At 38.3% G+C, this 71875-nt stretch overlaps 3 protein-coding genes across 6 annotated transcripts; 2 read left to right on the top strand and 1 right to left on the bottom strand.

Annotated features, from left to right (window-relative positions):
• The first annotated feature begins 20080 nt into the window (after positions 1 to 20080).
• LOC119787035 (retinol dehydrogenase 14-like) lies at positions 20081 to 23796 on the top strand. The gene is made up of 2 exons (XM_038290655.1): positions 20081 to 20373; positions 22696 to 23796. Exons 1-2 carry the CDS (start codon positions 20134 to 20136, stop codon positions 23311 to 23313), a joined length of 858 nt encoding a protein of 285 aa, XP_038146583.1. The 5' UTR covers positions 20081 to 20133; the 3' UTR covers positions 23314 to 23796.
• A 10421-nt stretch (positions 23797 to 34217) lies between these two features.
• zgc:123321 (uncharacterized protein LOC559912 homolog) lies at positions 34218 to 36183 on the bottom strand. Of its 2 annotated transcripts, none has more exons than XM_038290672.1 (6): positions 36031 to 36183; positions 35735 to 35852; positions 35393 to 35538; positions 34976 to 35121; positions 34707 to 34888; positions 34218 to 34602 (listed from the first exon to the last, which is right to left on the bottom strand). In XM_038290672.1, exons 2-6 carry the CDS (start codon positions 35824 to 35826, stop codon positions 34440 to 34442), a joined length of 729 nt encoding a protein of 242 aa, XP_038146600.1. In that variant the 5' UTR covers positions 35827 to 35852; positions 36031 to 36183; the 3' UTR covers positions 34218 to 34439. The 2 variants fall into 2 exon arrangements, with proteins under 2 accessions (XP_038146600.1, XP_038146601.1); XM_038290673.1 differs by having other exon boundaries at positions 35735 to 35827; positions 36031 to 36137.
• Positions 36184 to 36863: 680 nt separating this feature from the next.
• setd3 (SET domain containing 3, actin histidine methyltransferase) lies at positions 36864 to 69488 on the top strand. Of its 3 annotated transcripts, none has more exons than XM_038290676.1 (13): positions 36864 to 37001; positions 43888 to 44006; positions 44089 to 44181; positions 44260 to 44408; positions 44518 to 44590; positions 56646 to 56902; positions 62253 to 62311; positions 62430 to 62544; positions 63706 to 63780; positions 64017 to 64183; positions 66218 to 66303; positions 67127 to 67287; positions 68261 to 68674. In XM_038290676.1, the coding sequence occupies exons 2-13, from the start codon at positions 43904 to 43906 to the stop codon at positions 68672 to 68674; spliced, it is 1752 nt and encodes a 583-aa protein (XP_038146604.1). In that variant the 5' UTR covers positions 36864 to 37001; positions 43888 to 43903. The 3 variants fall into 3 exon arrangements, with proteins under 3 accessions (XP_038146604.1, XP_038146603.1, XP_038146602.1); XM_038290675.1 differs by having other exon boundaries at positions 36902 to 37001; positions 43870 to 44006; XM_038290674.1 differs by lacking the exon at positions 36864 to 37001 and having other exon boundaries at positions 43870 to 44006; positions 68261 to 69488.
• The last annotated feature ends 2387 nt before the right edge of the window (positions 69489 to 71875 follow it).

The following is a 71875-nucleotide window of genomic DNA, read 5'->3' as shown; positions in this document are numbered from 1 at the left end:
CAGGTTTTAGAGGTTTCCTTGCTCCAGCACAGCTGATTTTAATTGAAAGCTGATTAACTGGCTTCTGGTCTACTGCAATTATAATCAGCTGTGCTAAAGCAGGGAAACCTCTAAAACCTGCAGGACAGCTGGCCTTGAGAACCAAGGTTGGGGATACCTGCAGTAGAGGACACCAAGAGAGGGTTGCAGTTTTAATGGAGACATCATTTTAATGAATGGTTGAAATTTTGCCAATTTGCCAACAAAAGTAAAATTCTTTCCTTTTAATAAACACAACATTATGACCTGGAGGTGATTTGCTGAAGATGACCTCCTCTTGACGAGTTATATGCCCATCTTGGTAAAGGTATTGCAAAAGTTGCAGTCATAAAGAATATAAAGAGAATATTGCTTTTGTGTTATGAGTATTTAGTTTGTTTTCAATCCCTGCAGTGACATGAAATCCATGAAAACATTCTCACCACCTCTATGAGCATTACGTTTGTATGCTGGAAACTTATCTCTGGTGTAAGAAAGCATTTAAATTAAAGGTAGACTTGGTGAAACCAAATCCGACCCAGCATGTAGTTCCTTTCAGATATTAACCCCCCTCTCCCATCCCATTGCTGTTGATTTAAAGCTACTGATCTCTCATGTTTGGATGGTCACCAACAGATCACATTAAAGCTGGAAAAGGAAATCAGTCACCCGGCTGGCCTGCATGAGCTTCATTTCATTTTACCCCTTCTCATCTGAATGTTTTCAATAATCCATGGTGGATGTAAGAGGGGCCTTTAACAAGCCAAAACTCTGAACATCTAATAACATCCACCCCATGAAGCGGCAGCAGCCTCTCGGCTAAGTGTTACACATCAGATTTTCTGAACGCTCACACAGCAGATTGCAAATTACATTCAGCTGCTGTGTTTTTTCTCCTTTTTCTCCTGATTCTTGGATCACTCTCTTGAAAGAAAGAAAAAAAAACTCCACAGATCAGATGATTGTGCTCTGCTGATGATGATGTCAGCTCGTGTCATGACATCCTTCCAACTGCCTGCAGAGTGCCAATTTGGGATGCTCTAAAAGCATGAGAGCAAAGACATTAAAATCAGGCTGAAGTGCTTGCCTGTCAGTTCGTTTCAATGATATCTCGCTTAACGCATTTTTTAACAGATGAAAAACAGCCTGTCGTGTGTCACTGGAAGTCGAAGAGGTCCATTTGGCAAAGGTAATCAAAGATTTTAAGAGTAATATGACTAAATACAGGAATTTTGTGTTAAATGACAATGTTTCTTTATTTTGTCAAACAGTGCATGCCTTTCTTGTCATCACAAAAGTTTCCCATGATATATTTTGTAGAAATACTCAAATGTGCAGCAAACATACCCAACAACATGTAGCCTTCATACCCAACTCAAATTTTATAGAACATAAGAACCAAACAAATAATGATTATTATTATCAAACCACGTAAAAGCAGAAATATATTCTGGATCTTTCTGCTGTGTTTCTTGGTCTAAATGTGCTGATAATATTCTCTAACAAACCATGAGACCTTCAGATATATATTGAATTTTCTGCTCCAAGTTTTGCAACACTTTGTGTTAATCCATCACCAGGGTGTCCAAACATTTTGTCATGGAGACAGAAAAGAAAAAAGTGTTGAAAAAGTACGTTGAGGACTATAAAAATAAAGTGTTTATTGATCCTTTTTACCTGCGTAACAATAACAGAAACAAAACTATCTATCTATAGTAAGGTCATCTGGTAAAATAAAAATTCATACCACTTTTGAATTGTTGTTAAGGGCCGAACAAAATGATCCTGAGAGCTAATCTATCACATAAAATCCAAGTCAAATACATTAACTTCTGCTGTTGTAACTATTCTTGTAGTTTCTCTGCAAATTTTAAAGTTACTCCACTTCTCTTTGCAACTTGAGATCATTTTTTGAAAAATGAAAGTATAAAAAACTTTGCATACCAAACTTTACAGGTCAAACCACGTGTCCCACATGCTTTGTACATCTTCATCTAATTTACAATAACAGCTGAATGGATTATTATGCCAAACCTCTTGAACTTGATGAAAAATGTTCTCAGGAACTTTTTTGCTTCCTAATTCCTGCTTTTCCTGCTCTTCACTGGCTTCTTATCTTCAACAAAACATTTTATTAAAAAGGAGGACAGCCAAGGCCATCAGTTTCACAAGAAAATATCAGGCAACAGTTTATATTATCCTGCTGTTTGCCTCATAAATCTTCTACTATATTTTTGGGGTTGCTCCACACTCCATATCAGGCTGCCATTTTGTCATTCTCCACTTGTTTTTACATCTGATATGTAAGTGCAAACGCCTGGCACAGTAACATGGGAAACAAGAGCAGTGTGAAATGGTGCATTCCAGTTCTTTTAGGCTGAAGGAGACCTCCATCTTAGAATCAGATAGGTCTTATCTGTCATTAATTATTTAAGTGGCTCGTTTTGAAAGAATTCTTCTCTATGAATGCTTTTCTGCATAATATAATATGTTCTAAAGATTTTTAGGAAATGAATAAAAAACTCTCTTTGAATGGTGAAATCTGATGCATTTTTCTGCTTGATAAATCGTTTAATTTGCAGCGCAGCAGTTCTGATCTGAGTTTTTCCTACACAGCAGTCCAAGCTAGTGGTTCGCATCAAGAACATTACCTTGGCACACTAGGCTCCTTCACCATCTGAATACCATAGTCTACCTGGGCATTGGTGTGGACTATATCTATCCCCTTATGACGATAGTTCATGCATCACCTGATGGCTAGCAAGATAATCAGCAATATTTCAAATCTCACACCACATCAAACGGTTCTTACACATGACAAATTGTTCGCTGTAGTGCATTGACCTCCAGAGTCACTGCATATCAATCATTAAACACTTTTAGGACTTGGTTTTGTAATTTGAATAAGCTTGTAAAAAATCAGCACCAAATGCCGAATGCTATATCGATACGGACAACTTGGACGGTAAAAGTATATATATATATATAATTCATTGATTCTTAATCATAATCAACCTAAAAAAGAAAACAATCCTAAGTAGAAAAACAAGTACATTCCAATTAAAGAAAACATGTTGTAATTATTTTTTATCTCTTTTACAGAATCCATAGCGAAACAAGTCCTCCCCATGACTTTGTCAAGTCTTTCTTGTTATCTCTCCTGAAACCAGTGAAGAAAAGCAGGGGGGTTACTTCTATGAAACATGATCAGTCTGCTCTGTGTGCATCATTTATCAATTCAGGATCAGTTGCAAAAACACAAGATGTTGGTCTTGGAATGTGAGCCAACATAGAAATTTCAGGTTCACCATGATGTCATTGTGACGTGTTGAAAACAGTTCAGGAGACTTTATGGTAATAATAATCTGTACAGCAGCCTGGCTACATACTGGTTGGATTGGTTTTCCCCAGCAGGTCATGGTTTGGTTTTCAATGACTGAGGTTTTGTTGGCCCTTAGCTCTGAATGAGCGTCGTGTATCTACTCAGGCCAATAGGGTTGTAAATCAGTAATGATGACTCACTGATTTTTTGGCTCCGCGTAGGTCCCTAGCCACTGGAATTTCAACACACTCTCATTCCCTACGACCTCGTGGTACTTTCAGCTGGAAGGCCGTGGAGGACGACTCGATGAGTGACACAGCTGAGTTGCAACACTTTTAAAGCTGAAAATGCCTTTTTCTTCAGCCAAATATAAGAAGAAATGTTCTGTTTCATGCATACATCCTACTATGAAAGCTATGTACTTAAATATTTTAGCATCTTTCTAATGGGACATAGAGATATGACCCCTGCCATAAAAATGAACTTGCAACCTTGATATTGCGTAAAATCCGATGTAATCATTGCAACAAAAAAACTTTAGATGTCGTGTTTGGCTTGAGAGGACATCACCTCTTATTTGAATTCCTTGATATGCAAAGGAGTCTGTGGCTAAATTGGACACCTCAAGGTACCAAACCACCATGCTTTCACCAACTTATTTATAATTCATTATAATATACTATGTAAGGTTTTACAGAATGTAACCAGACTGGCAAGAAAATGGCAGATTGGCCTGCTCAAACCTAGCCTTCAAAGGCTTCTGTCCAGCAGGGTTTTAGACGTTTCCCTGCTTCAGCAAAGCTGATTTTTATTGATAGCTAATTAACAGGCTTTTGCTGGACTGCAGTCACCAGGACCAGCTGTGTTAAGGAAGGGGAAACCTGCAAAACCCTAAGGACAGCGGGCCCAAAAGACCAACTTTGGGCAGGACTGGTCTAATCTGTCCAAAGAACTTAGTCTTATGGCTTGTTTGTCTGAAGCTGTACCAAACTTAAGTCCTCATTCCATATTCTTTTTAGAGAAAAAGAAGCTTTCTCTAATTAAGTTGCTTTTTCCTCTTTGGTCACTACTGTTGTCTAACTCTTCTGGCGTTCTGTTACCACACCTGTGCTTCAGGCACCAAAAGGCCCTAAGTTCTACTTTTATCCAGATGTCAAAACTGATGATGATCACTTAAAAATGCACTCTGCACTCAGCTTTGATCAGTATTTTAACAAGTAGAAAACACAAGTCAAGGAAAGTTCTTTAATTGAAATTAGGAAAATATGCTAACCAAACCTAAGAAATACATATATGTCATAACACCAAGAGAGGGATAATTTAATTCAGAGGAACAGTAAAATACAGTGAAACAAAAAAAATCCAGCACAATCAACATTAAAAGACGTCATTGTCATGATCTCAGCACTGATGCCTGGTCTGATCACTCATTTCACACATCTGCTTACTGGAACTCCGGCAAGTTCTCATTACTCACCCATCTGATCCATCTGCATTAGTGAATATATCACCAGCTTTCACACCAGTCATCAGTGCCAGATTATTTCGGGCCATTGGTGAGAATTATTCCAGCGTTCTTAGCTCTGACTTCCTGATGCTGACCTGTCTGACTCTCGACTTCTAAGCCGGTCTGTTCCCGGCTAATTCCGATTGCTTGATCTGCCTTCCGGCTTCAGCCTGACCTGAGTAACTGCCTGATCTCTGGCTGTTGTGTATCGACCGGATTCGTTTCCTGACTACTGAGCCTGCCTGCCCTCGTCCAGCCTGTCTGCTGCTCTGTGAATTGAACCTAGAACAGTGATCCAACACCATCCTGAATCATCGTTCGGCACCTTCGGCTCAGACCACTGACCACGTCCCCAACCTTGACTTTGGCTTCACCCTACGGCTCATCATGCTCACGTTCGTCTTCACAGTTCTGACAGCCTGCCTGTTCTCCGACCTCTGATACCCCTGCTTCAGGGACTCTCTGAGTGGCAACTGCAGTGCCGGGTTGGCCAACCGCCGCTGGGATCTTAAGACCAGGTTAGTGACCTACACATTTGTATGCAAACACTTTCAGCTAACTGAGGTCACTAACCCTTTGACTCCTCCTGCAGAGGTTCCCACTGTAGACCTGCTCAATCTCTGCTCTTAATAAACTGTTAAACCTAAACTGTTTGTCTGCTTTGAATACCGGGTCCACCAGTTCTCAGCCTAACAGGTGATATTATTCAAATAACGGGGAAACTTGGAAATAAATCATCATATAATTCAATTAAAAACTTAACAATATCTATAAAAGATTAGGAATACATTATGAAAAACTCAGATGAGATCTGAAAAGAAAGGAAGGAATCAAGATGAAAAAAACAAACAAAAAAAACAGAACCTATAAGATTGTTTTTTGTTGTTGTTAGGGTTAACACACCTGTTTACATCACAGCTTCTCGCTTAAAAAACTCCTAGTTTCAAGAACATGCTTCCTTTAAATATGATGTGCTGAACATTACATTTCTCATCAGCTTCTATGGTAGAACAATAATTGGTTTTAACTTCCTTCTTTTTTCTTTAAGGTGTTTTCTAAACCTGAAATAAGGGAAACTGAGTTTTCCGTTTCACACGATAGTATACTCAACCTCTGTTTCTATTACTGTAGTAACATTCTCCCCAGAGCTAACCTGATCTGGGGCAAATTTTGTTCAGTAAACTCACAGTGTCCTCTGTTTTCGCCCTCCTTAAAGTCCTGCAGAAATTTTCTATTTCCTGATTTAGTCAGGAGATTTTTGATGTAGTGTTATGTGAATGATGAAGGGGAAATCTGTCACTAGGTCTGTCAGACACATTGAGTGTTAAAGAAAAATATAGACTCTCTTTTTGGAATTTTTAGAATCCTATTAAAGAATAAGTGAATTTAATATTTATAGGGAGATCGTTGTTAGACCGCAAACCTTTTATATTCAGAGAGTTATCTTTATTAAAACCACTGTTTCACCCAACAATCCATCTCAGTGCCTTGCAAAAGTATTCAACCCCTTTTTGATCTTTTGCCGCATTTCAGGCTTCAAACATAAGGGTATAAAATGTAAATTTTATCAACAAAAAGTGAGAAAAAATCATAAAAGTGGATATACAACATTGTTTTACATACAAATAAAAATGTTGAATAAAACAGTTAGGAGTGCAAAATTATTCAGCCCCCTTGAGTTACTACTTTGTCGTGCCACCTTTTGCTGTTTCTTGCAAAACAGCTCGAGCTCAGTGTGATTTTCAGTTCTTTCAACAGATTCTTGATTAGATTCAGGTCTGGTTAACTTGGCTAACACCTCTAACACCTGGATATGTTTGTTTGTGAATCATTTCATTGTAGATTTTGCATTATGTTTTGGATCATTGTCTTGTTGGAAGATAAAACTCCATCCTGGTCTCAGGTCTTTTGCAAACAGGTTATCTTCCAGAATGGTCCTGTATTTGGCTCTATCCATCTTTACAACAATTTTAACAATCTTCTCTGTACCTGCTGAAGAAAAGCAGGCGCAAACCATGATGCTGCCACCACCATGTTTGAAAATGCGGATGGTGTTTTCAGGCTGATGAGGGATGTTGCTTTTAAGCCTAACATAACTTTTTAAATTGTTGCAAAAATTTTTGATTTTGTTTTGATCTGACCAGAGCACCTTCTTCCACATGTTTGCTGTGTCTCCCAGGTGACTTGTAGCAAACTTTAAATGAGACTTTTAAAGGATATCTTTAAGAAATTGAAGGTTTTCTTCCATAAAGGAAAATTTTTGCAGTATATGACTGATTTTTGTCCTATGGACAGAGTCTCTCACTTTAGCTGTAGATCTATGCAGTTCATGAAGTGATCATGGGCCTCTTGGCTGCATCTTTGATCACTCCTGTCCTTATTTGATCAGAAATTTTAGAGGGACAGACAGTTCTTCCTAGATTCACAGTGGTCTGATACTACTTCCATTTCTATAATATTGCTTACACAATGCTCCTTGCCACGTTTAAAGCTTGGGAAATCGTTTTGTTTTTCGAAAACCAGCTTTAAACTTCTCCACAACAGTATCTCAGACCTGCCTGGTGTGTTATTTGTTCTTCATGATGCTCTCTATGCTTTAAACAGACCTCTAAGACTATCACAGAGAAGGTGCATTTATACGGAGACTTGATTACACACAAGTGGATTCTTTTTAGCGTCATCAGTTATAGGTAAACATTGGATTATTCAGAGATCCTCATTGATCTTCTGGAGAGTGTTTTCTGCACTGAAAGTAAAGGGGCCGATTAAATTTGCACTCCTCACTCTTCAGTGTTTTATTTGTTAAAAAAGTTTTAAATATACAACATATTTCATTTCTACTTCATGATTGTGTCCCACTTGTTGATTCTTCACAAAAAAAAATATGTTTGAAGCTTGAAATTTTGCAAAAGGTTGAAAAGTTCAAGGGGGGCGAATACTTTTGCAAGACACTGTACATCCACAGTCTATCCGTCAGCACATTTGCAGCATTAAACAGACTTTTTTAACAGGTATTCCACAGCACTTGATATCAGTAATAGTACATTGATGTGTAATAACAGGATTATAGAAAACAACTGTACAGTCAAATAGCATCAGGTTTCTTATGGCTGATAATATGCACCTTATCATTGATAAAAGCCATTTCAGCTGCCTCTAAAATCGCAAGTTTTATTTACTACTTCATCGTTTTTATGTACTTTATTTCCAATGTATCTATTTTTGTAAACTGCGTTAAAAAGCTTTACTTATAATGAATTCCAAATATTTCATTCACATGGGTTTAATGCTGTGTTTAAGAACAACTCAGTTGACAGGATATGAGATTTTTTGTTTTTGGTTTGTATAATATGAGCACCGTGTGGATCACTTATTTTAATATAATACAACTGGTTTGAACAGTTAAAGCAGGCCGCATTTAATATGTGTAGTTTATGTATTAGTTTGACTAAATATTTATTTCTGGTATCTGAAATTTTTTTTTTCATATCAAAATGAACATGTCATTCTTCACATCTGGAATAAAGATTATACGTAGATGTCTAGAAATGAATTTCAGATCTCCATATTCCTTTTGTTTGTCATAAATTTAATTCAGAAAAAAACTTTCGTTACAGTTCAGACTAGGAATATGACTTTGACTAGGCAGAATCCTATTTTGCCATAGAACTTCATATAAACTTACACATCAACTTGAGCAGTAACCTCTTTCTCCTTTGCAACTATAGAGCCGTTTTTCTGTGTTTTAAACACATTCTCCAATATTCTATTTCATTTCTGCATTAAAATATCTAATTCCAGTGGTGTTGCATGTTGTTATGGCGACTCGTCTAATTGGGGCTACTGATAATGGCTTTTCATACTTGTCACACACGTGCTCAACTCTGAATGGACCTACTTAACAGCAGCACACAGCAGCCTTTGTGAAACCGACAAGCCAGTTTCCCACCTTAGGCTAGATCAATATAGAGGTGAGGATTTGCATCTGAGTTTGTTAACCCTGTTTCGTGAAACAGGCCTCGGGTGAGGTTACATAAAACCTTAAATATAAAACCTTAAACTGGGGAAAAATTTATATATAATTTATACTGTAACTCTGACAGTTAATATCATAGTCTATCTCTCCTTAAGCTGGAAGGAGCTTCAATCTTGGTGGAGGAGCAGTTGCTTCGTGGTTGCCATTTCTCTTACTCCAGATGTGGAATGTCAGAGTCTGACAGCCACAAAGTGCACTGATTACATGACAAAGTTGAAAACGAAGTGAGTGAGGTCCAAGGAGAAAATGTAGGAAACTATAATTCATGGCGTGTGAGGCAGTGGCTGTGCCAAAACAACCAAGCTTTGAGGGGTTATAAACAGAGCTGGTTAGAGCAGCGCCAAGGGAGTCAATACGCAGTTCAGGGGAGTCAGCCAGTATTACAATATTTCACCCTTCACTGCTTCATCTAACCACAGAGTTGTGAATCATGATGAAATCTTCTTTCTAAGTGGCTGAGCAGACCTCCATGAAGCACTGTGGAGTCTGGACTTCTACAACGAGAAGCTGTTTACTGCCTACCCCAGGTTCTGTAGCCTGTAAACCTGATTAACATCAGAACTAACAGTGAGCGTGGGGGTCAGAGTGTTAATGCGGAAAATGGCTACCACACTTTGCAGAGTGCTGATCACAGGTTCCATCAGAGCAGGAGGGAGCTGCAAGCGGACCGTGGCTCTGAGCGATGCGTGGAAGTCAGCCGAGCACAATCAGTCATCCCACACCATACAGGAACATGCCTGCCGTTAAGCTGTTTACATATCCCCAAAATGACTCTGGAGTGGGTAATAAGTGCAAATCAATGAGCAGAGAGGGAGGGATGTGGGTGAATGGAACTGCCCCTGACGTAGCACAGGCTGACAGTACAGACTCATATGATGGATTAGCACAGCTGGCAAATTACATCCTTCTAATTGTACTTTGCAAAGTGCATTTCAGTGCATCACTCCTGCTTTAATCTTAGCTAAAGACAGAAGAAAGTAAGTTCCAAAGAAATTGTAGGGTTAAACTCATCTCAATTTAGTTAAGGATTACATACGTAGGATTAAGATTAGTTCCTGTTGTGTCACAGCTCAGGCACTATAATTAAAGGGAGTAAAACTGAGATCAGTATGATAAACATTTAGCCATTTCGACATGTTGACTAACATCACATGGATGGTAAAGGAAATTTAGGAAAAAATAGACAAAATGATTCAAGCGTATACAAAAACAACAGTAGCTCCAATAAACTTCATATAGTGAATGACTGCTTCGCCCAATATTTAAGCAGATGGTGGTAGTGGAAAATGGCAACTCCTAATGCCACCCCTGTGGGTTGAAGATGGAAAATTGGAGCCAGAATTTGTACAGGTTCATGGAAAATCTTACAGCACTAGTATAAAAACAGACTTGCTGGTTTGATTTTAAATGGGAAGGTTCAAGCTGTTTGTAAACTGCATGTGAGTAGGACCTATCAACCATACCAATGGTTCAGGGTGGAGGCAGTAGTGCCTACTGTGTGGGATATTTTCTTGGCACACTTTAGCAGCAACTGAGTAACAGTGCTAATACATAAGTACCTAGTGCTTACTGTCAAGATAACCAACATTTATCATTATGACCTTGCTGAAGGTAAAAGCCTCATGTTTTCAAAAGCTATTTGTAGTTTAAAATGTGTTTAGTCTGGTTGTAACACTTGGGATGGACTGGCGACCTGTCCAGGTTGTACCCAGCCTCTCGCCGGTAGACAGCTGGAGATAGGCACCAGCACCCCCCCCCCCCCCCCCCCCCCCCCCTACCCCAGCTGGGATAAAGCTTGACAGAAAATGGATGGATGGGTGTAACACATGATTAATGTAGGGAAAATCAATTAATTTGTCAATTATTTTTCCTATTAATCGATTAATAATCAGATAACAAAAGGTTCCTTTAAGAACACTTTTTACAAAATTAAACCAGGTGAAACTAAGTTTTTTCCATTTGAGGAAATGCTCTGGATAGCGCATATTGACGAAAGTTTTTTTTTTTTTATCTTGAATGAAAAATGTGAACTTTTTTTTTAATTTTGCTGCTCAAGTTGGGTTGCTCAAGTCAGCTAAAGGCATGTTTTAGACTCTCTACACTCCAGTTAACGATTAATCCATTGCTAAATTAGTTGACGATTATTTCAATAATCGATTAATCACGATAAATCCGATTAATCCGATTAATTGTTTCAACCCAAGTTTAGAACATTAACATACACCTACCACAGACAATGAAACACTGAGAACTAAAGAGGAATTTTAATGTAAAGCCTAATTTCTGCCAATAGATGATCAGTGTGTTTCACAGAACTTTCAAAATAAAGTTTAAGAAATGTTTTTCTTTTTCCCTCCCAGTTGTTGCAGACAGACCACAATAATGTGCAATGCACAAAGATGTGATTAATGTCAAGCTCCACCTCAGAGCAAGAAAGATATCGTCCTTTTTCTTCCACTGATGGTTTACTCTGAGGACTTATCTTTCCCTGTCTTGTTCTGTTCAATTAAGATAAATCAAACCACATGTTGCATTCAACAAATCCAAACACTGATCTTTTTTTTGTTGTTGCTGTAAAACCATACAGAAGATAGGGTCAACGCAGAGGTTTGTGAGACCTCATCCTACTGGATGGTAATCACCAGCCGGGTTAGCCGAGGTCAGGTCTGTCAGCGCAGATCCCTGGAGAAACTTTGATGGCCAAAAAATCCAAAGTATTTTTTAACTCTTCTAAAGGGCTGGGGTCAAGCTGGGAATGAGTGTAACACAGGAAACTAATCAGCTAAATGTATGTAGGTGGAGATTTTGCTTTCTCAGAAGTGGCTGTAAGTGCCTTACATCCAGAGGTTTACCTGACATAAAAGAGTGTGTGCCTCTGATGTGGAAAAGTGAAGACAAACAGGGCTGGAAAAGTGTGTCTGGGTGTCGGAAAACCGCTGCTGCCTGCAGGTGAGCTGAGTATATAAATGTCTGTATATGTTCGGCAGGAACTGGCTGCAGTGCAGATTTTAATCTCTTCCCAGCTGCTATGAGCTCTTCTGAGTTCACCCACAGAGACAGGAAAAAAAGTATTTTCTTCAAAGAGGAGTGATAATAAAGGAGCTCTCTGACATTTCTGTAAAACATTTCTTTGGCTACAGGAGGCGTTTTTGCTGATTTCCATGTTCCCATGGTGCTGACTGCAGACCAGATGTGGAGGAGTGTTGTTGTTTATGAATGAAACAGTGATACTGAAATATAAGCCCCCTGATATTGCATGATAATCATTTAACCATTTTCTTAAAGGTGATTCATTTTGCAATAATGTAGAATGCAGAGCAGTGCTCAATAACATCACACCAGATTTAACAACTTTGAGTAAGCATCTGTGAAACTCTGCTTGTTTCACACGAGACAGACAGACTGCAACTGAAAGCTACTTTTTAGAGTAGGATTTGTTCACACCTCTGAAGCCATATGAGAACTATAGAAGGAGAATTTTACTCCTGTTTTCATAATTTACTATATAGGAAATATATGTTTTGCTTACTTTGTAATCGAAAGTATTTGACACAAAGAAAGATGGCATGAAAGTAAAAATGAGAAAATAAATTCCTCTTAGTGGATAAAAAACTTATCAGGCATATCTTGTGCATTAGAAATGCTACCAGCTTTCAGAAAAAGAAACTCACAAAAAGAGCTCGTCTTTTCCTGTGTTTTCCGTTTTCAAAGACACCCAAATGACTTTTCTTCAAAATGCAGAATTCACAAATAATTCAGATATGAGTAGATCTTAATTTATTTACATTAGCTCAGTAAATTAGACTGAGGTTGTCAACAATGGGTGGTGAGGTTGCTTGAGGACCCAGATGCAGAGACAAGTGAAGCAGGGATGTGTTCTGAAAGGTTTAATTGTAGACCCAAAAGCAGCAGAGGCAGAAATCCAGAAATCCAACTCAAAATATAAAACAAACCAAAATCATGGAGACATCAGGGTAAAGACGAGTCTGAGGAGCCGGGGAGAGACGAGCAGAGTAGACAGCACAGCAACAAGAAGGAACCAGCACTGAGTGACTGCAGAGGTGGAGTATTTAAGGACAACCAAACAAAGGATGGACTAACGAGCTGAATGGGGAGCAGGTGTGGGTGGAACTGGCAAGAGGGAATCCAAGGGGAAAGAGAACAATCACAAGGGGGCAACAGAGAGTAACTAAAGAATGCTTGAAGATAATGGAAAATAAAAACAAAACAACTGATAACCGAAAACTCAGAGTAACAACAAATAGGAACCATAACAGAGGTTCTAAAAACCTTTTGTCTACCAATTTAACCGTTATGCATGCAGTCCTATAATGCAGTGTTTCCCAATATTTTTTGACTTGTGTATCCCTTTGTGCATTTTTTTCGTCCCATGATTACCCCTCTCAGTCAAAAGTATGGATGACTGCCCAAAAACTGGAATGTACAATAACTGATTATAAAATTAAGACTATTTCACTTCATTTTTTAATTTGAGCATTTAATTCCTAGGCAGTGTATGCTTTTCATCTAATACAAAATAATTTCTTATTGAAATCTGTATTTATAAAACTGGAGCTCCTCAGAGTAACTCTCTTATAGTCTGACTGACTTAATTAGTTTTACTTTGTTTTCATCAAGACATCTGAGCTGCTTTCATGAGCTCCGATAGCTCAGTGAAAAATAGCTGATACCAGGCTGTTCTCTACATCCAGTCTGTTCCTCTGCTTGGTTTGGATGTGTGTCAAAGCTGAAGGTGAACTGAAGTATATAAGAAAAACATACTTTTTGGTTGATAAAAACTTCCCAGCCCTATTTTATTTTTTTGTCTAAGAAATAAAATATTGTCATGTACCCCTTGCAACTCAGTCACATCCAATATGGGTGCACGTAGCCCTGATTGGGAAACACTGCTTTAATGAATCAGGTCTTCTGAGTGAAAATCAACATATGTGCCTCAGTCTGAAAATACTGAAATTAAAATACAAGATTTTTGGAATAAAAGTGACACGCTAGAATAAACATATAATTATCTTGGTTACCACAAGGTTCTGTTTTATTCTTAATACATACAAGATCAATTACTGTTGGTATGCAGATGATACTCAGCTATGTTTATCCAAATAAGAAAACATCTCTGTTAAGATTTAGAGCATTTTTTTATATATTTGAAAGCCTGGATTATGTTTATTTTATGCTTTTAAATTTAAAAGAGAGAGAGAGAGAGTCATGTTTATACAAATACATCTGGAAAATAATCTGCTTTGTCAGGGATCTACTCTGACAGACATTAAATTGGCCTCCACACCTAACTTCAGAATCAAAATCCACTTTACTGGCCAAGTTTGTGTGTAAAACCAAGGAATTTGACTTTTATCTTTAGCCAGTACATATTTTTGAATTTCCAGAGAAATATCCTGCTGCACAGTGATCCAAAAAGCAACAAACTGGTAGATATCATTGTTATTTTTTTAAATGATTGTTGTAAATCTGTATGAGGAAGCACACAAAATCAAGATTTCGGATAATTGAAGATACTGCATGAAATATACAATGGTGAAATTTGTATTACTTATTTCCTCACAATGTTTTTCTTTATTTCACTTTTTTTATTATCATTACGCCATCACAGGTACAGAGCAACGAGTGCTTGAACTTCGAAACTAATTAAACTTAATCTTGGATCAAAGAACTGATTGTTTTCTATTTTCTATTATCATAGCAGAGCACTTTGCTCTTACATATAGATTAAAGATTTAACCATAAAGAGAAGTGGGGTTTTAACTTTACCTTATAGTAATCATTCTAGTTATAGTGGCTCTGATTTCTTTGTTAGTTTTTCTGTAATTTTCTTATCCTTTGCATCCATTGATGGAACACATGTTTGTTCTTAGTTGATCTTAGTTATGGCTCTGCTGAAGGTTTCATATTGCTTAAGAAAACTAATGCACCATGTTTGCCAAGGATGAGGAATTATTATTATTTCCAGTATCTTTTCAAGAAGTTTCAGTTGGTGGTAAAGAAAAATGACAGATCTTGTAACTTATAATAAAGATGGAAAAATTTCAATTTCACACATTTTTCTATCTGTGAAACCACCTGGAAGGGTTCAGTGCTGCTGCAGATGGACATACACAGGGAGCTTTCAGTTGTAAGTGTTGAACTCCACCGCTGAGATGGACCTGGCCCTGTTTCTTCACCTACACACTGAGCACCGGCCTCCATTTATCAAAACCTAGTCTTGGCCCAACCGAGTGACACGCTGGGACTGTGGCTGTCGTCCAGGCCATACATTATGTCAGTTAAAGCTGTTTTTTATTAGCTGGATGATAGATAGTTCTTTAATTGTTTAGTTATTTTTTCTGCTTGTGTGAAAACCACGGACTTGAACGTGGGAATGTGAGGACTCTCCTGTTGCTATGTTTGGTAAGACAAAAAGGTTTGATAGAGGGAACATTAGACCTGCTGTTGATGTGCTGGAAGTTGAAAAGCATTCTGCAAAAAAGCTTCATATGATGACAAAACTTGAAATTTAAAATTCATTTAAAATGTCATCTTCTGGCATGAAATCCTCCGTTACCATCATGACGATCTGCTCATTTGTCAAAAAAGGATAATAAACACTGTCTGCAGTCTTCTTCAGTTTAACATTAGAACAACCCAGTCTGAAAGCTCCAACATCATTTCAACTCTCCTTTTTCTTGCTGATTATAAAGGCAGAGTAACACAATGCCCTGACAGAGAGTTGCATCATATTTTTCTATGACAGAGAGGTTAATTGGATGAGAGTTTTAATCAGGGTTACATTCGTGATAAAGATTTCACAGAAACCTCTTTCCGTACAATTTAGTTTATTTATATAGCATCAACTACCAGTCATCTGCAGGTGCTTCGAAAAGATCTAGTAATTAGGTAACATTTTGCTGAAGTTAATGTGAGTAGATGAAGTGTAAAAAACAAAAAAAATTTATAAAAAAGATAAAGCCAAATAAAAGTCAGAAGTAAGGGAACCCTTGGCTAAGTCCTTCAGCCGGTCCTTGTAAACCACTTCCTATATTAACTACATTCTGCTTTGGTGTAACCTTCATCAAGAGAGACAATTAGCAGTATAGTAAGGGGCAGACATTGTGTCAGTCCAAACCCCTGTTTATGAGTTTGATCCTTCATTTTTAGGAGTTTAAACAAAGTGCCTAATGCAAGACTGAATGTTAGTTTAACTCATGTTTATGTACCTGATTACATTATGTCAACCTTCTATTAAACAAAACATCTCAGTCTGTCAGTCCTCTTTACTGTTTCTTTGTAGTTATGATTTAGCTTTTCTAAAGACCAGTTTCAACCTTTTTTTTCCCCCCGGTCATGGGCTCCACAGATCTTTATGCATCGGTCCCTATCTTGCTCTCATTTTGTCCAAGCTCAACAAATGGTTTGGAGGATAGTTTGAGACTTTTTGGTTTTATGGAGGAAAAAAATGAGAAAAAATAAATAAATAACAATAACTTTATGAAATATAACTCTCTTAGATCTTCACCTACAAATGCATATTGCACTGCATGTGATTTTTGCTTGTGATGACTGTGAAATCCTTCTTTGAGAAGGTTTACAACACCATGGCATTTGGTACATTGATAGTTGCAGCTTTAACCCATTGCTTTAAAAAGTAAACATGTTGGGTGTTGAGAGGGCAGGTGTGTTCTCAGTGAAAGCAAGACTGCACATGTTTTCTGTCTCCTATTAGGTGCCCTATCTGCAATCTTGCTGTCTCTGGGAACACACATGCCCTCTAAGCACCAAACATGTCCCCAGCATTAAAACTTTGAAGAAAATGTGAAAAAAGCACCGGGCAGTGTACAAATTCTGTTAATTTCCAGGATATAGCGGAACAATCTCTAACTTTACTAGAAATTAAAAGGGATGCACAAGAGAGTAGATGACTAATTCACTTCAAACTGCTGTGTTATTTAACCTGGTAGGAGTAATCCAGCACATCTGACAATAAAATTTATCAAAATACATGCAAAATAGACAATTCAAACAATAAGATACCAAGTAAAAAAAAAATACTAATGTTAGTGCCAGACTTTTTTATTATTCAAAATCCAAACTCAGCATTTTCCAATGGAATCTTAGTGGCGGCTTTTGATATAGTCGGCGTGGGCAGCCACCAACGCGGCTTCTTGTCTATAGTGTCATAAGATCCCCTATTCCCCAACTTCTACCTAATATTTCGTTTGACAAGGAGACATAGACGAAGGCCAAGCTTAACAGTATCAATTGTCTACATGGAAAACTCACTGAACCAGCTGATGAAGGGGGATAAAGAGGCTCATTTTATAAAGCCAAAACATAGATTTAGTCTTACCTTTACTGTTTAAGGTTACTGTATGATCTATGTAAGATAAAATATTTCCAAAAACGCCACGTAATCCATTATCCCAGCATTGTAGCTACGAATGTAGTAACTGGCTGTTTTGCTTTTCCTTTCTCTAATTGCATATGCACCACAGCTGATTTACGTAATTTGAATATCCTCCTTAGTTAAATAAAATGAAAAATTATTAAAAAAATGTAATTAAATTAATTAAAAAACATATAGTGTCTGTCTGTCTATCTATCTATCTATCTATCTATCTATCTGGACTTGAGCTTCACTATTTATATACAATTGTGATTAATATGGAAAATATCTATTCCTATACTACTCTTTTAACATCAGAGACTGTGCCTTTTAAACATTTTCCCTTTGCACTGTTGTTTTGCTCAGTTCGTTAAACTTTCCTCTGTTCGCTCATAAATATGTCCGTGTTCCCCTCATAGTTTGTCCAAGCATACGGCAGTTATTTTTCTCCATAGGCAGCTGTGCATCAGCTACTGTAGTGATGGGAAGCTGCAGAGCAGAGGTGCTTTCACTCTCAGCTGCTGGAACCAGGCTCATTTGTCTACTACAAGCTTGGTTTTTGCTCCAATGCTTTCCAGATGTTACAGATGTTATTACCACATTATTGCTGCTGGTAGAACCCCAACTGTGAAACCAACCACGACAGGCTCAGCCTCGGTACCAGCAGTGGAAGTGGAGAGGCTTGAATCCTTGTTTTACTTGGCAAAAGGCCACTGAGGTCTCTAAAGGTTTTCATTGATTTATTTAGGAAATCTGAGAATCTAGGGAGAAGAATATGAGGTTTTTTCAGTAGCATGCTAATGTGTCGAGGCTCTTATACTCAATGTATATGGACCCTCTTATGTAGGTTGTTCAAAATGACCTGAGGACAGACAGTAATCTTTACCCGAATACAATGATGTCCACATTTCTTTGTGAACATCAGCATGTCTTCAACATCTTCATCTCAGTTTATTTATAAGGTGCCAAATCATAACACAGGTCACCTCAGTGCCTTTTAAAATCTGTCAGTAAAATAATCAGTAATATGAGACACTAGAGACCGTCTGACCAGAGTCAGATTGACCCACACCCCTGTACAGCTTGTTAATGAAGTTATTGATGACATAGTAACAACTGAACAGTCTGATGACAGAATTCATGAGATCAAGTTAAATGTTCATGAAAAGCTAGTGAAAGCTGTACAAAGCTTTCGTTTGATATGTAATGTGGTTTGGTTGCTATTTGTAAAAGTTAAGCATAAATATTCAGCCACAGTGGAAAAAAAGTCTGATATTTATAATTAGTATAAGGATCGTAATATTGTAGTTCATAACCTTAAAGAACTGGATTTTCACATTAAGTCACTGAAATTCTGCAGTAAAATCTCAAGTCATATTTTTGGGGTTTGATTTCATATTTTCCTAAAGACTCTCTGCAATGTGACTTGCCCATTGAACTGGGTTGTTTATAAGATGAGTGAATAAAACCTTTACACTATGTGTAGTCTTTAGGCTCTCTGTGGGGAGTGGGTGGGTACAGCACGGACATACCACATTACTGGGACACAGGGTACAAAATATAACATAAATGAATGATGTTTCATTATTGAAATTTAAAGATATCACAATGGAAAAATTAGCTCTCTGCTTTTGACCCATCCCCTTTGGGGCTCGGTGGGCTGCCATTGTGCGGTGCCCAGGGTGCAGTTAAGTGTCTTGCTTTGGGACCCAGAGTGGAGGCTGTTGGGATTGAACTGGAACTTGAAACCTTCTTCACAGCATAAGTACACTGCTCTAAGCACGAGTCCAACACTCCCCCTGATGGTTCATCACAGCTGAAGCTTGTCCTTGTTGCAGCTCTGTTAGAGGAATCACATTAGAAACATTTGATTGTTGGAAACTGGGAGCAAAAAGCAAGACACAAGCAAATTACACAAAGTATCCATTAGCAAAAAGTAGTTTATTCAAGTATACTAAAAGTGCACTAATTTCATACTTAAAATCAGGCAGTGCACTTAGAGTTTACTTTTTTAAAACTATATTTCATATACTTAACAATAGTATAGTTAAGTGTACTTGACTATGCAATCGTTTACTTTATTGTTACTAAAGTATACTTTAAGTATACTTAAAGTATACTTTAGTAAACTTAAAAATGTCCCAATTTAGTTCGAAGAAGAATTACTTTAGTAATACTTCAAGTGCACTAAAAGTACTTTTTCGGGTATACTTTCTAAACTTATAGTTAAGTAGGTATTCTTAATGGAATTTACTTCAAGTATACTTCTTTTTGCAAAGGGATTGTTTACAACTCGGCATGAAAATGGATTAAAAAGTAAAATAAAACAGCAAACATTTCTGTATGTCAGCATCATAATGAAATGTTAGTGTAATTTAAAAAACACACTGCTCCAAGTACTAGACCAACCCTCTCCTAATCATTACTTCAGTTCAGCCTCTCTGTAAATCGTGGATATGGATTCACTTTCACCTGTGACTAGTATTATTATTAATATTATATTGCCTCTAAGTATAGTTGAATGATCAGAAGCTCTCATATTGGTTCAGATAATTTAATGGGGATTTAGTTGTTCCTTTGAATTAATAACAAAATTGTTAAAAAATAACAATGAAGTTTTTTCTTATAATTATACACAATGCATTTTTTTTATAGTAATGATAGTTTTCTTATTGTTAGCATACATTTCTTTATAAAATAATTAGAACTAATTTCTGAAATAGGCCACTTCCGACTTTTTAAGGCTCCATTGTCCCCCTTGGAATTCTGGGTAATGAAGTATTTCTATGTTGTTATTGTCACGTGACGCTAACAGTAGCCGCGACTCGGTAAACGTGCTACAGGCAGTAGCTACGATGCTGGGGAAGACTGTGATAGTGACCGGAGCGAACAGCGGCATCGGTAGAGCCACAGTGGCGGCGATTGTGAAGCTCCAGGGCCGGGTCATCATGGCATGTCGGGACCAGGCCAGAGCGGAGGAGGCTGCCCGGGACATCCTGCAGGAGACCGGAGCGGAAAGCAGGCAGCTGGTGGTTAAACAGCTGGACCTGGCCTCTCTGGAGTCTGTGCGCACCTTCTGCGAAGGCATTCTAAAGGTAACTGATAGGACTAAATGTAATATTTGAATATTTTTGATTTGTAAGGAAAGTCAATGTAATTTTTGTTTACCTGTTAACATAAAGGCCTAGTCAAGTTTGTCAAATGTTGTATAGCAGTTGTTCAAGTTGTGTTTCCAGTGTTATATTTCTGGAAAAACATTTTGTTTGGACATTTCAGATTCAACTGTTCAACTGGCTTTCATATTCATTTTAAGTTCAATGTTATCCACATTAATTACCCTAAAATAAGAAATTTAATTGAATGAATGTTGAATGAACTGTAACTATACAGTCATATGTTTACATTAATGTTTTTCATCACAATGTTGTTGTTTCTATCACTGCTGCTTATCTTATCAGGGCTGCACTTAAAAAAATGAAATAGTCTAGAGGACCCCCAAACTGATGGCGAGATGGAGCGGGGACCCCATGATTATATATATATTTATGAAATTGTGTTATATCAAACTGGTCCTATAGTTACTCTATTACAGATGGAGTAATGCGTATTTAAAGACATTTAAATTATTGAAAGAAATTGCAGGGGGGAATATATAAAAAAAAAAGGTCTAAACAACCAAAACGTTGCAGTACCTCTGTGGACCCCCTATTGAAGATCTCTGGTCTAGAGAGCTGTTCCCAACGATATATCTTTTTGTTTACACTTGTATATACAAAATGACAAAATAAAATCTGTCTAAGTCTAACCAGATGTGTTAAAAAGTCTATTGGAGTTTAAATAAAGATAAGTCAGGATAAGATGAGAGTTTTCCATATTTAGTGGCTTTGAATAACTTGATTTGAACTTTTAATAGTTTTAAAGGTACAAAGTAACCCTTTACAAGTTGGTTGAGGTCTTGTAGGTTGATGATTTTCCTAATTCTTCTCAAATTACATCTAAACTGTGAACTTTTTAATAAAATCTGGCAAGAAAATCCTGGCTTCCTATAGTTTAGGGGAAAAAATCTTTTTTCAGTCATCGCTTTATTACTGTATGGATATACATTGATAGAATAGTTGCTACCTTCCAAAATGAACAATTCCTTCTAGCTTTTCCTCTTTAAGTTCAACTAATCTAATTATTTGACTAACTATGGGGTACTCCAATGTATATTTAGCACCATTTTATTTATTTCTTTGTTTTAGCATGTCCAGCGATTACACATTTTTCCTTTTATTATTGGATTCAGTGCTTTGAAAATGCATCAATATCCCTTCAACTACTTCTCATGTCACATTTCAACCAATACCTTCAGAGTAATGTATAATGATTTAGTGCAGCTGCTCTTTGAAGGCTTGAGAGGCATGACGGGTTTGTTATAAAACGTTAGTGAACAGAAAAAGTCTATAAAAAGATTAAAATAAACCATGGTGCCCTTGCATGGCCTGTCTGTGTGAAAACACAGGGAAGGAAAGTATGACTCTGAGAAAACGGCCTCAAGCCCCATAGTAACTGTTGGGGAGCTACGCACAGCCAGAAGCCAGGTGGAAAATCTTATAGCACTTTGCTAAAACTGCTTGTATCAAATACTTGGTGTTGTTAATATTTCATGACCATTAGCTCAGGCTCTGCATCCTATTCATATATTAGGCCAGCAAAGTGGACTATATATTTAATTAAACTTAATTCAGAAAAACTTTACTGCCCTCTAAGGGAAATTAGATGTTGTCATAGCTCTTGTTTTTTTTTTAAATGCCTTTGATGCCCCTACACCGAAAATCAATTTTAACACTGAGGCTGGTTACATATAGTCCTGCCCTGTACAGTGTAAATTTTACACTGATCACGTCAGAATTTTAGAGTTAATTTTACTCCACTTAGTGTTGATTTTTGTTAAACTAAGTTAATAATTGTCAGATTAATTCTTATTTTACTCTATAACTAATATCAACTCCAACTAGAGTAGAATTAATATATGTAACCTGGCTCAGTGTTGAAATTGACTATTTAAGTGTTACATTAACGACGCTCATTTTACTGACCAAGATACTAAAGCTCATAATAAATATTGGTGACAGTTTAATAAAGAGAAGAAAAAAAGAATAAATGACATGTTGGTTCATATTTTACAAAAAAAAATTTTTTTGTAGTATTTCAGAATCCCATGTAGAATGCCATATCTGGGAGGAAATAAACACTGTACTGCAGTCTGAACACAACATGGCGGTGGCTGTATCATGCTTTGTTAATGATGTTTATTAGAGATGGAGAAGCTGAGAAGCGCTAAAAGGAATTTAGAATCCATTAATATTGGAGGTGTGGTTCACTTTCCAGCAGTAGTACGACACTAACTGATGCACTCCTGCACTCTTCAACAGGAGGAGCCTCGGTTAGATGTGCTGATCAACAACGCCGGAGTCTACCAGTGTCCTTACACCAGGACAGAAGACGGCTTTGAGATGCAGTTTGGAGTCAACCACCTGGGTCACTTCCTGCTCACCCACCTGCTTCTTGACCTCCTGAAGCGGTCTGCGCCCAGCCGCATTGTGGTTGTCTCCTCCAAGCTCTACAAGCACGGTGAAATTAACTTTGAAGACCTGAACAGTGAACAGTTCTATGACAAGGCCTTTGCTTACAGTCGAAGCAAACTAGCCAACCTGCTGTTCACCTGTGAGCTGGCTCGCCGCCTGGAGGGCAGCGGCGTGACGGTGAATGCTCTGACTCCAGGCATTGTGAGGACTAACCTGGGACGGCACGTCCACATTCCGCTGTTAGCGAAGCCGCTTTTTAACCTGCTCTCCTGGGGCCTGTTTAAAAGCCCGGAGGAGGGAGCTCAGACTTCAGTATATTTGGCCTCCAGCCCAGATGTTGACAGTGTGCAGGGAAAGTGTTTTGCAGATTGTAAGCCTCAGGAACTTCTGGAGAAAGCCACAAATCAGGAAGTGGCATCTAAACTGTGGGACATCAGTGAAGTCTTGGTGGGCATTACTGTCTGAACAATGCAAGTTTTTCACAGCAGGGAAATACCTAAAACTGAGAAATATACAATAACTTGGTTAAATTACGCTAACATTTCATTATGATGCTGCAATACAGACATGTTTTTTTTTTTTTTTTTTCCATTTTCTTGCCGAGTTGTTAACAATACCTTGTTTAAATTGCTAGCATCTTGCTTTTTGCTCCCAGTTTCCAACAATCAAATGTTTCTAATGTGATCCCTTTAACAGAGCTGCAACAAGGACAGGCTTCAGCTGTGATGAACCATTAGGGGGAGGGTTGGAGGTTAGAGCAGTGCGCTTGTGCTCTAAGAAGGTTTCAAGCACCAGAGCCTCCACTCTGGGTCCCTGAGCAACCTTAACCCCACAATGCTCCCCGGGCGCTGCACAGTGGCAGCCCACTGCTCCCCAAAGGGATGGTTCAAATGCCAAGAGTGAATTTCTCCATTGTGGGTACTTCTGTGGTACTTGTGACAGTGTAATGACAATAAAAAAAACAATTTAAGACTTAATAAAAAGTGATTTAAAACATTTCCCCCAAGACGTTGTATTTAAGTTTTTGCAAATGAATACCATACATTGATTAGAAAACCATAAAAACAAAGTGCAACCCCTTTTAATACTGTCAGTTTTCTTGTAGTCTGAACAGTAAAATATTCTGTTTTTTTACAAGGCCTTAAAATAGACTATAGTCAACCTGAAAACAGACTGCAGATTCCAAAATGGAAGTCTTACAAAAACTTATCAGGTTTTGTGCCTACAAAATAAGCCCTGACCAATATGCCTCCACTATTGTACTAATATGCTGTATTTAGTTTTCTCTAAACATCGAGCAGCACTTTGTAGTCGAACTCCACCAGTATCATCACTTACAGAAGAGGTGATTCATACAGGTAGAGCTTCACAACCTAGATCGCACAGCTAACATTTAGATTTTTACTGAAGCCTTTAAATATAAATCCAGCAAATTTTGTTGTGCTCGTTTTTCATGATCCTTTCAATGTACACAAATAGACGACCCCTCTTGAAAATTGTTCACATATCTGTGTTCGTAAGAAAGTTATTTCCATCTACCTCAACGTGCTGATTACTACAGGTGGGCACAAACTTCTTTATCTTTACACCTCCCTTCTTCCTTTAATCCTTTGCTCCGGCATCACAAATAGAACCCATTCGTATCAATGCAGTAATTTCCACCATCTACCTGGCACTGTGGCATGACAGACCTGTTGTCACTCAGAAATATGACTCCTACATCCCAAATAAGTTTAATCTTATTATTTCTCTGAGCATTTTATGGCTAACCGTGAGGTTAAGCTCCTGAGATGTCCATTACTGGGAGGATTAACATCTTTGTTCAAAGTTTTAGACTTCTAATCAATATTTTTCTTTTCAGTAGATACATTCTTTGGAAATGGCCTTACCACATTAATCACCAGTAAGTGTTGCTTGTCATTTTTTTTTAGAAACAGATTGTGTTTATAAACCTGTGTGTTCCAGAGTGGCAAACTGCTGGTTGGTTAATTAATCCATGTGATCAGAAGCACCTGGTTTCTTCTTTTCCTCTTAACTCCTATGCAGCAGGACTGGACTAGCTAGTGTTTTTCATGCAGGTGCATGTAACAGATTAATTCTCTTTTACTTGCTTCATTAACAGCCTCCCTAATTTCTACTCACCCCTGGAGGCTTCCTTGGGTTTCGCCTGTGGAGGGTCACGTATCAGATATCGCTTTCCGCTCCAAAAAAGTTGGTTAGACTTCAGTCAGCCATACTGGTTGCTCCAAAAACCAGTCATTAGCTGGGAATGTTTGCTCTCCTATTCACCCGAAAACGGCACTTTTCTTTTCTATCAAATGGTAGCGAGACCTCCAGGATTCATGACTTTCCCACCTGTGTTGTTCATTAGGACATTTTCCGGATCATTTATGGTAGGCTGAAAAACAAAGTAGAAACACAAAGGCAGTCACTTTATCAACTCAATCGCACACACAATGCTCCTGGGCCACTTTTTTCAGCAGCTCCAGCCTATTTGTTTTACAAATTACTCTAATTAGTATAATTACAAAATCTGATGTTCTTAATGGGCACTGTAATATTGATAGGACCTTGAATGCTACTTTAGATCGGAGTATTTCAGCCAGGCTCCTTATCCAACCCATAATGGATCAATTAAAGGGGTGTTATATCTATTTGTTGCCGAGCTTCTGTTGGAAGGCCTGCTCATTAATTCATTCACAGAGTTATAGGGAAAACATTTTTTTTTTTTACATCTTTTAGATTTTGGCAAACATAGCTTGAGTCAATTTTTTAAAAGTATTTTTTACCCCCTTAGCGTTCTCTGCTATTATTTGGTGTATTTCATGTGGCAAATGCGGTCAGGGATCCGATCTGATCATTCTGTTGGACGGAACTGGAAGGTATGAAACAATTATTTTAGTTGTGTCTGCCTCAGTTTTTGGAGTTTAAGTTTAGTGGATTTAGCAGTTTCTTTGCAGTATAAGTCCAGTTTGTGAAAAGGAGAGATCTCTGGATTTACTACCCCATCTACTTTCCAACACTTACAGTACCTATGATCAGGTGACAAGGATTGTGATATGAAGAAAGCTTTACTGAAAACAAAAGAGAAAAAAGCTCCTCTGGAGGATGGCCAGGATGTCAGATAAGTTAAGAACCAACTTCCCCACAAGTAAAACTAATGCTCTGCGGAGTCAAGAGAAGGCAGATGAGGTGGTTCATCTGAACAAAATGGCTTGTGAATTCCTACCTTTACCAATTTTCCTAACTTTGTCTCATCAGAAGGAGACCTGGAAGAAGCTCAGAACTTAAGGGAGGCACTATCCACACAGCTCTGATCATCCATGGTGCTCTGATTGAATATGCAACTTTCAGAGCGGCAATTGACAGGCAAACAACCAAGCTGTGGTAGAGCAAATATGAATAAAGACACATAAGAGTATACATTTTTTACATCTCCAAATTGATGATCTTTAAAAGGGCAGTTTAACTGTGGTTAGAACCCGCTTGATTTTGCTGCCATGCAACTGCAACAGGATGATGAAATATATATATATCTATACTTATTTTTTTTTGGTGACTACAGTATTTTCTAAGCTTTTAAATCTCCTAAGAATGCTCTGAATGTGTTACTATAGATATTCAATTTACTTAAACTTTGGTAAGTAAAAATAAAAACAGCATAAAATCAATATAAATAAAGATATTTATTATGTAAATTAGCAATATTGGGCATAACTGATTGCTAGATTACAGTAAAGTGCATACAATTTGGTGATTGGGAGGTGAAATAAGGATTAGTGGAACACACACAGTAAGTATTTAAGGATTTATTAATTATTTTTGGGACTAGCTATCACTGCTTTAAACACATAAGTATTTAATAATAGGAATCTAGCTTCAGAAGTCAAAGTCACTTTTCTGTTGGTTATAGTCCACCCAGATTATGAGCTAAAGAATTTTCTCCATGGATTTACGTGCAAACAATCTCATTTTCTTTTGGGTGCCTGCTCAACACACCTGTTGAAGTCACAAAGACTTCACTCAACACAATCAAGGCACCGCCACATGCTCAAGATGTTGGTCAGTTGAGAGGATTCCTAAGCAGCAGCTGCTTATAAATACTGTAAAAGGTTTACTCCCCGCTCTCTTTCTGGGTTTATATCTATTGTATTTGATTATTGATACATAGATAAATAACTCCTGTGCAGTTGAAAATATGCCATAGAGGATTATTGTTTTATATCAATATGTCAGGATTGAGTCTTTAGAGGTTATGCAGGCCTCAGGTGAGTAGTTGTGTTTATGATGTTAGGAGTTTTATGTTTCTGCAGGTATGTTTCTTTGAAACATAAAATACTCCTCCATCCTTGTCAGCACAAGGATGGAGGTCATCCAGAGACGAAAATGGTCATCCAGAGACGAAATAGTTTAAATGTGGTCGTTCTTATGTTCCATTTTGGTGCTGCTCTACATCTTCATGATGTAAGTTTCACCATGTCTGGATCTGGACATATTACACCTAGAAGGCTTCAGACTTTTTGGACACTGAGACTAAGACTCATCAGGACTGACAGTCCTTTTCTGAATAGGTTTCTCCAGCTTCTGCTTCACCTGACTGCATGAGATTTACAATAGACATGGGGGTTTGAGTGTTTCTTTGTCCAGGCTTCCATCAGTATGATCCCCCTAAACCTCAAGCCTTCACGTAATGATTTGAAGCCCTAATAGGTCTTGATTCTGACATTTTCAGGAACAGCACGCCAAGTTTTTTATTTTATTTTTTTTATCAACTTCTTTCATCTTCTTTCCTAACGCCAGCTGGACTATGACCAACCCTGCAGCAAATGGGAGGAAAACAACCTGGGTGTTTAGTTTGGCTCTTCATTTCACCAAAATGAACTTTTCAACTTTCCCCCTGAGTTTAAAATATCTTTTTAAATGATGTGCCCAGCTTTGTTTTCCTAGCACCTCTAAAATTAGCTTCATCACTCCCTAACAATTGATGTGAACATTTGTTTTTCTTTTCTTTTTGCATGACGCCATATTTCATTTTACAGCTGACAGACAATCAGGCAACATATATCAGGTTGAAGACCAAAGTCAGATTCCATCATCTGAAAAACTACAGAAAATTAATGATATTCATTTTTCGGCTTGCTGCTGGAAAATCTGAAACCTATATGCCTCATGAAATACTTCAGATACAAAAACCTTGAAAGCTGTAACATATTTCATAAGGATATGATGTACCAATGTGGGGGGAAGCCGCAAGTCACCTCATGAATAATTAGACACTTAAAATGTTCAACTTTATTTTACATGGCAAGGGGAATAAGAACAAAATGACCAATGTGCTGAAACTAAACTTGGAAATTTATATTAATTTATCCCATCTCTAAACACGGACTCTGGGTCCATTACAGTAAAATGTGGGAAAGAATTGTTGAAGCTTAGTTTAGAAAGAAAATGACCACTGAAACAATCACATTTAGAATAAAGATGGATAACTATAGATTTTAGATTTGAAAATGTCAATGGAGAAGTTTAAAAAAAGGTCAGTGATGACTCTGTTTTTATGAATCTACCAAGACCATAAAATTCAGCCTCTTCAGATTTTATCAGCCCATTAAATGATCACATCCGAAACGGTACAATATTTGTAGAGATGGATTTAATTTGCAGAGATGGGCTTTGAACCACTTTTTATCAGGATGCAATTCTAACTTCTATTTTTTATTTTTTATTTTTTAAGAAAATGAATGCAAGATTTTTGATTTTTTTTTGCAGAATATCTAAATACAAGTATAGGGATTGTGCCTCCTTTTGCATGGATTACTTAATCCCTAGAGGCAATCAGCAACTCCAGCTGGCTTTGACAAAAGCCATTAGCCTGTCTGCTTTGCTGAGTTTGCTGGCTCTCATCTTCCTCTTGACAGTACCCTATAGATCCTCTGTTGGGTTCAGTTTAGGCTAGTTTGCTGGCTAATCAAGCATAGTAGCACCATGGATAATTAACCTTCTTTTGGCACATTCAGAAGCGAATCAAAATGAAATGCAAGCTTACTTTAAAAAAAGAAGACATTGATAAACTAAGCAGAACAATCCAGTTCTTTTTCTCTTTAGTCCTTTGTAGCCCATGTGTAGGATTTGTCTGAGTGTAGTTGCTCTTGATGTGTAAAACCTTGGAAGGCTCCCCAAAACTGATTTTGCTTGACTGTCCTCCCAAAGTTGTAGTTATCCATGGTACAGGTTCACCTTTTTACCAAACTTAATCAGTCACTGAAAAAAACTTATGGTAAGCAAGTCTGATCTGTGGAATGACAGCATGGATGTACTTGTATGCTGCTTAGCAATAACTGAAGGACAAACAGATAGATTAGTAGCGGTTAAGATGACAAAGAAACAAGGTATAGAAATCCGAGCAATGAAAAGATGGTTTTAAGAATTGGAGGTAGAAATAAAAGTGCAAAAAATGTCAAACTGAACCTGAGTTTTATGATAATAATACAAACAATGTGTACTGTAAAAAAACAAATAGCTCAAACATGTTGGACTCAAAGTCTGCTCAAAACATTATAACACCAGAAAACAAAGCTGACTCTTTACAATCAGAAGGCTTTACTTGCAGCAGTGATGGTATAGACCTGGATGTATGATCGGTCAGGAGAAACACCACAACTGATGCAACTTCCCAGGAAACCTTCAAGTTTTATCTCAACCTACAAACAGCAGACTTTACAAGGAGGAAGTACAGCAAACATTGCTAATCCATATTACATCCTTAAACACTATAAACCGCTGCAGGGAGGACTCGAGTAAAAGCAGAGCTCCCGGGTCAATGACGGCTTGCAGTGCTCCAAGCACGGATCCCCGTCAGCTGAGCTCTGCCGAATGAAAGGTGAGCAGCAGAGAGCCTCTGAGAAGAGAGAGCTCATAAATCATCTGGAAGAATTTAGTGTAAAGTAGCGAGAGGACTGTGCGAGGCCCGGGGAGCGCTTGTCTTGAGCCTACCGCTTGGCCGGAGGGATTTGTTTGCTTTAACCAATCCAAACAGTTAGGAGAAGAAAGAGTGGGCTTGCTCCTCACAGTCCCACCGTGGGATTGTCCTCTCCTTTCCCTCTGCTTTCTGTCAAACATGCACACATGTTCCCTCACATATATCCCCTCTGTAAGGAAGGGAGGTTATGCTCTCTAATATAAACACGATCTGTGGCTGTTGTTTATGCCATCACTTCGACTAACTGTGGGCTTTTTCTTAGTTCAGACCAAGGATATAAGATCAAGTATTTTGACAAGAGGTCTTTAAATGCATTAATCAACTAAAGGGTAGAATTAAGGCTCAGGTTAGTTGACCACTAAGCAATGTTTGATATACGTCCTCCTTGTAAAGTTAATAACATGTATATATATATATATATATATATATATACTTATTGGAAAATTAAGTACAAGAGGGCTTAAGACATTTAAAATGTCTAAATTAACACGTTTTTTGTGCAGCATAAGAATCAATTCTGTTTTGTTATATAGTGCCTACTCACAACAAATGTCATCTCAAGGCACAATTCAACATAAGATCAAGGGTTAAAATCCCAACCTAAACTGACCCATTGCATACATGGTTTTTCTGTGGGTACCCTTCCTCTCACAGTCCAAAACATGACTGTTACAATGACTCGTACTCTAAGCTATCAGAAATGAGTGTGTAAAAACATAATTGGCAAATTTTTACTAAGGAGGATCAATTTTCACATTCTCCAAAATAGAAAGATAGCGGTCAGAACCCTTGGCTCTTAGACTTCCCCTGTTTAAGGCCATATTCCCATTAGTCTGTGCTTAACAATGTTAAAAATGACTCAGTGTTTTAAAAGTGATATTTCATTACAGCAGAAGAAAATGATGTTGCCACATGTTAGATACATCTTCCAAAATATTTGTATGAACAGCAAAGTATTTGAACCGATTTTGCTTTAGACTAAGAATAATCCTGTGTTCTGATTAGATCATTGTTGAGTAACAGAAAGTCTAAACATCAGCTTTATAGAGAAGAAATCAAACTCATTGTTGTTCGGGGAGATGTTTGTAAGCAACAAAACCGATGAAACCTCTGGTAAAGTTTGCTGTAGGGAGTGCTTCCAATTGCTAAAGTATAAAGGAAGTGCATGAAAGAGTTCTGCTTGGTTCTGTTCTGTGGAATATGGAAAACTCTACAGAGAGCCAAGCTGACCTGGGGCCAGCTGGTGGGGCCCTTTTAGCCAAAGCCACATGGTACACAGTATACAGGAATTTGAGGATTTGAAACACTATAAAAACCTATCTACTAACCTAATTTGGTAGCTAATCATAGATAATCTAACTTCTTTTTTTTGTCAAAAGACCACTTATGTAATTACTTTGGACCTATAGTGCATGATGATTCAGAAAGTATAGGGAGGGGTCAAGTATGCTATGGGGTTTTGGATATTCTGATGGCGAAAAAGAAGAAAATTAGATCATCATATTTCCCTAATATTCAAGCCAAGGTAGATTTTCTAATGTTAGAGAATCTGTTTTAGGTAAGGGTTTACATCAGGAGAGAGACCTGAAGAACTGCTCCATCAGCAACATTGAGGTCTTAGAAGATCTCACATCAGAATGGAACAAAACTTCGACTGAAAATCCTCAGAGTTGTCCATAGTTTCTTCCTTTATGAAGAATTCTTCTTTGTATAATCATCTCCAGAAGTTCTAGAGGAGTTTCCAGAAAAGAAACAACCTTCATATTAGCTTTTTTTCCTTCTTTAAGTTATTTATTCTGAAGCTGCTACCCCAACACTGTAAAAATTATCTAGACATAAGTCAACTTGTCTTAAATTAAGTTTATTTACCCTTAATCTGAGAAGGTAAATGAGATGATTTGCTGTACTAAATGAAATTTTGTTTTGTATGTACTCTGTGTATAAAAAAAGACAATAGAAGTTGTATAAGTCTGAGGAATTAGTACTTTTACTCCTAAAAGAAGATAAGTGGGTAATATACACTTGAAATAATACAATGAAATGTTTTTTTTCTTATTTTAGGAGTAAACCCTCTTTTTACATTGGCAAAATGACTCACTTACCTCATCAATTATAGAAAAAAATGCACTTATTTTAAGAAAAAATCCCACTCTCTACAACAGATTTATTAAAGAAATGCAGCATCATCTTACCAACACTGAAACTAAGGTTCTGCAAAAATTAAACTCTGCTATATTCCTTCTTGTAGACTGCTTCACACCCGCATCTACAGTCCAGTCTGTTGTGGCCAAAAGGCAATCCAAAGGTTTACTTTATTCTTGACCCACTCTGATACAACCAAAGACTGCAAAGTCATCAGAAAATTTCTCCATATGACAGTAATTCATCTTGTATTGAAAGTCGGAGGTGAATAAGAGTAGAAAAAGGAATTCCGCTGTGGTGCTTTTAGCTACATCATTAAATACGAGACCTTTCAGTCTCACAAACTGTGGTCGCTTTGTCAGGTCTTTTGGTCAGACCATCTTTCAAAGTAAAGTAAAAATTCTGTTGGTCTATTTTGAGTCTAAAGTGCGAACTTGATCTCTTGCTGTTCCTTAGGCCTTACATTGCTCTGCAAGCTAACTTCTACTAGGTTTCATAATAGGTGGTGGCACAAATCTTAACTTAAACAACTTAATTCCCTTCCTCCAGCTGCAGGATTTCACTTTTTCTGGCCAAAACCTCACTGTCGGAGCTCAACTACTGTTGTATCATTGTTTCTTAAACTCAATAGAAACACCAAGCAGGGAAAACAGCAATCCTTAAGAGATCAATTCTGTTACCATGTGAAACCCCTGAGGAACCTGATTCACCTTAAGGGCCTTTTACAAGTTACTCATTGCTAATATCATTAGAAAAATATGTCGAAATCCACAAACTGACTCCTCTTTGTTTCTCCACATTCTATCTAACCGTAAATTATTGTCTGCAGAGCATCAGAGTCTCAAGCAATCACAGTCAACTCACCCCTTCATGCAATGTAGATATGGTGTAAAAACAATAGTATCCGTTTGTTGACTTAATTGAATGACTTGTTTACTTTTTAACATCCTGCTAGCCAACTAAAAATATACATTTTAATATGGAATCTGAGCTAAATAACTGATCATATTTACTGTTAAAGGTTGTTTCTTTTATAAACCTAAATACATTTTTTTGTCCAAAGTTGAAGCAACTCAACAATGTGCGGTTGTGATCGCACAAATCTCTAATTGGTCTTGCCTAAAATCCTATACCAGCCACATAATCAAAGGAGCAAATTAAATATGAGCAGTTTGCCAATTATGTTTTTACACACTCATAAATGTTTTGTATAATTACTGTCAACTATTTGACAAACCTTTCAGATTTAACATATTTCCAGATTTAACTCTTTTGCGCTACTCCACAAGAAAAAGGTGAAGAAAAAAAAATGAACTCTCCTAGATCTTAGCAACCTCGTCTTATCTCTCGGTGAGGTTCTATCTCCCCCTGCTGCAACAAAAAAGAATGGCAATGCCCTATACAAGTCTTGTCACCTCAGGGTTTTTACCACCTCTTTCCCCCACCCCCCATGGATGGATAGATGGACAGACTCCCTCTAAAAAATCTGAGTTCACTGTGCACACATATAAAAATCATTTAGCATTTGGGTTGAATAGTGACACAGCTTGTTTCCCTGTTATCTTACAGCAAGAATGTCCTGGATTCATTACCAACCTAGAGTCTTTCTGCATGGATTTTGCGTGTTCTCTCTGTGGATGCTTCCTCGCACAGTGCAAAAGCATATTAGGTCAGTTGGTAACTCTAAATGGCCAATGGGTGTGAGTGTGTGTATGGTTTTGTGTCTCTGTATTGGCCTGCCATTCACTTGTGGACTGCTAGAGACAGGCACCAATCATCTGTGGCAAATACAGGCTGGATGGATACTTTATGCTTTGGAGACCGATATTAATTGCTAAAAAATATGGTTTTATTGCGATGTTTGAGGGTGCAGTAGATAGCACTGCTGCCTTGCAACAAGAAGGTTCTGGGTTTCAATTCCCGGCCCGGGGTCTTTCTGCATGTAGTTTGCATGTTCTCCCTGAGCATGTGTGGATTCTCTCCGGACACTCCGGCTTCCTGCCACAGTCAAAACAACATGTCCTTAGGTGTGAGTGTGTGCGTTAACGGTTGTTGGTCCTGTATGTGTCTGTGTTGCCCTGCAATGGACTGGCAACCTGTGTACCAGACCCCTCGCCTGTAGAAAGCTACAGATAGGCCCCACTACCCCCGTGACCCCAATGGGGATGAGTGTGATGGATGGGTGGATGGATGTAGTGTAAGAGAGTAAATATCTAACAGCATTTAAAGTATAATCAAAATTAAGGAGTTGGAGAAAGAACTATGGACTTTTTATCCTCAAAGCTTGTCAATGAGGCATGATAAATACCAGTTTTACTCTTAAAATAAAATCTCTTAAATTAGTTGAAAAAGTATTTTAAATGATTGTGCCCACAAACAGCTCTAAAGCAAATAATTAAAAAAAGGAATATTTTTAAACGTGAAAAAATAACTACATGACATGCAGGAGTTTGGTTTCATCAGGTGGAAGTTAAAAGACAGTGAGCAGCGTGAAGAGTCCATACAGCAGGGAACATGGGTAAAACACCAACATCTGCTGCTCCTGCATTGCAAGGGTGGAGATGAAGATCTTAGAGGCTGAGAAGCTGCACCAACAAATGGCAAGCAGAGCAAGGACTGTTCCAAGGAAGCCTCTGAGAAAACAAAAACAATGAAGGTTAAGGTTAAAAAAACAAACAGCTTTGATCCTAAAATATCTCTATAACTCAGACTAATTAAAACAAATACACAGACTTACTGCAAGGAGAAGAAGACAGCAAATGTGGAGAGGACCACGATAGGTAGGAGGCAGTACCCCAGGACACTAGCCACACAGCCGTAAGAAACAGCTAAAGAGCTCATCAGACTCAGCAGAATGTACATCCCGATGCAGGCAATGGCACTGATCCCATAGACGTAGCCAAAGTGAACTTTACCTGCCTGAATGGAGAAGAGTTTCAGGGGGTAAAACTACAACTATGTTAGAAAACTGAAGATGCAGAAATGCATGATGAGAATCAGACTCACCATCATTAAAGTGACACCCAGAGCAATGCAGAAGAGGATAGGACCTGTCAAATCTGTCTCATTCATTATGCTGCCGTCTGCAGGCTTTAAAGGGTTTAGAACTGTGAGTGTCTTCTGCCACATGTGATCAAAATCAATTCCAAGTTCTGGAGAAAAGTGCAGCAGCTCAGGAAATGTCCACAATACAAAAAACATCAAATGCCGTGGTTATTTATTTATTTTTTTTTTTTTACAAATATTTATTGCTGTTTGCAAGTTTTATTTAAGTAATAAGAATGTTGTTTCCAGATTTTTGGTTCGCTTTTATTCAAATTGAACATATTTAGATTTTCCTTTTTTGCAGCTAATTTAGGCAGATTTGTTTCGTCAACAAGATTTGACCTTATAGAACCGACGTGTCAGAAAATATGTTATTACCAACAAGAAGAGGAGGTTCCTCCTCTGGAGACTCTGATCCAGTGCTGCTAAAAGATGTGGCTTGCATAGTTGGTTGGTAGATTTCTCCAGGGTACTGCTGCTCCATGAAAGGATTTTGAATATTCGGCATAGCATCTTGTCCCCCACTGTAAAAATCATCATCATTTAAACATCATTAATGAAAATGGAAGTTTGTTTCAGAGTACAAAAACAATCTGGAAATGATTTGACCTCTTAAAGTGTAACACAAAACTTGTTAACTTTTTTTGTCTGGAAAACCAAATGCTTCTTACAAAACACTATAACTATATTTAGGTAACATGCATTTTAAGCTATACTTACTCAGTGTCATAATAGGCCACAGCACGTCCCTGATCATCGATGTAATATCCTGTTTGGTAGAAGTCTTGCTCAAACTGCTGGAAGTCCCCCATTCTGATCAAAAGAAGGTTGACCAAAGCTAAAACAGAAATGGATATAGGCAGTTTTTTTCATGCTTCTCTTTTTTGGGATGCAGTAAACAGACTGGGAACCCGAAAGCATGCAAGGCATTTAAATGTAGCTCTGTTGGATCTTATAGTGACTGATTTTAGTTCAATTGCATCATCTTTCTTTTCTTTCCCTTTAAATTAACTCACCTTGATGAATATAAATGTGTAAGCCAAGCACACGTCCTCCTTAGCTTCACTGCAGAGTTTCAGGACAGAAAACATGAAGGCTTGTGAGGTTAGACTATTATTAGCAGACTATATTTGGACGCTGTAATAAAGGATCTAACAACTGGTCACTTTGCTCCCAGTGTTATTTTGTAAAACCAGCTGCTGAACTGGTTTGAGAGTACAAATAATGTAATTTTTTTGCTTCTTATGAATTTTAATGATGAAAACATATTTAAACCTAAATTGGTTTAAATATGGGCCTGGTGTAAATTGTTTTTGCCTCAAGACTGACCTCTAATGGACTCCACAAAATTACCAACTACTGTAACCAAAGCTCTTCATTCTTATATATTTTCATTTTTTTTTTACACAGTAACAATAATTATATTATAAAAAGCATAACTTTTTTGGTCGATTTTATCATTAAGGCAACTACGATAATTAAAAGACTACCATGTATGGTGTGGTTTCTTTAACAGAAAGTGAGCAGCCAATAGGAATGCGTAAAGGGTGGGACTTAAAATTGTACAGGCACTGTTGCCTTCAAAGTACCTTGGAAATTGGAGTATAGCAAATAACATATATTTTGTTTGTTCTACAGAGTTTTTTTGCTCTTGTATAAAGCCAAAGAATAGTTAAGGAATCACTAATTCATAAAGAGAGAACCCATATAGTTGAAATCTTTGCCTTCAAAGCTCATCTCCTAAGAAAAAAGTGAAAACTGATCGAGTTCGTGCGTAAAGCGAATGCAACTCTCCAAGCTCCTCAGTTTATTCGAGAATCTAACCAATCAGAAAGCTAGTAGTGAATCACTTTCATAGCGTCAGTCTCAGTTGCTCCAATCAGAAAGGCGCTTTACCGTGGGCCTGAAACGCTGGTCCAATCAGAGTCACGGCTTGTTGAAGGTTGGACCTGGATCAGAAAACGAGCTGCTGCTGTCACTTCCACAGGTAGGAATAAGCAGAGTTAGCCATAACGGTTTAATACATAAACTCTTCGTTCAACTGAGTTGGTTACTCCTCGTGAGAGTTGAAATGCATCCTGACGGTTGTTTCGGCCACATAGAAGCGTTAATAAACCCAGTTTAAGCTGCAATATTCTGGAGCTAACAGCTAGCTGGCTAACGGTCAGTGGATGAATGAGCAGCGGGCGTTTCCTCTGGCTGGCTGCAGGTTAGGACTCCCTCTGACAGGGCTAGTGCTGCCATGGGCGTTTCATAAAATCTAAAAGTAGCTGGTTGTCCGTTTTGGGATTCATTGTTGGAAGTAAAGGACTGCAAACACTCCGCTAACAGAGCTGTTAGCATGTTACCTCCACGCTGGAAACTTCCTAGAGCTTCACTCAACCACACTCCTTTGACTTAGATTTTAGGATCATAATCAGACTTTTAAAATGGAAAACACTGTTGAATAAATGAAAGACAACGGAAACCACATTTACTCTCTAAATTGAGTTATTTTTCCTCAAAATCGGATGCAGAGCTGTGCTAAAGTATTGCATTTTGCATTAGTAAGATTCACTCTGGTTGAAACTGACATCTTGCAAAATAACGCAGCATCCACTTCCAGTCTGCTCTTTTTTTTTCTCCCCATAAATTAGAGAAGTTCAGAGCTTTCATTGTGTTCCTTCCGTTCATCTTATCTTTACACATTAAGGAAGTGGAAATACAGAGCCAATAACCCCTGTTGGCATTGAATAGTATCGACTAAATAGTGTGGAAATATATAAGTATAACTGCTATTGTCAGTATTTTTAATATTATTTTTGAAACATTCACTGATGCCTTTCAATTTGTTTAGTAATCTTTTCTCCACTTTGTAATTTTGCCATTCTTGCTCCAAACACCTAAACCAGGGGTCACCAAATAAGAAACAACCAGTAAAGGCCTGGAGACATTTTTAATTATGTTACTTTAAACAGAATTTAGCGCTGGAATAAAATGAGGTTTTTATGCATCCATGTTATACATTGAGATTTAAAATAATAAAAAAAAAAAATTCCATTTTAAAATGTTTTTTGAAGTAGAGGACAACAATGGTTCACTTTGGTATATAGACAATTTCCTGACTCATATATATTATAAAACACCTGAACTCACTGTTATTCATTTAATTTTGTATGGCTTAATGAGAGCAGTGGGCTTTAGGCTGCCCTGCAAAGCCCTAAACCTGAGTTTGAATGTAGACAAAGCCATTCTCAAGCCATTCCAGGCTCATTCGTGAGCTTATATATTCCCAAAAACTAAAACAGTTTGTTTGAATGATTGGATGCAAACTCTTGGTACTTCAACATACCAGGAAGCAGATTTCTCATCTCCATCAAAATATTTATTTATACTAAGAGATTTAAAAGTTTCAAAATGCAGAGCACCTCTCACAACTTCAAAAGAAACTTCTCATGTCAGGCATGGATGAGATTTTGGAAGCAGAGAACAAACATAGTTCATACAAACCATGTATGATCCTAATTATCCTTGTTAGAAAAATCCACTGCAAAACGAAAATATTTGTGCATAAACTAAATATATGCTGGCTGGATTGTGGGGATTTTTTTTGTCATATTAAATTAAGTGTTAATCTATATTTAATAACAATTTAGTGCATGCTCTCCTTGAGCTCAGAGGAAGTCGGAGCGGAGCAAGATGGAAGGAACAGCGTAGGCTGTAGGCCTTGCTTTGCGCAGGAGGTCTGGAGCGCAGTCGGGGGGAGCGGAGACAGAGGATGTGGGATTTCGGGGTTAAACACTGTCGTCGGACAACATGCGGTAATCTATAAATGTTTTAAATCAGGTTGGGTCTGGATTAGCCAGCAGGGTGGTCCGGATCTGGAGCGCTGTCCGCTAATCCATGACCTCTGACCTAAACTGATGTTAAGCTACAAAAAAATATCCATTGAACCCCATCTAAATCAGGGTTTCCGCAGGTCATTAAAAATCATTAAAAGTTATTAAATAATTTTTTTAATTAAGGCGAAATTAGCATTAAAATTCATTAAATGTGATTATTTTGGCATTTAAAATGCTTTAGTTAGAAAAACAAGTTTATAAAAACAGTTTATTAAACTATATATATACAGGTGCTGGTCATAAAATTAGAATATCATGAAAAAGTAGATTGATTTCAGTAATTCCATTTAAAAAGTGAAACTTGTATATTATATTCATACATTACATACAAACTCATATATTTCAGATGTTTATTTTGTTTAATTTTGATGATTACAAATGACAACAAATGAAAATCTCAAATTCATCATATCAGAAAATTAGAATATTACTGAAGACCAATAAAAACAAAGGATTTATAGAAATGTTGGCCAACTGAAAAGTATGAACATGAAAAGTATGAGCATGTACAGCACTCAGTATTTAGTTGGGCCTCCTTTGGCCTGTATTACTGCAGCAATGCGGCGTGGCATGGAGTCGATCAGTCTGTGGCACTGCTCAGGTGTTATGATAGCCCAGGTTGCTCTAATAGTGGCTTTTAGCTCTTCTGAATTGTTGGGTCTGGTGTATTGCATCTTCTTCTTCACAATACCCCATAGATTTTCTATGGGGTTAAGGTCAGGAGAGTTTGCTGGCCAATTAAGAACAGGGATACCATGGTCCTTCAACCAGGTACTGGTAGCTTTGGCACTGTGTGCAGGTGCCAAGTCCTGTTGGAAAATGAAATCTGCATCTCCAAAAAGTTGGTCAGCTGCAGGAAGCATGAAGTGCTCTAAAACTTCCTGGTATGTGGCTGCGTTGACCCTGGACCTCAGAAAACACAATGGACCAACACCAGCAGATGACATGGCACCCCAAACCATCACTGACTGTGGAAACATTACACTGGACTTCAAGCAACGTGGATGAAGTGCCTCTCTTCTTTTCCTCCAGACTCTGGGACCTTGATTTCCAAAGGAAATGCAAAATTTACTTTCATCAGAGAACATGACTTTGGACCACTCACCAGCAGTCCAGTCCTTTTTCTCTTTAGCCCAGGCAAGACGCTTCTGACGCTGTCTGTGGTTCAAGAGTGGCTTGACACAAGGAATGCGACAGCAGAAACCCATGTCTTTCATATGTCTGTGTGTGGTGGTTCTTAAAGCACTCACTCCAGCTGCAGTCCACTCTTTGTGAATCTCCCCCACATTTTTGAATGGGTTTTGTTTCACAATCCTCTCCAGGGTGCGGTTATCTCTCTTGCTTGTACACTTTTTTCGACCACATCTTTTCCTTCCCTTCGCCTCTCTATTAATGTGCTTGGACACTGAGCTCTGTGAACAGCCAGCCTCTTTAGCGATGACCTTTTGTGTCTTGCCCTCCTTGTGCAAGGTGTCTATGGTCGTCTTTTGGACAACTGTCAAGTCAGCAGTCTTCCCCATGATTGTGTAGCCTATAGAACTAGACTGAAAGACCATTTAAAGGCTTTTGCAGGTGGTTTGAGTTAATTAGCTGATTAGAGTGTGGCACCAGGGGCCATCAATTTTGAACCTTTTCACAATATTCTAATTTTCGGATATGATGAATTTGAGATTTTCATTTGTTGTCATTTGTAATCATCAAAATTAAACAAAATAAACATCTGAAATATATGAGTTTGTATGTAATGTATGAATATAATATACAAGTTTCACTTTTTAAATGGAATTACTGAAATCAATCTACTTTTTCATGATATTCTAATTTTATGACCAGCACCTGTATATATATATATATATATATATATATATATATATATATATATACAGATTTACACTCGCCGGCCACTTTATTAGGTACACCCATCCAACTGCTAGTTGACACTTAATTTCTAAGCAGCCAATCACATGGCGGCAACTCAAGGCATTTGGGCATGTAGACATGGTCAAGACAATCTCCTGCAGTTCAAAGCGAGCATCAGTATGGGGAAGAAAGGTGATTTGAGTGACTTTGAACGTGGCATGATTGTTGGTGCCAGAAGGGCTGGTCTGAGTATTTCAGAAACTGCTGATCTACTGGGATTTTCACGCACAACCATCTCTAGGGTTTACAGAGAATGGTCCGAAAAAGAAAAAACATCCAGTGAGCGGCAGTTCTGTGGGCGGAAATGCCTTGTTGATGCCAGAGGTCAGAGGAGAATGGCCAGACTGGTTCGAGCTGATAGAAGGGCAACAGTGACTCAAATAACCACCCGTTACAACCAAGGTGGGCAGAAGAGCATCTCTGAACGCACAGTACGTCGAACTTTAAGGCAGATGGGCTACAGCAGCAGAAGACCACACCGGGTGCCACTCCTTTCAGCTAAGAACAGGAAACTGAGGCTACAATTTGCACAAGCTCATCGAAATTGGACAATAGAAGATTGGAAAAACGTTGCCTGGTCTGATGAGTCTCGATTTCTGCTGCGACATTCGGATGGTAGGGTCAGAATTTTGCGTCTACAACATGAAAGCATGGATCCATCCTGCCTTGTATCAACGGTTCAGGCTGGTGATGGTGGTGTCATGGTGTGGGGAATATTTTCTTGGCACTCTTTGGGCCCCTTGTACCAATTGAGCATCGTTGCATTGCCACACCCTACCTGAGTATTGTTGCTGACCATGTCCATCCCTTTATGACCACAATGTACCCAACTTCTGATGGCTACTTTCAGCAGGATAATGCGCCATGTCATAAAGCAGGAATCATCTCAGAATGGTTTCTTGAACATGACAATGAGTTCACTGTACTCAAATGGCCTCCACAGTCACCAGATCTCAATCCAATAGAGCATCTTTGGGATGTGGTGGAATGGGAGATTCGCATCATGGATGTGCAGCCGACAAATCTGCAGCAACTGTGTGATGCCATCATGTCAATATTGACCAGACTCCCTGAGGAATGCTTCCAGCACCTTGTTGAATCTATGCCACCAAGAATTGAGGCAGTTCTGAAGGCAAAAGGGGGTCCAACCCGTTACTAGCATGGTGTACCTAATAAAGTGGCCGGTGAGTGTATATATATATATATGCGAATATATTACAAAATATTATATCGCAATATATTTGCATATTTGTTCAGAACTGCTTCCGGTTGATCGTAAAGCCATATGTTCGGAAAAGAAGCTCGAGGCAGAGAAAAAGCTGGGGAATGGGGAAAATGCGAATTTCAACAGAAGTGGCTGGAAATCGACGAATTGCAGCCTGCAGACGGTAAATGAAGAGGGAATTTGCCGTGTATATATGAGAGTCATGGGTACTTGTTGATGGCATTAAAATTATATCTAAGAGCATTAAAAGTGCATTAAATAGCATTAAATTAGAGTTGCTCATTCGTTTATAAACCCTGTAAATGTATCTAGCATTAAGTGTTTTTTTATTTATTTTTTAAGCATCTAAATTCTCAAATGGGGTGCAATATGGTTTTCAACCTTGGAAACATAGACCAGTGGCTTGTTTTCTAACTTTTTTTTTGGAATCTCATATTGGGACTATCAGTAATCTATCAGTACTGTGGTCGTGTCAGTCTAGTTGCAGCGCCGTCCTCCTCTATCAACTGTTGAACGCGGTTTAATACGCATTGAAATCTCTGGACTTGTCCCTATTAAGGATGCAATCACAAAACTTAAAGTGATCCTTTTCATGGCTTCTTAAACCCATAACATACCAATTCTATTAACCCTTAACGATGCTGGAACTGTTTTTAGATGCATTGCTGTCTAATGAAGCAGAAATCATGGCTCCTCAGGGTAGAACTTAAAGTTGCGGACTCTAGGGGGTGGTTGTTTTTTTTTTTTTTTTATGAAGCGACTTTTCTGTTTCTTCTTTTGAAAGTTCCACATTTTTGAAGTGAGGGAATAAAATGGCAACTGAATTATAACTCTTCTTATAATGCTCATAAAGGTTTAAAGCTTCATTGTATTCAATTTTTGTTCCCTCTGCCAAGGAGGTTATGTCATAGTCTGTCTGTTTACAGGATAACATAAAAAGTTCTTAATGGATTTTAATGATTTATTATTATTTTTTATTACCAGAAGTAGGGCTGGGCGATATGGAAAAAAAACTATATCACGATATGGATTATTTTATATCACGATAACGATATATATCACGATATACCACAACTGATGTTGCATTTTATGTTTTCATAGTCCGTCAGATGGATAGGGTTGAAAAAAATCTTTCATCGCCTATTTTTTACCCATCATCTTGTTTCCTAATATGAGAATCCCAACCCCAAACCAAGAACACCAGTTATGCAATTTGCGGCCATGACAGTGAACAGTGAAAAAGTTTATCACGATAGAAAAAATAGAGGAGAAAGGTCACGATAGACATGTTTCTATCGTCCTCACGATATATATCGCCATATCGCCCAGCTCTAACCAGAAGTGTACCTTATGCTAAGGCATAATCCATTATATTTGTAGTGATGATCCATATCATTATCCGGATACCATTTTTTTCTTTTTACGTATTTTTTCAACATTGTGAGATAGCGATTTATGGAGGAAACAAGCAGTTTAGCAATAGGTGTAGCTCAAAATATAAGGCAAAATTTTGTTACTTGGCAAAGGTCTGTGTTCTTTAAATGAAATAAAAGTAAAACAAAAATAGATAAGAAATAGAAATTGAACTTTATTGATCTCACAACTGAGAAATTCGCCCTCTGCATTTAACCCGTCCCCTTTGGGGAGCAGTGAGCTGCCATTGTGCGACACCCGGAGAGCAGTGTGGGGTTAAGGGTGTTGCTCAGGAACCCAGAGTCTAGGCTGTAGGGATTGAACCGGGTACTTGCAACCTTCTCAAAGCACAAGTTTTTCTTCAACTTGATTATGGATTTAAACGGACACAAAAGTGACTCTCTGTTGTGTGACAGTGTTTTCCTGTTGTTAAGTCGTCCATCCAGCACCATGGGAAAGAAGAGCCGGGTGAAGACTCAGAAGTCTGGCTCTGGAGCCAACACTGTCATTTCCCCAAAGGAGATGATGAACCTCATCTCTGAACTTCTCCAGAGTATGTTCACCCTTTTGAACTTTAATTCCTTTCCTCCTCAATAAATGACTTTATCCTGACTAATTGAAACCTGTTTTCCCAGAATGCAGCAGTGCAGCACCCTCTGCTGGTAAAGAGTGGGATGAGTACATCCAGATCAGAAGTTTGGTGGAGAAGATCAGAAAGAAACAAAAGGGTGCGTTCAACATAACTTCTCCTAAACACCTTTCTTTTAGAGATGATAAAATAAATTTTTTTTCTCTCCCTTATTCAGGTTTGTCAACGGTGTTCGAAGGCAACAGGGAGGATTACTTCCCCGATTTGATGTCCTGGGCTCAGGAGAACGGGGCATCCTGTGACGGTTTTGCCGTGGCCAACTTTGGTACAGAGGGCTATGGTCTGCAAGCTACCAGAGACATCAAGGTGGGAGTTTAAGGGACATTTCATCAGATAAATGTTTAGTTTATAAAAAAAAATACAGACACCACAATTGTTGGGCTCATTTCATTGTGTACGTGTTTTTAACCGACAGGCAGAGGAGCTGTTCCTGTGGATTCCAAGGAAGATGCTAATGACTGTAGAGTCAGTCCAGAATTCTCTGCTTGGTGAGTAAAAGAAGCATAAATAAACAGTTAGAAGTATTTTTACTTCTAACTTTAGACTAACTGTAGACAATGGACATAATTCTCCATCATAATGTCCATTCTCCATTATGATGGAGAATGGAAAGTGCCTCTGCTATGACGGTTACACCTTTGAATTTTATGATTCACCAGAAATTTGTGCATAAATATAAAGTAGTTAAAATATACTAGGGTTCCTACTTTATTTTTGTATATACAATGAAAACATCTAATGTGTTAATAAGTCTGTACATTAAAGAACTGCCTTTTGCAACAGTTATAACAGCAAGCGGATGATGATGTTTATCTACCAGCTTTGCTCATTTAGAGTTTTTGCACTTTTTATTAGTTAAAACACATGAATCGGTTCATAAACTGGATTTAGATCTGGACTCTGAATAGACCATTCTAACACTAAACTGATCCATTGCAGCTCTGGCTGTGTGCTTAGAGTCATGTCAGCTCTCACATCTCAGTCTTCTACAGCCTCAAATTGTTTATTTTTTAATTCTTCTTCCTAGGATTGCATTTAGTCCCATTCTTATTCCATTAGCTCTAAACGGCTTCCATATCCATAATGAAGAAAATAATTCTTATAGCTGGCAACATGTTTTATAGGAAAGCTGTGTTCAGGGTAATATGAAGTATTTGTTTCCCTTCTCTGCAAATTGGGATTTGTCAAAAAGTTAAATTTCTGGCAACATCAGATCTCAGAATATGCTTTTATCACACAGAATAAATGTTTCTTAAAGCTTTGTTCAACAATAGTTTTTTTTCCTTGCCACTTTCCATTCTCCATGACAGGGCTGAATGGTGCAAGGGTTTTAATTGCATTTGTGCCTAAGAATAGATGAAGAAGAAAATAAACTAGAAAAAGCTGTTTCGGAGAAACATCAAAGTGGGAATGCTTTTGCTGAATGAAACAAGCTGAAATTACCTGAAGAACATATGAAATTGTGATAGGAAGTCATCAGAAACTTAAAACTGCAGAAAACAATTGAATCATCTGAAGATTTTGTAGGGTAGAATCATTTGGCAGTAAATTGGCAGAAACAAACTCATCTTAAAAGCTGCACAGCGAAACCATACATGATATCAAAAAATGTCTTGAATGTGGGCACTAGAAGAGTCTTAACGTAATGTTTCCTAAGTTTCTAGAAAAATGTATAAAGAAATTTTAAAGGGGGGTTTACCTACTTTCCAGAAACATGTCAGGCGTGTTATGAATTAGCAGCAAACAGAAAAGCTTAATTCCTGTCCAGAAAGAGAGCAGAATGAAGCCAAAGTTCACAGCATAGGCTGAAAAGTATTAAATTAGCTGATTCAGAAAATAAATTACAAAGAAAAACTTTAATCTTATCTGGTTGAAGAAAAAATTAGTAGCTTAAGGATGGGAAGTAAAATGTTGAGGACAATGGTATTGAATAAGTATAAAAATTTTGAAATCATATGTGGAAATGTCAAGACTTGGCAAAAAAAATTTAAATTATTTAAAATGTGTCGGTTGATCAGCATAAAGAAAACAGTGTCATCATTTAAGGATTGAAAATTCACAAACCTATGTGCAAGACTAACCATGAGAAGCAGAGGAAGGACAGAGAGAGAAGCTTATAGAAAGAGAGCTAATACCACTTAAGGAGCTGAATTTATCAAAAAAAAAAAAAACTAACCTGCATGATATGAACCGCTGTGGTGATGAAAGCACCGTTGGCAGGCTTAGGCTGCATGTTACGAGGTTAGCAGATGCTTTATTACAGTGTAAATCTTAGAACCTGATTAAGAAATATGCACTGAGGTGTGTGGTCAACAGGCCTTGGTAGTGTAATTTGAAAAAATTGGTTGAGTTTGGGTCATAGCTATGAGTCATACGGCACAATGAATGAGTGTATGTACGAAAGAGGCTTTTATTTTGTAGAGTCCCTTTAGTCTTATTTCGAAAGTATATCATAGATGTGTGTCAGGGGAAGGGTCATGCCCAGCAGTGATATAGAATCCAATTCTAAATATGCAATCACTTGTTTTCCATGTTATTGGGTGAATAGATGCTGTATTAGAGCGTAAATGGGAGACTTTTATTGTGAAATTCGCTCTGGGGTATGTTTTGAAAAGGACCCTAGAGTCTAACAGAAACAAGCTGGTAGAGTTTGGGTCATAATGTTGAGCCATTTGCATCAATTAATACACAAGTATAATATAGAGGCTTTTATTTTGTAGGATCACTGGAGTCTTATTTTGAAAGTCTAGCATGGTTGTGTGTTGAGGAAAAGGGACAGACCCAGCAGTGATACTTGATGACTTTCCAATCGTTAAATCACTTTTTTCCCCTGTTATTAGGGCAGTAGATGACGTGGCAGTGGAAGGCTTTTATTGTGAAATTTGCTGTGGGGTGTGTTTTGAAAACCCCCCTAGAGTCTAATTTTTTTTAAAAAGTGGTTGAGTTTGGGTCATAATGTTGAGCTATATGCTGGGGAAAAAAATTAGTTTAATGTAGGGGCTTTTATTTTGTAGGGTCCCCGGAGTCTTATTTTGAAAGTCTATCAGGGTTGTGTGTGAAGGGAAGGGTCATGGCCAGTAGTCATATTGTATCCACTTCCTAATCTTAAATCAGTGTTGTCTCCCTCCATTAGATCAAAATGTGCTGTTTAAAGTGGCAGAGGTAAAATCCCGTTGAAGCTCGGTTACCTTGACGACGTTAACGAGCCTGTCAGTGTCAGCCTTAAAGGAATAGTACACCCAAAACATGATTAGCCTTCATTTTCTACTCACCCCCATACTGAACAACACTCTGGAGTACTTTTTTGATATCTCAAATGCATCTGGAGATCTGGGAGGATTCTTGCTGTCTGCTGACATTCAAATAATGGAGGTCTATGGCGCCCGAGGCAGAAAGGTCCATAAAAGTCCACAAAAAACGTGTCAATATTCCTCCATACTGCTCGTCCAATGTATTCCAAGTGTCCTGAGTGGGTAGCGTCCATAATTTACTCGAAACGAATTCATTTAGAATGTTTTTAGAGCATAAACAGTAGTGTATAGGATTTCCTGTAAGCGCGCACATGCGTGTTCACGACGCTACGGAAGCCGGCAGACCAAACCAGATGAAAGTGCGCATTCAGCGTCTGCTCTGCCAATAATGCAAGCGTAGAAGAAGAAATGTGCTGTTTACCTGTGCAAAGAAAGAAACAACGAAAGAAAAATGTCTGAGGACTTCAGTGTTGAGGAAGAGCATGAGTTCTTTGCCGAGCTGAATGCGCTGGTTTGGTCTGCCGGCTTCCGTAGCGTCGTGAATGGGAAAAACAGCTCTGAACAAATGAGTGCTGAAGGCAAACCGTAAATGGTATCTAAAAAATTCTTTCAATCTAAGCGACAGCTATCCCTTGTCTCCAATAGGAGTAACTTTCATGGCTCTCGCTCATTCACAACTATAATGGGAAGGAGAAATAAAAAGGTGTGTCACACCTGCTCCTCTCATTAAATAATATGTAGCTTCTTGTTAGAACTGAGCTCTCAAAAGCCAAACCAACCCTCCAAACAAACCAGTGGTGAGCCAAAACCGTAAATGGTTTCCAAAAAATTATTTCCGTCTAAGTGACAGCTATCCCTTGTGTCCGATTGGGATAACATTCATGTCTGTAGCTCTTTTACAACCCTAATGGGAAGAGAAACATAATGATTTGTCCCACCTTCTCGTCTGATTGGATTACATCCTCACCTCAGGTTCACTGAGCTTCCAGGTGCTGAAAAACCCCACAAACAAGTGGTGAGCCAAAGCTGTATAGGGTATTAAAAAACTTCTTTTACTATGGGTGTCAGCCATCCCTCGGCTTCGATTATGCCAAATGTCATGTTCCTACTAAAGACTATTTGGCCATGGTGACGATGTAAAAATTTGTTTTTTCCTAGTCTGCGGATTTTTCTCACAATCAACGTTTTCGTATACCCGAAAAAGTCAGCTAAACAGCTAAACTATAAAGGATATTGAAAAAAATCCTTCAATGTAAGTGCTAGTAGGGTCTGAAGATGTTGTATACCAAGTTTCATGTTTGTGCATGAAATGGTTGAAAAGTGGCAGCGATACGAAAACATTTGTTGTTTTGGATTTTCGTCTGTGATTTTTGGAAAGTCTCTCATTGGATTTCTATTGGGGAAGTGTGGACTTCTTCGTGGTCTAGGGCAAACTGTAGGAAAACTGTAAATCCCACACAAATGAGGAATACATTTCCTGAATCCTGACAAAAATACTTATGTTTTGATGTATAATTTTTCTACATAGAGTGAGAAATGAGTGAGTGAGTTGAAGCTGTTTGGCATGAGTGAAATGTTTGAAAACCCTAGAGTGACCACACTCTAGCAGCTGAACATTCCGTCCATAGACTTCCATTATAAATGTGAAAATCTGTAAAAATTCTTTAAACGTTTGAAGCTTCACTGAAGCAAACCTGTAAAAGTTAGCAAAAAGCTGAGTTAAACAGCAATAGCAGAAAGATATGGAAACATTTTAAAAGTTGAATGGTGTTTCTAGCTGAAAGTATGCTGAAGTAGTTAAAGGTCAAATATGGTGAAGGTTTATCTGAATTTAGCTAAAATATAAGAATTCTAAATGCATTTCAATGGGACAAAAAAAAACACAGAAAAAGCTGAATATCAAGAAAAAACAAACAAAAAATATCTTTACCAAAAGACATAGCAACATTCTCCTGAACAAGCTGAGCATTTTGATACAAAAATTGTTGAAATTGGTTGAAAACTTATGCATTCCCACTTGATTATTTATTCTTTTGTATATATAAAAAATATTGTGTTGCTATAACTTGTTTGTCAATTTAAAATGCTTTTAATGTTTGAATATTTTTTTCTATATCATCAGTCACTTTGCTTTATAATAGAAGTGGATTAGTTTTTTATTATGTTAAATCAAAACCAATAGCTCTGCTAAAGTTGTCCTTAGTCAACAACTGGAAGAAGAGCTTCAAGGAAAGAGGAAAGTCGGGCTGCAGGCAGAAAAACGGAAACTAAAAGAAACTCAGAGCACATCCAAGGAGGTCGACCAGAAAAAACTTCAACATGACATCCAGCAGCTGGAAACGTTGCTCTAAGAAGAGAAAAGTTTGAGGCTTCAAGCAGAAACTGAAATCTCTAATCATGTAGAAAGCGTCAGCGCTTTGTGTCAAGAACTTAATCAAGAAGTCATAAGGGTACGAGCCTCTTTGGAGAGAAGTGAGGCAGAAAGGCTGAAGGCTGTGGAGAAAAGCCAGACCCTTCTTAGGAAACTAGAGATCAGGGATGATCACTAATACCATCAAGATTACATCCAATAGTTTAACCTGGACATTCAACAACTGGAAGAAGAGCTTCAAGGAAAGAGGAAAGTAGGGCTGCAGGCAGAAAAACGGAAACTAAAACAAACTCAGAGCACATCCAAGGAGGTCGACCAGAAAAAACTTCAACATGATATCCAGCAGCTGGAAACGTTGCTCTAAGAAGAGAAAAGTTTGAGGCTTCAAGCAGAAACTGAAATCTCTAATCATGTAGAAAGCGTTGCCACTTTGTGTCAAGAACTTAATCAAGAAGTCATAAGGGTATGGGTCTCTTTGGACAGAAGTGAGGCAGAAAGGCTGAAGGCTGTGGACAAAAGCCAGACCCTTCTCAGCAAACTAGAGATCAGGGATGATCACTAATACCCTCAAGATTACATCCAATAGTTGAACCTGGACATTCAACAACTGCAAGAAGAGCTTCAAGAAAAGAGGAAAGTAGGGATCCAGGCAGAAAAACGGAAACTAAAAGAAACTCGGAGCACATCCAAGGAGGTCGACCAGAAAAAACTTCAACATGACATCCAGCAGCTGGAAACGTTGCTCCAAGAAGAGAAAAGATTGAGGCTCCAAGCAGAAACTGAAATCTCTAATCACGTAGAAAGCGTCAGCGCTTTGTGTCAAGAACTTAATCAAGAAGTCATAAGGGTACGAGCCTCTTTGGACAGAAGTGAGGCAGAAAGGCTGAAGGCTGTGGAGAAAAGCCAGACCCTTCTCAGGAAACTAGAGATCAGGGATGATCACTAATACCATCAAGCATAACAGTGTTTAATATCTGTTTTGTTGACCAACAAGTTAGTTAGCTCTACCATTTAAGGGAAGCTCACTTTGTTGTAAAATCGCACGCTCATTCTTTTAAAGTTTGAAAAAATAAAAGAATAAAAAAAATAAAAAAGTAACTCTGCCTGAGTATCTTTTAAGGTTACTTTGCCGGTCCTAAGCCCGGATAAAAGAGGAGGGTTGAATGGAGAGCGAGAAATTTCACAACACAAAACCAAGAAATACGTAAATGGCTTATGGCAAATTTCCAACAAAACTGAAACATTGATTGTGCACCCAATGAAAAAACCCAGGAATTTGAAATTTCACACTGCAGCCTAGATAATAAATACTAATTGATCACATTGGAGAAATTTTCCCCATTTAACCCATCCCCTTGGGGATCAGTGGGCTGCCATCGTGCGGCGCCCAGGGAGCAGTGTGAAGTTAAGGGTCGATATTCAGGAACCCAGAGTGGAGGCTGTTGGGATCGAACCGGATACTTGCAACGTTCTCAGAGCACAAGCGCACTGCCCTAACCACAAGACCAACACTCCCCCAAAAGTGCCAATATGCCAGCAGTATTTCATCTTTTCATAATAATCTTCTTTTCAAATGCAACCAGTGTCTAAAGTCTAGAGGCGGCCTGAAAATATTGGGTTTATTTACCTGCGTAAAGACTGAGAGGAGAGAAGAACCTAGCGGATTCACAGAGTGGACTTTCACGCTTCAAAATGAGAAATATTGTTGAGTGCTTCAATGAAAAGTTGTGTACATCTAAACATAGAGATGTGTTTTTTTTAATGGTCAAATTAGTCATACAATTAAAACTAGAAAAAGCTGTTTCGGAGAAACAGCCAGTGAGAATGCTTCTGCTGAATGAAAAAAGCTGAAATTACCTGAAGAACATATGAAAATGTGATCATCAGAAACTTCAAACTGCAGAAAACAATTGAATCATCTGAAGATTTTGTAGGGTAGAATCATTTGGCAGTAAAATGGCAGAAACAGACTCATCTTAAAAGCTGCTCAGCCAAGCCATACATGATATCAACAAATGTCTTAAAAGTGGGCACTAGAAGGGTCTTAACATAATGTCTCCCAAGTTTCTAGAAAATTTTTAAAGAAATTTTGAAGGGGGGGGGGTCACCTACTGCACAGAAATATGTCAGGCGTGTTATGAATTAGCAGCAAACAGAAAAGCTTAATTCCTGTCTAGAAAGAGAGCAGAATGAAGCCAAAGTTCACAGCATAGGCTGAAAAGTATTAAATTAGCTGATTCAGAAAATAAATTACAAAGAAAAACTTTAATCTTATCTGGTTGAAGAAAAAATTAGTAGCTTAAGCATGGGAAGTAAAATGTTGAGGACAATGGTATTGAATAAGTATTAAAATTTTGAAATCATATGAGGAAATGTCAAGACTTGGCAAAAAAAATGTAAATTATTTAAAATGTGTCGGTTGATCAGCATAAAGAAAACAGTGTCATCATTTAAGGATTGAAAATTCACAAACCTATGTGCAAGACTAACCATGAGAAGCAGAGGAAGGACAGAGAGAGAAGCTTATAGAAAGAGAGCTAATACCACTGAAAGAGCTGAATTTATCAAAACAAACTAACCTGCATGTTACGAGCCGCTGTGGTGATGAAAGCACCGTTAGCAGGCTTAGGCTGCATGTTACGAGGTTAGCAGATGGTTTATTACAGTGTAAATCTTAGAATCTTATTAAGAAATATGCACTGAGGTGTGTGGTCAACAGGCCTTAGTAGTGTTATTTGAAGAAATTGGTTGAGTTTGGGTCGTAGCTACGAGCCATACGGCACAATGAATGAGTGTGTGTAAGGAAGAGGCTTTTATTTTGTAGAGTCCCTTTAGTCTTATTTTGAAAGTCTATCATGAATGTGTGTCAAGGGAAGGGTCATGCCCAGCAGTGATATAGAATCCATTTCTAAATATGAAATCACTGGTTTTCCATGTTATTGGGTGAATAGATGCTGTATTAGAGCGTAAATGGGAGACTTTTATTGTGAAATTCGCTCCGGGGTATGTTTTGAAAAGGTCCCTAGAGTCTAATAGAAACAAGCTGGTAGAGTTTGGGTCATAATGCTGAGCCATTTGCATCAATTAATAGGCGAGTATAATATAGAGGCTTTGATTGTGTAGGGTCAGTGGAGTCTTATTTTGAAAGTCTAGCAGGGTTGTGTGTTGAGAAAAGGGTCAGACCCAGCAGTGATACTTGATGACTTTCCAATCGTTAAATCACTTTTTTTCCCTGTTATTAGGGCAGTAGATGAAGTGGCAATGTGAGGCTTTTATTTTGAAATTTGCTGTGGGGTGTGTTTTGAAAAACTCCTAGTCTCATTTTTAAAAAAGTGGTTGAGTTTGGGTCATAATGTTGAGCCATATGCTGGGGAAAAAAATATGACTTTAATGTAGGAGCTTTTATTTTGAAGGGTCCCCGGAGTCTTATTTTGAAAGTCTATCGGGGTTGCGGGTGAAGGGAAGGGTCATGGCCAGTAGTCATTGTATCCATTTCCAAATGTTAAATCAGTGTTGTCTCCCTCCATTAGATTAAAATGTGCTGTTTAAAGTGGCAGAGGAAAAATCCCTTTGAAGCTTGGTTACCTTGACAACGCTTAACGAACCTCTCAGTGACAGAGAGAAAAGCGCTTCACTTTCGTTTCTTTCCTCTCAGGCTTTTTTGAGTGGGAAAATCAGCTCCGAACAAACGAGTGCTGAAGACAAACCGTAAATGGTATCTTAAAAATTCTTTCAGTCTAAGTGACAGCTATCCTTTGTCTCCATCTGGGGTAACTTTCATGGCTGTAGCTCATTCACAACCTTAATGGGAAGGAGAAATAAAAAGGTTTGTAGCACCTGCTGGTCCCATTAAATAACATGGAGTTCCATGGTAGAGCTGAGCTGTCAAAAGCAAAACTTCCCCTCCGAACAAATGAGCGGTGAGCCAAAACCATAAAAGGTATTCAAAAATTTGTTTCACCATTGGCGTCAGCCATCCTTCGGGTTCGACTGTGCCAACTTTCATGTTTCTACTAAAAACTATTTGGCCATGGTGACGATGTAAAAATGTGTTTTTTCTGAGTATGAGGATTTTTCGCAGAATCAATGTTTTCCTATGCCCGAACAAGTCAGCTAAACAGCTAAACCATAAATGATATTGAAAAAATTCCTTCAATGTGAGTGCTAGAAGGGTCTGAAGATGTTCTATACCAAGTTTCATGTTAGTACATGAAATGGTTAAGAAATAGGAGCAATATGAAAATATGTATCGTTTTGGATTTTGTATGTGATTTTTGGAAAGTCTCTCATTGGATTTCTATTGGGGAAGTCTGGACTTCTTCGCGGTCTGGGCCAAACTGTTGGAAAACCGTAAATGCCACACAAATGAGTGTTACATTTCCTGAATCCTGACAAAAATCCCTACGTTTTGATGTATAATTTATTTCAATTGAGTGAAAAATGAGGGAGTGAGAAGAATTTGTTTGGAAAAACCAGAACAGCTCAAAAGCTAGAGCACGCACTCTAACAGTTGAAGAATTCCGTCCATAGACTTCCATTATAAATCTGAAAATCTGTAAAAATTCTTTTAACGTTTGAAGCTTCACTGAAGCAAAACTATAAAAGTTAGCAAAAAGCTGAGTTAAACAGTAATAGAAGAAAGATACGGAAACATTTTAAAAGTTGAATGGTGTTTCTAGCTGAAAGTATGCTGCAGTAGTTAAAGGTCGAAGATGATAAAGTTTTAGCTGAATTTTGCTGAAATCTAAGAATTCTACATGCATTTCAATGGGACAAAAAAAAATGCAGAAAAAGCTGAATATCGCGAAAACTACAAAAAATATCTTTACCAAAAGACATAGCACAATTCTCCTGAACAAGCTGAACGTTTTGATACCAAAATTGTTGAAATCGGTTGAAAACTGCGGGACTAGTTAGAGTCAGAAAAATTTAAAGTGAAAAACAATAAGTGGGAATGCATAAGCATTCCCACTTGATAAGTACATGTTTGAGTACAGATTTCACCCCTTTCATTTAAGCCATGCTGGCATAAAATATTTGTTTTTATAAAAAAAAATAAGGAGAAGGAATTTCTGAAAATTCAAATGGTAATTTTGTGAAGGGAAACTTGTTATGAGACGTCACGGTTGCCTTACAAATTTCCTGCATGGAAACCTAATTAGCACAACAGTGGTTACAGCTTATATTTAGTGAGTTTTCAGATCATTCTAGCTGCCTTTTTTCCAATATCTAGTGACTTTTTTTCTGTGTTAATGGAGACTGTGACATCACATAAAAGCACAGAACTTTTTCCTCCTGAGCAAGTGGATTCCTATCCAGTCTCCCGCTCTCTCTCCTTCACTGTCCGCTGTCGTCACGCTGCAGCGGAAGGGAAACTATCCTTCTCCACTGATTTACAACACTAGCTCAATCATTTTTCCGAGTGGATCACCAAAATAAGTGGTCCTCCTAAATGTCAATCATTCTGGTTATATGTTTACGTAACGTTGTCGTACATGCTTGTCCCCATTTCCCCCAGTGGTGAGTCTGACATAGTAGAAAAATTACAAATCTTTTGGAAAGTAAATGCAAACGGCAACTTTTAAACACTGTGTGCACGAGGGGAAATGGGCTCGTGTGCGGGTACGGTGTTTTGCATGTGCATTATTTATTTTTTTTAAATGGAGAGGGCGGATCTTTCAAAAATCCGCGAAAATCCTCTTTACATCTTTAATCCTTGAAGAAGAGTAGCAGTTTGCCACGGCTGCAGACATGTGAAGATGAGCTATAGTAATGATTACTCTCATTCTTCCAGTTGAGTTAAATACAATTATCTAATTCTGAAGCTCAACTTTGATTTCAGCAAAGATAACAAATAAGTCTTAAGTAAGACAAAGAAGGCATCTCGATTTTATGTGGATGAGTTATGCGGTTTAACCCAGCGGTAGGTTTTATGGCGTCAGACAGGAATCATGCAGCTTCCTCGGGGGAGGGGAGAGGGTTACTGCTTCACTAACTATAATAGTTAGCCAGAGACACCTGGACTATTTGGTCTGTTCACTAATGAAAAACAGGAAAAGAAGGAACTGGCTGAAATTTAGAAAGTAGTGAAATTGTGCACATTGCGTGTTTGTTGATGGAAATATTGTAACCAGGACTGGGAGAAATGACAACATCAAGCCAGAAGAGATACCTCAGCTAGCGTTAGCACTAGCATTAGCGACACTGCTGACAAGGTTTGCAAGTTTAAATCAGATTGGATCCAACTCTTCCCTTGGTTTGAGTTTGAGGATAACCTCATGTTCTGTACATATTGCAAAGGACAGAAGCAGGCGGGTCATTTTCTTTCTTACTAGAAACCCCCATTAAAAAAAAAAAAAACAGCCTCACAAAACATGAATTATTATCCTGAAAATAAGAAAAGAAAATAGTACTATTTTTGAAAAATCATAGTGCCCCTCCATATTTTCTGTTCTCCTAATTTTTTTATTCATTTGGAGCAATTGTGCTCTTGGTAAACAAAAAAACAAACCAAGAGTACAGCCCTGCATGATGCTACTTGTTCACTACCCTGAAAAACCCCTGAGATCTATATAAACCGGCTGGTTAAATCTGATATTAAATCATATGTAGAGCAGTTTATCTACTCCAGGTGACGTTTGACGACAGTTTGCTGTATTGCTGTAAATATGTTTGTCAGGGTTAAGGACTGTTAATGTGACTTTTTATTTTTGTTGGCACGAGGGATTTTTCTAATTCCTTTCAAACTGCAAATGTTCTTCTTTTCTTTTGATGTAAAATGTTGCTGAGCTCAAAGATGGTTAATGTTTAGAAAAGAAAACACCTAAGCCGGGGTCTTACAGTATTATTCAAATGTTGAACCCACAATGTCGATCTTATTGTTGACCCTTCCAACTGCCTCTTTGACCCTGTGTGTCTCAGGTCCTCTGTATGGTCAGGACCGGATCATGCAGGCTATGGGGAACGTGACGCTGGCGCTGCACTTGCTGTGCGAGCGGGCCAACCCGTCTTCTTTCTGGCTGCCATACATCCGCAGTCTGCCCCAGGAGTACGACACGCCGCTGTACTACCAGCAGGATGATGTGCAGCTGCTGCTGGGTACGCAGGCGGTGCAGGATGTCCTGAGCCAGTACAAGAACACTGCACGGCAGTATGCTTACTTCTACAAACTATTGCAGGTACCCAGACATTAAACTTTTGTGTACAGATGATTAAAATTTACAGGGGATTTTGAGGTTTTAACTGGTTTATTTGTGGTTTTATATGTGGAACAGAATTAATTATTGAAACCAGATAAATGGCATGAATGGTATGAAGGATGAGTCCAAGAATGTTATTTTATTTTTTTATTTTTTTTTAGTTTCTACGTTAATAGTGGCCCAGTGACTATGGCCTCCATACATGGGTGGTGTGTGCTAACCACTGCGCCACCAAAGCACGCCCATTGTTGTTTTTATTTCTTTTTTTTTTTTTTAAGAAAATATCTGCTGTCAGGTGTGAATTAATTTTGTAGCTGTTACACTCCCTAACACCCAGCAGGGGGAGACGTTAGACCTTTACAGAGCTTTGTGTATCATATTAGAAAAACCTGCATTTTTTCCCATCATGGCTGTAGTTAAATTATGTTAAGATATTTTAAATCAGTGTATCAACCTCTTAAAACCAAATTCATTGCTTTCTTCCTGCATCCTTAAGATGCATAATCCACGTATTTCTGATGAGGTGACATATAAAAGGCCCTGATGACAGGTAATGGATTAATAGTAGGGATTAGTGTTTTTTTGTTTTTTTTCTTTTTATTCATAATCTAAACATGCTTTGGTCAGATCTCTTCACAGCTCTTCTTTTGGAAGTTGGACACTTTTATCAAAGCAATAGCAAAACAGTTAGATTTTTTATTTCTGCTGAAAACTAATATTAAAAGATCAATAATAAATCAGATTTTGATTACTCTCTCCCTCCCTCCCTCCCTCCCTCCCTCCCTCCCTCCCTCCCTCCCTCCCTCCCTCCCTCCCTCCCTCCCTCCCTCCCTCCCTCCCTCCCTCCCTCCCTCCCTCCCTCCCTCCCTCTCTCCCTCCCTCCCTCCCTGCCTCCCTCCCTCCCTCCCTCCCTCCCAGAAACCTAATGTATGATCTGAGATTGGTCTTTTTTCAGTTTTAAAGGTTTCAATAAAGAAACCACCCAGATTCTTGTAGAAGCCATTGCCTTCACTAAGCCATGTCTTTGAACTAATCAACCCCAATTTAGGATTATTAACAAAAAGGAATTGTCATATCCATCCATCCATCCATTATCTGACACGCTTGTCCTGAGTGGGGTCGCGAGGGGTGCTGCAGAAGTCAATGGGCGAGAGTCAGGGTATACCCTGGACAGGTCGCCAGTCCATCGCAGGAATTGTCCTATCGGTTAACAAAAGTAATCAGCACTTAGTTTGTGCATGTTTGGTGGTACAAAAGCTCGAGTCCTTTGGGGTTTAATAGAAAAGGCTGTACACATTTGAATCATGCTGCCACCACTAATGTTCTCTGTTGAATAGGTAATAGGCAGGGGATAAGTTCAGCCTGTTTTCTTTATACATAACATTAGAAACTAAGGCTGACCATTTCTCTCTTAGTTTCTAATTTAGATTCAGCTTTATTTGCCATGTTGTGACGCTAAATAAGAAACATCAACTCCACTCCATTTCTCTATGTACAGCCTTTTTATATAAATCTGTATTTCTGTAATATGCATTAATTATATATAATCTATAATAATGTAAACGGCATTAAAACAGAGAATGGGGTTAAATTAGAGAAAATATGCACAATGCTGATTCTAAGCAAACTCTCTTGTGGCTTGTCTTTAAAAAAATTTCATGCTGGAGGAACAACCTGAAGATACAGTTGTCAGTTATTCCAGAATGTGTGGATTCTGCAGAGATGTTAACTACCCTTTTCCCGACCCTAGGCATGTTAAATTCTGGGTGGAGGAAAGGTCAGCCCTGATGCTCGGCTCTCTAGTGAAGACTTTATGTTTTCAGCAGTCTGACTCATGTAGCAGGTCGGGCCTCATTTGTTGTAGAAAATACTGGCTTTGCCTCAACAATCTCTCAGTCTAGAGTTTTTCAACTGCTTTTTATGAACTCCTGATGGCCTTTCACATAGGCGGAGTGATTGATAGATAAAATCTATCAATGGAATTTTTTTTTGTTTATGAAGATTTAACTTTTGCAAAAAGCTTTTTTTTTTTTTTTCTTTTTAAGTCGTCCACTCCTACGGCCTTCAGCGTGTGTGAGCTGTGATTGACACTCCATCAGACGCTCCTCTGGCTGTGATTGGTTGTTTTGACTCGTCCCGAATTATTCTTTCCAGATTGAAATACAGGCAGTATGCGGGACAAATTGAAGCAGTTTTTTTCACAGGTTACATATCACATGTACTGCTGTCTGGGCATAGGGACAGTTTTAGCCAATATGACAAAAAAGTGATTTTTAAAAACTTACAGACTTCAGCTTTAATGCAGAATAAAGAGTTTTAAAATATAATGCTGCATTAGAGTCAATCTGAACCTATAACAAAACTACCAAGGACCTTTTTTAATGTGAAAAACGTCAGCTTTTGTGTTTTTGAGATATAAGTATTGAAATTATCAGTATACTTACAGCAGAAATACAACGATGCTTTATTTGTTTATTAATTGCAGGTCAGATCTTTCCTTCAGCATTCATCATTATCAGGTTATATTACATGTTTACCTTTGATTGTGCAGCACTAGCTTTTAATTTGTTTTCTGGTCTCCATTTCTGAGAGTAGAGACGTAACATAGGTTTCAGTCACTATGGCTTCAAACAGTTTGGTGGGCTTGCTAGTGTTTCATTTAAAGACTGTCTGACTGATGGTATATGTCAAACATTCTTGTGGGTTCTCTTATGTCCAGTTAGATCTGCTTCTGTTTGTTTACTGAAGTTTGTCTTTCCATTTCCAGTTAACATGTTTCAGCATAATATATTTTTAAGGTGCTACTACTTCTTTACCACCTTATAATAGCCAAAATACCACAGTGCACTTAAATAGTGAGATATTCTGGTATTATCACTGTAGTGAAATATACACTATAGTAACAGGAGGAGGAACACATTGCCAAACAGGATTGCAGCACCTTTCCACTGGGTCGTGATCAAGTGAAGCTGGAGATTTTGTAGTTAAATTCTAAAAGTCAAATCAGATATTCTCAGAGCTGCAAGCTTCACCCTACATGCACTTTTGTTCTTAGAGGGTATAACACCAGCCTGACCAAGCTTTACCGGCCTTTATAGTTCTTAGCAAGGTTATTTTTAACTAAAAATGACAAATAACAAAAACTAAAATAAAAAAGAAATACATTTTAGGAGAAAATTTTCTTAGTTTGTATCTAAAACAGAATTCATTAATATGAAATATATTTTTTGGTTGCCGTTTTTGCTTTTTTTTTTTTTTTTTCGCTGTTCTGCATTATGCCAGCAGATGGCAGCTACAGCAGTCAGATCATTTGTGTTGTTGCAGCGATCTGTCCTTATCTTGGATTTTATTTCTATGCCTTTTTTTTTTTTGGCTTGCCCCTGGTATGTAATTCGTATTACAGTAAAGACTGAAACTATAACTTAAATTAAGAAAGTTTAACTGAAACTAAGCATTTTCAAATCAGAAAGTCAAAAAATCTGAAGTAAAAACTTAATTAAAAACAGAAATTCAAAACTATTAAACCTTGGTTCATAGTATAATCTCCACAATAGTGATACTGAGCTGTGTTTTGGTATTTAGATGTGTTCAGCCACCTCTCTGCAGTCGGCGGGGTATAGTGTAGGAGGTGGTTGGTCTTTCTGAACACGTTGACATGGATCAGTCTGTTCAGCCAGTCATTTACAGATCCAAAACGCTGGGCAGATACAGACAGAACCAGGAGATTAGGGGGCGGGGAGGCCACAGAACATGGTACATTCAGGTCAGTTAAATTCAAAACCAAAGTGACAAGCTAATTTTCCAGCCCGGTCATCTGAGGAGGAAGAGGGAGGGGGCGAGAATGGAGGAACTTCAGACAAAAAAGGGGGGGATGAAGACTGTTTGTGATGCTCCTTGTCTTGTCAAGTCCATTGTGCAGATATGTATGTGCTGCTGGTTTGGAGTGGGGGGAACTCTGCTAATTCAAACAGGTGATATAAACACAGTTGCTGATTTATCCAGCAGTATTTTTCCAGATATAAGGCCTATTTTCCACTGCAAGGACCTTCTGTTATTTTCTTAAATCCTCTATATCCTGGTTAAAGGTGTTTTTCTGAGGGTTGGACCTGCAGACCTTGGGTTTGTGCAGCGCTGTGCTGAGGGAGGATGATTTGAGAAACCTCTGTTGCAGTTCTCGGACTTCTGCTGACCCGCTGTATTTAGAATTTAACTCTTGTCTCTTTCTTCATTACATGAAATTATTGTAATGTTGCACAATGCTTGAACACTTTTGCACTTTTATGCACAACTTTCTTTCCGCCGTCCTCGTAGGTCACTCTAAATGCAAAGTGGTCCCACACAGCAGACCTATAAAGTGCTGCTGGCGCGTCTTCCAACTCCTGTTGTTTCCCGCTCGCCATACGCACACAATTCTCCACAACTGATTTTTTTCTGCTACACCCAGCTATGCTGCTTCGCTTCTTCTTCTTGTTTACTACTGGTGGTTTGCTTTGGCCTCAGTACCGCCACCTTCTGCTCTGGAGTGTACACGCTTCGCCTATGAGAAAAAGGAGCAGTGCATGAACCGAACGCAACACACGCGAATCGAACCGAGACAGTCGAACCGAACGGTTCGGACGGTTTTCAAAAACCGTTCCATCCCTAATGTGGAAACAATCATCTGATCCCGAACCCCTTATGAGTTACTGCAACATTTAATTTCCGTTTTGGATTGATAAAGTATTTTAGAATCTGAATTGAATCTTCTTGTCCAATAGTATTGTCTAACATTAACGATGACCACATACGGTTTTGCACCTTGAGATGTTTGCTTCAACAATTGGCCAAAACAAACCCTGTACGGACTGGGGGCCTTGCTGTGTAAAATTTTGCATTAAAAGGATTTTTATTCTGATCTTTGTCAAATCTGTACCATTTATAAACAGGATATCTGTCTTTTTTTATTTTTTGCATCAAACTAGGACAGTCTAAACGTGACTTTTAGTCAGTGGCGGCTGTGGCTTTAAATGGAGAAACTAGTGACATTGGTGAACACACGCAAACTCTTTCAGAAACACACACAAATATTCATGCCCAAATTGATGAGGCAGATTTATGACGGCTGCTGGCCACAACAAATTAAGTTGACAGTGATGTATGTGGGGGGTCGAGTGTCACGCTGCACGTACAGACCACACACACACCTTCACACACACACCAGTAGTGGTCCCCTACTCCCAGTCCTTCTTGTTAGGCTTCCCTGTCAGGCAGCCCCCCTCCAGCATACCTGCATAATGAAATCCTTGGACTGATTTGTGTTTTTCTTTTTTCCTCTTTCCTGCATCCCCAGACTCATCCAGCTGCTAGCAAGCTGCCCCTGAAGGACAGCTTCACGTTTGACGACTACAGGTCAGTGTGTGTTGTTAATGTAAACTTGCACAACGGCACATTTTAGGTTCCTAACCTATTTATTTCCTACCGTTAATGGGTAATATTTCATTTTTCACATCTCTGCCATATACCACAGGTGGGCGGTATCGTCAGTGATGACGCGCCAGAACCAGATCCCCACTGAGGATGGAGGCCAGGTCACCCTGGCTCTCATTCCCCTGTGGGACATGTGTAACCATACAAATGGACTGGTAATAAAAAAATTGTTGGGTCATTTTGACCGTTAATATAAAAAAGGGAGAAAAAAAGATTTGCAGCCCTTTTTAGCAGAGGCCATGTACTGTCAAGGTCATGTTTAGCCTTCATAGTGCAAAATGGTCTGTTGGTAAGCCTGATATTGAGCAACCACAGCCTGTCGATTCAGTCTTCTCCGCTAAATTTGTATGATTCCTCTAAAATGAAAGATTTCATAATCAGAGACAGAAGGGTTTATTTCATTATTAAATCTTGATGTATTTCCTCTTATTCAGGTCATTGTAATGGAAAACTGTGATTCTAATCCTAAATAAATGATCCGGTTATAAAGCATTTATACCACAGAAACTAGGGCTGGGCAATTAATTGCATTTGCAATATAATTGCAATTTAAATACATTTTGCAAGGGTAAGACACTAAATGTCTCCCTCCAGCCCTTTAGGTGGCAGTAAAGTGATTAAAGTCAGTATGCTGTCGCACAGAAGGGAACAGCGAGTTGCAGTTGGCACCTAGATCTATGCATTATAGTAGAATTTTTTCTTGCAAATGTTACAGTAAAATCCTGCAACACTGGATTCTGGACAAGCAGGCTTTCAGGGTCATGAAAAAAACTTTGGAGTAAAACTTTGAAATGCTTGTGCTTTTTGCAAAGGAAATCACAATAAAGTCATAAAATTGGTTGAAAATCATTTCAATTTCGATTTTTTTTGTCAAAATCGTTCAGCCCTAAACGAAACCAATAGATTAGCATCGCCTTGCGGCTTTCTAACGCAGTTACAAAAAAAAAATGGACCAATTTATTGAACTAGAAGCATCTAAGAGCTGTTATGGCACCATATTCAATTTAATAGTATCTTTTTAATGTTGACAGAGATGCTAATTCAAGCAAACACTATTTGCTTTTTCTAGTCTTCTTTTGTTGTTAACTGTTCTCCCAGTTAGTTTCATGCATGGATGAATAAAGTAGATAGCGGTATTGATGAGTACATGGGTGGATGAAGAGATGAACAGGGTGAGGAAAACCTGAACCTTCAAATGTTTAGAAGTCTTATCAGTTCTGGAGGCTCAATGTTGAGTCTGGAAGCAAAGCCATCACGTGTAGCAGTTTTATTTAGTAGAAAATAAATCTGTTTAGAATAATTCTGTCCTCCTCCAGATAACTACAGGCTACAACTTGGAGGATGATCGCTGTGAATGTGTGGCTCTGCAAGACTACAAGGAGAACGAACAGGTGAGGGGCCAGAGCACACAAATGGTAAACTCTTTACCACAAACAGATTTAGTCAGAACAGATTGAGTAGAAGTATGAGAAACATAATTACTATTTGATAATGAAACAATTGTCAAATATTTGACTAGAATAATGTGCCTTAACATTTATTTTTATATATATATATATATATTGGCCATCCCATAAATTAGGATGAATGTTTCTGATAGATGAAGCAGATTTTTCTCTACTTTTAGATTTATATCTTCTACGGGACGCGGTCCAATGCAGAGTTTGTCATCCACAACGGCTTCTTCTTTCAAGACAATGCTCACGACAGAGTGAAGATCAAGCTTGGCGTCAGTAAGAGTGAGCGTCTCTACGCCATGAAGGCCGAGGTCTTGGCACGGGCCGGAATCCCGTCGTAAGTTTTCCTTGGCCACTCCTGCAAAACCTGTAATATGGGTCCCAGGGGGCTTCAGGCCGCCACCAGCCTCTTTTCTAACAGTCCCATATTTCATCCAATTAAACACCACTTTACCATAGCTGGAGAATATAAGTTAAATGTTGCAACAGATCTACTTTATTTCTCTCCTCCCCCAATTTGTCATCCACCCCAACACTTTCATCACCAAGAAGCTTAATCATTTTATCATTAGCCTCGTAATTTTATGCAGCCTTCTCTACATTTTTAATCAGAAGCCTTTAATCTCTTATTGATGACGCTCTGAATGTGAACAGTAGAAATTAAGTGAAACAATTCCCCTTGTTGCACCAGCACTTGATTAAACTGCTAGATTTGCTGGCAGATCGATGTTGAAGTCAGGGTTGAGTGGCTGCTATTATCAGACACCTCTTAGGACAGATCTCTGCGCTAGGATAAAAAAGTTCTCAAAGATTGAAGGAAAGAAGAAAAACTGCAGGATGGTACTGATGGATCTTTTAATAGAAACAACCAGAACTGACCAGAATCTGTTTGTTCGCTGTTTTATTTGTTCTTCTGTCGATGAACAATAACAATTTTGGTTTTAGTGAATTTCCAGATTTATACATATTGCCGGAAAACTTTGACCTTTGTCCATGAAATATTTATTTCTACTAACACATTTTTGCCCTTTACTGATCACGCTATCTTTCATATTAGCATTATTTTACTTACTCAGTGGTTATTTGAGCTACTGTGTGTCTTTCTAGGTTCTTGAAGTAATCCTATAGATAGACTTGTGAGCTGGAGGATTTTTTTTATCACTTTGTAAAGCTGAGGTTCCGTAGAGCCCAGTGGTCTATAGCCTTATATAGCCTTGTTCAAACCATTTGCTTCAAGACTAGGGGTGGGTATTGCCAAAGAAGTCACGATTCGATTCGAATCACGATTCACAGGCCACGATGCGATTCTATCACGATGCATCACGATACTTTAATTATTGCGATGCATTGCAATATTTTCTCCTCCATGTTTTGTTTTTGAATGACTCGGCACAGTATCCCACGGCCGGAAATGCTTGTGACACAAGGCAGCGTGCGTCAACACATTTGCAGCGACATCTACTGGACTGGAAGTGGTATTGCACTTGTTTTTGGCTGATGTTCGCCAACCATTCATGCAATTTTATTTATTCATTTTTTTTAATTAATAATCGATTCTTGGCATCAAGAATCGATGCAGTAGATCACGAAAATTAGAATCACGATGCATCATCATCACGATTATTTTGCACACCCCTATTCAAGACACTGATTTAACAATGCCTGAAAGGAAATGGTAAATCACAACAAGGGGCAAATGTGGGTTTTAATCCTAACCGAACGCAGGGCTGTGATGATAACTGCCTGTATCTGTGATATGGGCTGTACCAGCATGAACCTACAGGAATTTGTCAACAATAGTAGACGTTTAACCACTTAGGGCAGCACTGAAACTGAAACAGATATTGCAGAACTAAAATAATCACAAAGAGATTGTAAAAGCAAAATGTATACTAGTGTTGAAATAGCAGCAAATAGACACACTTTACAGTTAAAGTGCAAAAAAAAACTCATTTTGGGGCGAGTTTCACTTTAATGCTTGCTTTGAATTGATTTAATCTAGATGCCCAAGTTTTTTTGTTTTTTTGCTTTTTTGCTGCCATATGATTTGTTTGGTTAAATGTTAATTGTTTACCTGTTAAATGTTGATTAACAGTGAAATTGGTGCGCCTAATAAAGTGGCCAGTGAGTGTGAGATTTTCACGACACCAGCATGTTTCAAAGGTTTAGTGTGTGGATGATTTGGAAAATTATGCTTGATTTAGGAATAGTGCTGACAACCTCATAAGATCCACGGGCAATCCATAAGGAGGACGGGTCTGAACTGATCGCTGATGCATCAGCGCATTTCTGTCCTTTAGGGCCAGCGTGCATTTTTTTTTTCTCCCTCACACCAAGTTTATGTTTGTGACTGATGATGTTTTATTTCCAGCTCCTGCGTCTTTGCGCTGCACTGTAACGAGCCCCCGATATCTGCTCAGCTTCTGGCCTTCCTAAGAGTCTTCTGTATGACAGAAGGTAAGAATCACGGATACACACAAACACATTGTTGAATAACAGCTGCAGGGCATCACCCATCTAACCAGGAGCTGGAAATCTGCTCACAACCAATAAAACCTGCCTCATATCCCACTGCTTCCCTGAGATCGTCTCCAAGCGACTGTTTCCTCCACGAGAGACAGATATGAGGTGGAAGAACATTCGCAAGGGACCAGCAACGCCGCGTCCCTTCCTAAGTTGGTTAATTGATCAAGGCATGCCACCAGATGTTTGGAAGGAACAATCCACTGTGGGGTTTGCAATATTCATCGGCGTGTATGCAGAAAGGCAGCAATGTCATAAATCCCCCGTCGCACAAGGCCGCAGCCGCCTCCTCTATTGCAGGACGTATACCCACCATCCTGCATGATATATTATTCTCATTTCTGTTGCATGTTAATTTAAAAAAAAAAGGGGTGGAAAAACTCAGATGCCTTTGGAACGGGATGTGAGATAGTATCGTCCTCTGCATGCATATAAGTGTGCCAACATGTCTTAGCAGATGTGAAATGACGGAGAAGTGTCTTCACACAACTGGGACACGGCTGTTCTCCACTTTCATCCTCCATCAGCAGTGATCCTGCATTCAGGTCAAGGGGAATGAGCCCAGTGTGACAGAGGCTTAAACTGGGATGATTCCATGGTGTTATGGAGCTACTGCTTTGGAATTTAGTTTGCTGCCATTTAGTTGTGGCTACTGTTTATCTGACGAGTGTTTTTTTCTTTTTACTGGTTCTCTTGGGTTTGTTTATAAATCTTGTATTAAAAGGTAATGAAATCCTCCCTTTTTCCCTAATTTCAGAGGAACTAAAGGACTACCTGCTCGGAGATAGAGCTATCAACAAGATCTTCACTCTGGGGAACAGCGAGTTCCCCGTCAGCTGGGAGAATGAGATCAAACTGTGGACTTTCCTGGAGAACCGAGCTTCTCTGCTGCTGAAAACCTACAAGACCACATCAGAGGTCAGTCAGCAGGAACTGGGGTCACAGTCACAATTACATCCTGCTTCTGATTACGAACCTTTACAAAGACAGAGGGATTAATCAGCTCAGTTACATTAGTTTCTTGAAAAGTTACCTGCTCTTGATGAATGGTTGCTATGTATGCCAGTTGATCTGTGATGATGCACGCTTCGCTCTGTCAGTAAAACGCATCATCATCGGGTCTCTTTAACACTGAGCTGCTGCTCTTACCAACGTCAGACTGATTTACCTTAGTATTCTAATCTAGTTCTAATCACTTTATATTAGTATTTTTTTTTCTTGAATGTTTGCTCTGATTTTTCTCCTAATTGTAGCTAGAGGGCTTTGCAAAAGTATTCATGATCCCAATGCAAAGTATGGCAAATTGAAGAAGGTGCATGGATTTTCTACCTGTTTTACAGTTAAATTCTAGAAATGGGCGCAGTCCTGTATTACATGTAGTGTTTTGCTCGTTGGCAACAAGGTTTTATTTCTGTCCTTTTTTTAATACTTCTGTAGTTTAACCTTTTATTGGAAATAAAAAGTCAAAATAGACCTGACCTCTGTAAGGTCAGGCTTCTCCCTTCTATGTGGCCTCATATTCATGTCAAAAATGATCTCAGAAAATGTTATTTCCAGCTGCTGTTTGTCATCAGCCTGCTTACCTGCTGTGATTAAATGTCTGCAATCAGACGGACTTCCTGCAGGTTGGAAACAGGTTATAAAGAACCTGAAAAGGTACTTGATTTATGTGGGAACAAAAGAATCGAAAAAATTGTGCTTTAGCCTTTTCTCGAAAATGTCACTAGAAATGGGAAGTTTATGGTATAAGAGTTTACCTGTTGGGTCATCCATGAAAGTTATAACCCTGTCCAGAAATGTTGATTATCAGCTCAGCATTCAGGAGCTGATTTGGGTTAATTTATATTTTATATTCTAGTTAATCCTGTTCGCTGTGCCTCCTATCTTCCAGGATGATCGGTCTTTTTTGGAGAAACCGGATCTCTCCCTTCACTCCCGTTTGGCGGTGCAGCTCCGCCTGGCTGAGAAGCAGATCCTGGAAAAAGTGTCAGCCAGCGGTCGGGAGAAACGACTTCACTTCCAGAAAAAGCTGGAGGAAGGTGCTCCGCTGCCACACTTCGAGGAGAGTGACATTGCTTTGCTGGAAAACAGCGACACGGATGCAAAGCTTCCCATTATCCTGCGCAAGTTAGAGGAGGTAGAGGAAAGAGATGGGCTGCAGGTGGAGGAGGAGCCCCTGCTGAATGGGGAGAAGGTGGGTTATGGAACGGTGGAGAGTCAGGAGGTCAGCAAAGACAAGACGGAAGACGAGTCTGAACTGAGTGCCAATCGAACTGAAGATATCCCCAAAGAGAACAGTGAATAACTGACCCCCCTCACTGCCACAGCTCAAGCTATTTATTTATTTTCTGTCTCTAAATGAGTCAAAAATGTAGAAGCTGTAAAATATGAACCGTATGTTCATCCAGCGTGGCTTCCTGCTGAACTCTCTCAGCCTTGTTTCAGGAGAGGTTCAGTTTAAAATAGGCTTCTGGTGATGTTTGAAACAAGAAAACAGTCGAAGGCCTGCAGCCGAGGAGAAGCTGAAAACCACACCGTGGATTTCAGTGGTTTGTTCTCTTATCTTGATGTTATTTTTCCTGGATCAAGAATCTCTCCTGTTAGGTGAATTACCTGCTTTATCCCGGCAGTGCGTCTCCATGTATATTCTCTGTTGACAATCATTGATTGGCTGTTTGTGAATGACACCATCCCTGCCCTGTCTGGTTTTCTTCTGACTAAAATGAAAGATTTTCTTTATTTTGAAACATATCTGTGTGAATGTATTGAGTTGCAGCGGTGATCCAGCAGGAATGATCACTGCGTGTTTTCTTCATAAAGCCATAAACAGCAGATGATTTGGTGAGAAACAAGAATGTCTTCTTTTGTTTTTCCTCATTGGACTTTTGCTTTTTTTCTTAGATTTTCTTTGAAATGGTTAAACAGTAGGAAACTGTTCTGTTTCTCCTCTGCTTTGTGTTCATTGTTGAAGTGAGTCTGACAATCCCCCTGTGAAAAGACCCGACCTGAAGGAAAAGGTAAAGAGACTGCAGCGGTTTGTCATGTCCTAACAAAATGTGGACACAGCTGGGTCTGTATGACATGCTTCAATATTAAAGAGCATAAATGCCAAAGATGCAGTTAGTTTGTGCTAACAGATTTTCTTCTTTTAATTCATATTCAGGCTATATATAAAAAAGTGGCCTTTTTCCCCCCAAAAGTTCTAAAGAAGAATTGTGCTTTTTTTAAAGATAACGTAAAATTGAAAAAGTGGGAGAAACTTCAGTCCATTATTACTTGTTACACAAGATATGAAGTCTGATGCAATTTTCTACCAACTTGATATATTATCAGATCCACAAGAAGGAAGGCAAAGTAAAATAAATCCATGTTTAATCCATAAAGGGAGGATGTACTGTATCTTTGCAAGACATATTTACTTTGAAATGATTTGAAGAAATAGAAAGTAGAAGGGTTGGGTGCAAGTATTAGGATTTTTCAGACTAAAAATGTTCAGTCCTGCTCAGGAAATTGAAAATGTGTAATCTTAATATTTTGAAGGAATTCTCACATATATATCAAAATATAGATAACATTACAGCTGTCAGTTATGGTGAGAAAGCTTCAATGATTTGAGGAGGGCTTTTTACAACTGCAGGACCTGGGAACCCTACATCTGCTTACATATATCAGCTGTATAAAGGGTATTAGGAAGGGGGAGGCAGAGTTTGAAGCTGCAACTGAACTTGATCATCAATAGGACGACGGTGACTTGCACAGCAGGAAAAGTACTGTAGAAAGGAACTGATATGTTAAAATGGTTCAGTCAAAGGCCAGCTGATGAAATTGCTCAGAGATTTAATGAAAACCAAATGCATGTTTATTAACTTTAATATTAAGCTCTGAAACAAGATGGCAGTGACTCTAGAAATCCGTTTGCTTATGATGATACTAACATTATGATAGCACCCTTTTAATCTACAATAAATCCTGATTTGTAACTTTAGTCATGCTCCTGGTCCCGTTACTCGTACGATTAAAGCACATCCTGCAAGAATCTCTGTATTACGGGAAAATCAATAATGCTACTTAGAGATGGAACCTTGAGCGAAGCTTTTAACAATAAAAAAATCAAGCCATAGTAAACCAAAGCTTAAACATTGGGACAGAAGGAAACTGCTAAATCAGAAGTGTTTGCTGCTAGTTGAAAATACACCTGTTTAGAAAATTTAGATGAAGGCCACATAAGAGCATTACTAACATAAAGTTGTGCTTAAAAATTTACATACCAGCATACCCTTCGATCAAATAAAATGATGCATTCACACTAGTAATTCAAATAATACAAAGCTGAAAAAAGTACTAATACAAGTTTAATAAATGATCATTTGGTCAAATGTTGATTTTTTTTTTTTTTTTTACAAAAATATTTCTTAAAAAAACAAACTCTCAGACAAAGTGCCTTGCTCATAAACATGAGTCAATTTTCTGTCAGCAGCTGCTAGAAGGCTGACTGAATATTTCCTGATCATTACAGAAAACATGTGGTTTCACTGATTGCCTAGATGTGTTACTAAACAAGATTTTAGTTCAGGGACTCGATCATACTTGTTTACTTGTGTGTGTGTGTTTGTGTTTGTGTGTGTGTATATGTGTGTATGTTCAAATTCTGTATCATGATTTCCATTTTTATTATATGTATTACTTTGGTTATTTTACTGACAGCTTATTTTTCTGTCTTTGATGGAAGGCTATGGAAGGTTTTTAGCACAGCTGTATTTTTTTGGCTTGTCCACCAACAATTACCTGGCTTTTTCATTTTTTTGGTCAATCAATTCTCAATATTTAGCTGCAACTAATAAGCTGCCACAAAGAAACCAGATATTGCTTTCCTTTGGATCCTACTCTAAGATTGACATAAGGTAACATCCAAGGTTCATTTTTATCTCTAAAAAACAGGAAACCTGACAATAAATTCTAATATTACTGATTAAAATTAGGTACAATACCAAACCAAAAACAGACTAAGGGAATATTATAATTCTTTGATAATACTCTGTTCTGTCTCTGCCATGACTGGCTCATAGTCATACACTGAAAAAAAAAATTACGCAACAGCTTTAGGCATTTACTTAATTATATTTAGTTACTCTAACACAATTGTTGTATGTCCTACCCTGCTAACATGAAACAATTGTGTTAAAGTAACTAAATATGATTAAGCTAATGCCAAAAATGGTTGCATTATTTTTCATTGTAACAATATTAGTACAAAATACTTTAATTGCAAGGAAATATTTGGTAAGAAACTACATTTTCAGTATCATACATTCTGACTGCATGAAGGACAACTTCAACTTTACTGATTAACTCTAAATTCATTAAATCACCACAAATGTATTAGTTTTAGTTATAAATAATGACCCATTTGTTATTCCTTTCTGACCGTACTTTTCCTTTAAGTAAACCCATTACATGTAAAGTAATTAACTACTTTCTCAAGTATTATGTGATAAACTGACTTTTT

The sequence above is a fragment of the Cyprinodon tularosa genome, unplaced genomic scaffold, assembly GCF_016077235.1.
Source record: "Cyprinodon tularosa strain WSP-4 unplaced genomic scaffold, ASM1607723v1 ctg286, whole genome shotgun sequence".
Taxonomy (NCBI): Eukaryota; Metazoa; Chordata; class Actinopteri; order Cyprinodontiformes; family Cyprinodontidae; genus Cyprinodon; species Cyprinodon tularosa.
This window is presented reverse-complemented; position numbering and strand designations above follow the sequence as displayed.

Bases quoted from the DNA above. Each gene is read 5' to 3' on its own strand.
- LOC119787035 (XM_038290655.1), top strand. From the start codon at position 20,134: ATGCTGGGGAAGACTGTGATAGTGACCGGAGCGAACAGCGGCATCGGT. The intron at 20,374-22,695 runs GTAACTGATAGG...ACTCTTCAACAG, and splicing joins TCTGCGAAGGCATTCTAAAG to GAGGAGCCTCGGTTAGATGT.
- zgc:123321 (XM_038290672.1), bottom strand. From the start codon at position 35,826: ATGGGGGACTTCCAGCAGTTTGAGCAAGACTTCTACCAAACAGGATAT. The intron at 35,122-35,392 runs GTAATAACATAT...ACTTTTCTCCAG, and splicing joins GGAACCTCCTCTTCTTGTTG to AACTTGGAATTGATTTTGAT. The intron at 34,889-34,975 runs GTGAGTCTGATT...TTCTCCATTCAG, and splicing joins TGGGTGTCACTTTAATGATG to GCAGGTAAAGTTCACTTTGG.
- setd3 (XM_038290674.1), top strand. From the start codon at position 43,904: ATGGGAAAGAAGAGCCGGGTGAAGACTCAGAAGTCTGGCTCTGGAGCC. The intron at 44,182-44,259 runs GTGCGTTCAACA...TCCCTTATTCAG, and splicing joins GATCAGAAAGAAACAAAAGG to GTTTGTCAACGGTGTTCGAA. The intron at 44,591-56,645 runs GTGAGTAAAAGA...TGTGTGTCTCAG, and splicing joins AGTCCAGAATTCTCTGCTTG to GTCCTCTGTATGGTCAGGAC.